Genomic DNA, 72,089 nt, shown 5'->3' with positions numbered 1-72,089 from the left:
TAAATATATAAGTGAACTCAAAAGCAATGGAAATTTAATAAATACAAAATAAAGACAGTTCCTTTAAAAACCTCTTCATTAATTATTTTTCCTGTAAACAAGTAATTATATTGTACTATACTTCTACTTTATGCTTTTGTATTTAATTATTTTTTTCCTCATGACACTTCTCGAAAATGAGTAATTTAATAGAACGTACCTTGAAAAACAACTAATTTTCTTTCTATTAAAGAGATTAAAAGAAAAAAAATAATCTAAGTTTGGCACTTCGACTGTAAACTCAAGAAATACTCATACATTGAGTAAAATTATATTTTTGAAAATAAATTCTGCATTTAAATAGTTTTCGATTATTTTCTTTTATTATTTTTATTCACAAAAATTAATTCAGAATATTTTAATGTCTTTAGAATACTAATTTCATAAATATTATTTTCTCGTGACAGTGCATGAATTTCACGTACTGCTATAACTATAATCCGAAATGTTATGTGAATTTTTTCCATTAGAAGTGATTTCTTCTATTAAAAAAAATAGAACGAAAATATTATGCTCCACTAAGCAGGAATTAAATATTAATTGAAAATACGAAACAAAGAACTAGTTCTATTTTAAAACATTTCAAAGGGCTTTCTCTGAAATAATTTATTGGTTTCCAGAAGAGAGATAATTAATTAGTAGCAAGAAATAAATCACGTTTCTTTTTTTTTATCAAATATTATCGTCAATAAAATTACTTCTGTTTTTTTCTTTTTTAGTATTTATTTATTATTTATTTTGAAGTAAAATCTGTTTTCTTTATTATTTATTTATTGAGTCTTATTTTGAAAATAAGTCGAGTGTTTTTTATTACTTTAATTTTATTAATCATCTACATAGCAAGCACATCCAAAAAAATTACGAATGTCGAAAAATTTTCTAATATTATCAACATTCGTAAATTTTCTTTTACTGCGATGTGTGGAATGAGCCTTGAATGTTGTTAGTTCATTTTATGTTGATTATTTTGAATAGGATCTATTTACATTTTTTTCATTCACGGCTTTTATTCCTGGCTAAGATAATCCTCCTGTCTGTGAATATGTATATATACATTTTGGTAAAAAATTACAAACGGTGTGTTAGAAATGTTAAAATCTCGGACGAGCTCGTAAATGCCCATCTAGCTCAAAGAAGGGGGAAATGGTGTGGGGAGGTGAGTTGAAATTTTCATTTTACCATAACTTTCTTAATATTGGAAATAGAAAAATAAATTCAATTAGCCAAATTAACTCCTCGTTAAGACGAACAACTTTTATTATGAAAGTTTTTCAATAACTGGAATATCTTAAAAATTAGGGGCTCAAAAGTGATTTTCACTACCTAATTTTGTCTTTTCTAACAACAATTTATGTTGCCAGATAATAATTTAGATGTAAAGGAATCTTCTTTGCCTTCCAGCTTGCCGAGAAGAATTTTTATTATTTCATTAAATATGAACATGGTCTTGAATTCTTAAGGTAAATAAGTAATTGGACTCAAGTATGTAAAAAGTAATCTACTTTACTTCATTTTGTGACATATCAATTTTGCGAAATACGGAAGGGAAAAAAACTCTAACGTTTCTTTCGTTTGTAGATGGGTGGATTATGAACGACATATTATACTTAATTTGGCCTAGTTTCTGATAGTGAATCCAAAATCAGATACTATTTTGATTACTGGTTATTAATTGAATGACCTCTAAAAAGTATCCTAAATTAATATAAACTAAATTTGATTTTGCATGCCATTTTCATCAGTTTATTTACGCGTATAAGATATTTTGTTGGGACTCGTTAGAATGAAAAAGGAATTATTTATTTATGTATCTGCTTTTGTAAATAAACAATAAAACTTTAAAATAATCGTTAGATTTTAATCATATTAAATCTAATTCTGTGTTTGGGATCATATTTTAATCATATTAAATCTAATGCCAATGGCGAGTAAATACTCGAAAAAAAAAGATTTGTTTGTTGTATCGTTTATGTATTTAGATTAAACAAATACTATTTAAATAACATTACAATGAGATTCAGGCCTGTAATTCGAAGCTAAATATAAAAAGTAGCACGTGAAAATGTTTTAGGTTTTATTGGCTTATTTTTATTTTATCTTTCAAATTTATTGTATATGATATAGTAGCAATAATGGGCACACGAAAATATATATGAAATTCACAACTCGTATGAACTACATTATTAAAACAATTAAGAGTATTGTTGTAAAATATATTTAAAAATACTTTTACATTTTATTAAAATTAGAAAAAAAGTTGTACAAAAATAAAATAAATTTCTAACTAAATCTAATTAACATCATTTTTCAATCTAACATCGAAACATCGGCCAATTTTTTTTGAAGCTCTCAAATTTGTCATGAAAATTCTATAATTCTTACATCAAATGAGCATAGGGAAAAAAATATTCCGGAAAGTATGCAATGTAAGAAGTTCGATAAGCTCTATAACGGATATAGAGATATTGCCAAAATTCTTGTGTTTTTGAGAAACTTTATTTTCGTCCTTAATTTCGGCAAAGTGCAGCCAAATTTGCTGGCCAGGCCTTTAGCCATTGATTTAGCATCCATTAAAATATCTGTAAAGCTCTCTTCCGTACTATGAAACTAACTACGCAGGAAAACCATATTACAAAATTGTAACAATATTTTACTGAAAATCTTTTCTCAGTTAATTTTACGTTAAGCTGAAAATCTTTCCTCAGTTTTATATTGAGAATGGTGTAATCTCAATTGACATTATAATAAAATGCTGAAAATATTTTCTCAGTTAGTCTTGTACTGAAAATAAAAAATTTCGTTTGGTACTACAATCACATCATGTTAGATAATTGCATAATGTTTTGTGCTCCATCGAGATGCGAAATCCTTTTTCATCTTCCAAGACCCATAAAAGATCCCAAATTTAAATTGGTTTCCAGCATTTCAGGCCTGAAACATGATTATGAATAGAATCTTATTCAGAGTATATTTATTTAGGGGTTATTGCTCATTTGCAAGATAAAATATATTTTTGACGATTCCATTCATTAACTGTCACTGTGTATCTTCATTATGGATTTTTTGCTGTTATTTATTAATATTGGATTGCTACGTGTGAAATATTCGAACGAATTCACTTTATTTAACTTTCCTTTATTTTGTTAAATAAAATTCTTTTTTTTTTTCAACCGTTCCCCAGATTCCTTTAAATTTATTTAACTGTAAAACCATAACACCTCCTAAATGATATTAAAATCTAGTTAATAATATTTTTTTATTTATCTATTCCATTCATATTCGTATGTATACTTTTTCAGTTCATGAACAAAACCTGAATTATTAATACAAACCTGAGCATTAAATTGGATAGCAGAAAACTACTTATTTGAATTTTATCTGAACATTGAGTCTAACAGCCACTTTCTACTTTCTTTAAATTTCGCTTTCGAATGAATTTAAAATTGAATAAATATATTTTTCTCTAGTAAGAAAATGCAAATTATTCAATAAATATTTACAAATCCATGAGATCTTGACTTTATACAAAAATCACAGCATCTTAGAAGGCTACTCTAATAAGATAATAATTGTCTTTGACGACACATCTGTTTAATCGGGGTTATTGGTTAATTCAGGCCCCTGAATTCTGACAAACTGGAATTCATTAAAGCCGAGTTACTTTACTTGGCTTACATATGTTCGCTTTATTGTACACATGAACCTTTCTAATGGGGATCAGTCCTATGACTTCATAGGATTATTAAAACTGGAAATGTCTAGTTCATCCACTTCTAAACTTTACAGTATTGCAATTTCATTTTTTTACTTCCTCTTATACGAAATATAGAGGAAGAAATCCTCCGAGGTGTATTTGATATTTGTAGCTCAAATGGGCTCAAATAGTTGTAGCCCGTTGACTTCTTACATACACAACACATACAAATTCATTTTTATTTTCTTGTATACGTAGTATAAAGTATTGCAATCGCCAAAAAATTAGAAGAGATCTTGACGAATCTTCCTGTTTTAGCCCTCACCGTATTCGAAAATCAAATTTTTGGAAAATGTCCGTCTAACTGTCTGCGATAAAAATAACTCAAACCCGTTTTGAGCTAGACGAATGAAATTTGGTATACTGTCTTTATACTAAATTTTAGATTTGTATCAAATTGTGAGCAAAATCTATTCTCCTACTTCTATCTCTTTGTCGGTCCTAGTTATTTGAATATAAGTTATCACGATGGCCACAAATATCTAGATAAATAAAATTCGGTCCATAGATTTAACGTCTATAGCGTAGATATGTATTAAACTTAGTTAATCCGACAAGAAGCTGACCGTACATCAGTCTGTACTTTCAAAAACATGTAAACGCGATAGTTCAAGAACAGAATTATTTAAATATATCGAATTAGGTATGGATTTTGTGAACTGTAGCTTTGTGTCAAATTTTTGTTTCAATCGATTAGGAAAAACATGTCTAAAGCAGAAATTCGATTTTCGGATACTATTAACAGCATGCCAGAGATTATCACTAAAAAACTCGCCAAGGTCACATAATAGATTCGCAAAAATGCTAAATGCACGCCAAAGGTTAATACTACGCTAGTACCATGCAAAGGTTTATTAAAAAGTATGCGAGAAAATTTTGAGGAGACTATTCCTCTGGTAATTTTGTTTCATTTGAAGATCATGATGGAGTGAATTTCTGGTCGTATGTTATATGTCAAGTTTTTCACACTATTTTAAGTTCAATCTACACCTTATTTTGCAAGAGGGAAAAAGGATATTAAACAACGCCACAGCATACAATATTCGGTTTGATGAAATGCGTAATGATATTTGTCATGTCACGGCGAAATCCCATGAATTGACTTCGTTAAACACAAGCAATTCATATTTTAATAAAATATTTGTAGATGTTTTACCTGTTTTTCTGAAATTTTAATTTTCATAATACTAGAAAAACTCCTTTAAAAAAATTTCATGAATTAAATAACAATCACATGTTTATTTATTTTTACGTAATACTCATGATGATTGTATTTTTAATTTCAAATATATGAAGAGAAAACATTGAAATCATTTAAATATTCGAACTTGTGATTTTTCCCAAATCTCGACGCTTTAGACCTCACTGATTGAGAAAGTCACCCTTTTGAAATTATGCCTACCTGCCGATGTATACGGCAACTTCAAATTGACTTGAGGTACATAGATGAAATTTGGTATGTTTCCTTAACACGAATTTGAAGATTTCTCTCAAATTTTGCGCAAAATCCATACAGGAAAAGTCTTGTCTATCCGAATCCAGTAATTACAAGACACAATACAAGTACCAAAAAGAGCTTGCTAGATAGAATTCGGTACACAGATTTAGCATCTAAAGCTCAGTTCTGTATTGTATTTTGAACAAAATCAGTTAAGTGTTTGACCAACTATCTCTCCCAAATATAAACTCATAAACGTGAAGACTTAGGTAAAGGAAATTAGACACAGTTTTAAGATTTAAAATGTAGATTCTTATCAAATTTTGGGGGCGCGGTGGCCTGGTGGTAAGGTCTCGGCTTCGGAACCGGAGGGTTTCAGGCTCGTGACCTGATTCCACCGAAAAACCGTCGTGTAAGGAGGTCTGTTGCACTTTAAATCCGTCATGCCAAACGTCCTCTCGCTGGTGTGGTGTGGAGAGGGGGGTGCCAGCTCAGGTGTCGTCCTCGTCATCTGACCGCGGTTCAAAATTAGGAGGTCCGTCCCAAAATAGCCCTCGTGTTGCTTTACAACGGGGTGTTAATATAACTTAACCAATCGTCTTGCGGTTTATTGTTTGTTGGTCTGTACTTTCGGAAGAATGTAAATGGGATAACTTAAAAATGCAGTGCTTTAAATGTATGAAATTTTAATATGTGACTTTTTGATTAAAAATTGTAGTTTTCTGTCAGATTTTGGCATTAATCTGTTGGGAAAAAAGTCGTCCGAAATATGTATATGGATTTCTGATTCTAATGTATTAACCATGGATTAATCGCCATTAATCACATTCTAATGAATTGTTTCGTAGCTGTTATTATCAATGGCATGCAGTTAATATACACTAGCACATTTATCCCGCTTATTTATTATAACCAAACGTCCTCCCGCTGGTGTAGTGTGGTGTGAAGAGGGGGGTGCCAGCTCAGGTGTTGTCCTCGTCATCTGACAGCAGTTCAAAATTACGAGGTCCGTCCCAAAATAGCCGTAGTATTACTTCAAACGGGACGTTAATATAACTAAACCATGTTATCAAATTTTATTTCTAATTTTTTTAAGGATTGCCCTTTTTTCGTCAAGCCATGAACAAGAATGGCTGAAAAGAGTGGCCTGCAACTTCTTCTCCAGACGAAAAATCCGCAGAATAATTAAATTTATTAGTGACAATAGAGATCTTTTCTTGCCTCCCTAGCTCTCAACATCAAGTATCAAGCTCACAAAAACTAAGGGGGGGGGAAAGCACCACAGTTTCTTCATATACATTTGCATACATAAATATCTATAAGAGTTTTTCTTTGTAACCATTAACCAAATTATTTTCCGTTTGATTTTTATAACTGCATCTTCATCCACTACGCCATAATAACAAGTAAACACAGAATTCATGCGTTTTTTATACATTTTATCTTTCTGCATATTATTATTCCAAATAAATTTGCCCTTTATTTTCCGAAGTTGGAAATCCTTGTAAACTGTTTCATTTTATTATCATTTCTTATAGGTTTGTAAATTCTGTACACAGTTATTTTTGTTTTGTCTACTGTAAATATTTTGGTTTTTAATATAATTTCCATTTAATATAATTTCCAATTTTTATATAATTTTTAATATGCCCATCAAACCGTTCAGTGACCAGAATCGCTACAGATGCGGGAGTATGAGACGGCGTTCTGTTCTATACTTTGCATACATACACACGCTAGAACTACAGAACGCAACATTTCAATAAAGAAAATTTGTTATGTGATCTTATTTCTACAATTGTAGTTCTATGTCAAATTTTAGTTCCGAATCGGTCGTGGAAAAAAAGTGTTAAAAGTGCATATTCGAATTTACTTATTATATTACGAAGCACAAAACTTTCATCAATTCGAATAATAAAATTTTGAATACTTTTAACGTTTACGGGCTTGTCTAAGTTTAGTTATATTAAAGCCCCGTTTTAAAACAACATTAGAGCTATTTTGGGACGGATCTCGTAATTTTGAACCGCGATGAAATAACAAGGACGACATCTCAGCTGGCACCCCATCTCCAAACTTTCACACCACACCAACAGGTGGACATTTGGCCCCGACGAATTTAACGTGCACCAGACCCGCTTACACGACGTTTCTTCGGTGGAATTGGGTCTCGAATCTGAAACCCTTCGGTTTCGAAGCCAAAACCTTACCACCAGGCCACCGCGACCCTCGGGGTTGTCTAAGATCCGCAGTTTTATCGGAGAGAGGGAGAGACGAAGTATATGCGAAATATTTTCAGAAAAGCATTTCCGATAGTTTCAAACCTGAAACTTCCGTTACATTTTTCAACTCATTAACTTTTGCTAATTTATGTTTTTTAAAACGCTTCGATTGAATATATTGATCCATGAAAAGTTTCTGAAAATAAATAAGATTAAATGGAAGCTCTGAAAGATAATAAATTAGAAGCTTCATCCAGAAAATTTCTTCAAACGACTTACTAAGAAGAATGCGTCATATCAATCCTTGCTCAGTACTCATTTAACTCAATCGTTACTCATCTTACTAGTCTTGTTTATTAACGGTATGGTCTACTTTACATTGAATATCCCAATATCTTTAATATATCATTATTCTCCTAATTATGAATTCTGAAATAATTACAGTTAAATTTTATTTTAGATGAAGTAAATAGATTCCAAAGCATTTTGAGAACTGTGTACCTCATTCTGAACTTTACCATAGATACTACATCTAAAATTTTTATCACAAAATATATAACAAAATGTTATTCTCGTTCTTACATATATTTTTCGATATGTTAGATAAATTTATTACAATAAAGAGAAACTAACAGATAATTTTAATATCAATATTCTTTTTTTCTCTTTTCTTTCTTTATTTTTATTAAAGCTAGCATGTTCAATTTTTCTTTTACTTGTTTTGAAAACCATTATGTTTATTCCAATTTTCCTGAAGCTTGCTGTTGAACTTTAATTAAATCATGGCGGATTGTATCTATGTCCTTAACAAAATACTTTTTACTAAGGTTTTAAATGATGTACTGTCGCATCTCTGCAAAGTAATAAAGAGTTTTTCAAGAATTTAAATGAATAGAAATGAATCAAAACTCGGTAAATTTTAACAAGAACGGTCTGCTAACGAAAGACTACTAAAGAGATTTCACTATATTTACTTGCAAACACATAGCACTAAACAGCTAGTCAAAATGTTTTTTTAAAAAATTTTATCCCAATTAACTGTAACTGTCGATCGTGACATCAAGTGGAATTGCACAGAGTATTAGTGGAGACCAGAAATTTTGTTTCTCTACCTTTTTATTTTAATTCTTCTCACAAAAAAAAAAAAAAAAAAAAAAAAAAAACAGAAAATCAGTCGCGCTAATTTAAAGCATGCCATTACAAATAATTATGTAATTATTTTAAATTTATTTTCTTCTAAACAATAAATAATGCTTTATTATATTGTTGAGCTACCAGTTTTAAGGTTATGACAAGTTTCTTCGGATAAAAATAAGGTTATGATTTTTTTTTCAATTCTAAAAACTGTGTCACACAAGAAAAAAGTTAAGAAATTTTGAATTATAACTATAGGAATTTCAACACACGTTTTGCTTTTGCTATTTTTTTTAATGAAAAGTTATTAATAAAATGATATGTTCCGAACTTTTCAAAGAGTTCTTTAGTTCCATCTGAAATCTAAAACTTTTATTTCAATAAAAATATATGTCGAGATAAATTATTATCTCTTAATGGTTCTTATTTCATGACTATATAATAATCATAGTTAATGGCTCATTCTGAGAGGTTTTTTTTTTATTCTTTTGATGTAAAAAATTGGTTATTTCTTTTAAGCTTTGCTTTTTCTTGGATTGAATAATTATAAGTGTAATGTTTGAGGGGCTGCAACCTACTTTCTACAATTTCACTATGTAGTTGATTGAAATTTTGTTACTTTTATCTTTTTCATTCCCCCTATTTCTCTCTTTCATTCTCTTTCTTAATAGCTCTAGATTTAAGAGTCTGTCCAGGAAAAAGCCAACACACACACACATCGTTATTATTAGTAAAGATTTCATCTTTTCTACACTATATTTGACTTAATGCATCTGATTGAAATATTATGTCTAATCAGTAGTTTTGTAAGCGATGAAATGGAAAAGAAAATTACCTCTCAATACGAAATAGAGTTCCTAGTTGCAAATTGCCTTTTTAAAAGCCAATGAGGACCACGGTGGCCTGGTGGTAAGGTCTCGTCCTCGAAACCGGAGGGTTTCAGGCTCGAGATTTGATTCGACCGAAGAACCGTCGTGTAAGCGGGTCTGGTGCATGCTAAATCTGTTGGGGCCAAACGTCACTCCGTTGGTGTATTGTGGAAGCTTAGAGAAGAGATGGCAGCTCAGGTGCCGTCTTCGTTATCCGAACGTGATTCAAAATTACGAGGTCCGTCCCTAAATAGCCCTACTGTTGCTTTAAAAGGGACATTAATAGAATTAACTAAACTTTTAAAAGCCAATATTAACATATTAATAAAATTAAAGAAAAGATATAAAACTGTCAAATAAAATGTCGTGCTTTTTTCAGAAATTATTAGACTCGCCACCAGCCACTGAATTAAAAATAAACAAATTAAGAATTAATTATGTGAACTGATACACTCTGGTTTCTTCATAAAGATATTAATATTTTGAGGATTAAAATTCCTACGGAATCTACTATAAGCAGGTAGCTTTTGGTAATCATCTATTTCGCAGGAAATGTTGATATATTTCAATTAAATCTCCCATCCATAATGTTCAAAGTTCTCTCGACAAGCCTCGAATTGTAACAAACTCGTATTATTTAAGTCTTTGCTCAAGTTTTATTTTGCACCCCAAAGCAACGTGATTTAATATAAAAATTCCATAATATCATAATGTCAATAAAAATATAAATTTTTGGATAATCTGTTTCAAATTGCAAGTTGTCTTTTACAGTAATGTAACTTCAGCTTCTGATTCCTAATATAAACTGTGTGGATAATAAGACTAATCTTTCTTTCCGTACCTCTCAGATAACAAGCGAAGAAGAAAATTATGCAAGAAAATATTTAATGAAACAAAAAAAAATCGCTTTCAATTTTATTGCAAGAATGATATTGTTAAAAATTATGCAGAAAGATATTGTTTAAAAAAAATGCAAAAATTCAAGAAAAATCTGAAAGGTACCTAAGTTTTTATCAATAAAAAGAGAATCTTCCAAATTTTAAAATGGGCAATAATTTGGTTTGGGCAATATCATTTTCGGGAGAAACAGTGGGGAAACAACAAAATCACACTTAGCAAAACCTTTAATTCGTTAAATTTCAAATTTCAAAAAAAAAAAAAAACTATTTTCACTCTTGAAAGTATTTCTGGGTCGGTTTGGAGGCTCTAAGTCAAAAAAACCTATTTCTAGAGAACCACCACATATTGAGACAAGCACTTATTCCTTTTTTTTTTCTTTTTTTTTTTCTGTACTTGTCGTTTATGTCAACTGTTCCGCTGGGAATATTCATTATATGTAATTTTAGTTAAATCATTCAGATATAAATTTTTACTCATTATTCTATTAAATTGCCAGGCATTTAAGCTCTGTTTTTTAATTGATTTACATCTGTTCATATTTTACACAAACCTTTCTAAGGAAGAAAATCACATAACATCATAAAGCTATTAAAACCATAAATGTTCATCTCTCATAAAAATTTTGCAGTCTGTAAATTCACCTTTTTATTCGTCTTGTAAACTACACAGATATTAAATAGAATTCTTCTTCGCAAGCTTTCGTCAATGGAAGTAAACCATACGATTAAATATTAAAACGATTCGAATTTCAGGACAACAATGTAATGTACTGTTAGAAATTAAACAAAAAAATATTTCTTTGAAATTTACAAAATTTAGAGCAAATGTGCGTGACTTTTAAATTTGTATCGTTGAAAAGATGTTTTTTTTTTAATTTTAAGATAATGTTAAAATCATTTTGTGTTGTAACATTTTTGTGAGTTATAGCGAAAAAACATCATAATTCAGTTTAATTTTTAATTAATTAAAATTCTATTGATAATTTCAAAAAATTCTTCACTTTTTCACTTTGAAGCTCACATTTCCATCCTCCAAAGTCTCTCTCTTTCTCTCTCTCTCTCTCTCTCTATATATATATATATATATATGCCAAATTTGGTAGCTGTAGGTCAAACGGCATGCCTATAGCGCGCCAACACACACACACACACTCATTTCTATTATTAGTAAAGATAGATTGATAGAAATTGCGGCAACAAGCACGAAATTTCGACTTTACATCTTTTCCGCGAAAAGAAAAGGAATTTTGAATTATAGTTTTTGAAAAAGAATGATTAGAACCGTGGCAATAAAAAAAGTAAATTATATTTTCCAATATGTTATGGAAAAATCAAGTATTTATACAGTTATATGTCATTTTTTTTATTATGTAGCTTTCTTACAAGGAATTAACTAAGAGACTTTAGATTTCGATATATATATATACTAGCCGCCTTTGGCGACCAGCCGGTTCGCCAATCTTAATGTTCGTTAAAATTTTAATAATTAAATATTTTATGCAATTTCTACTCTAGTAGCTTCTTCATCAAAATATTTTAAAACTTCAAATTTCGATTATCATATAATTCATTCATAATATTATAAAGGCCTTCAGTCATAACGTAATATGTATCTCTCTCATTTTCTGTTAGCACCCGTAGAATTTATGCTTTAAATTAAAGTGGAAAGAATTTATCTTCAATTACTATAATAATATTTTTTACTGAAACAAAGCATTTTTTTATAATCTGATTACTGAAAATAGAGTCACTCAGCGTTTAAACTTTATGGGCACTAAAGAATATCTTTTTAAATTTATGTAATATCTCAAGAGTTGGTCAACAAAATTTTCTTAGATTCATTATGAGCAGATCGATTAATTAACAATGTTTAAATTTAAATGCATCAAACACTAAGAAAATAAAACGAATCGTTTAAAATAAACGGTTGAAAACAGGTTTTAAAAAAACTACTTAAAAAACGATGTACTTAAAACTATAAGCATATACAAAAAATATATAACATAAATACAATTTACTTACAAAAGCATGCCACTAACCCAAAAATAATTTAAATCATCCATTGATAACGTTGTCATGGCAACAATCAGAACAGAATGCGCATGCGTGAATTTTCTTCGCCGGTTACGTAACGCAAATACGTGATTTTTTCTACGCCAGTTGGGGTAACGCTATGCGGATTAGAAATTTTTAATTTCCTTTATTCTGTTTTATTTTAATTCAAAAGTACTTCAGAAGAAATCTGAAAGATCGATTCATTAACAATGTTTAATTTTAAATGCATCAAACATTAAGAAAATAAACAGAACCGATTGAAATAATCCGCCGAAAAATTTTAACCCTAGCCTCATTACTGTTGGGAGAAAAAAAAACTGAAGCCTTTCTCGTTTGGCGCTGGGGATAATGGAAGAATTTTTTGGCGGAAAAGTTGGCGGTGGGGAAAATGGAAGATTTTTTTGGCGGGAAAGTTAGTTTTTAATTAATAATTAAAATTCTAATTAAAAATTCGAAAAAAGAAACCCCAGGTGCACATTCCCAACCTCCAAGGTATACATGTACCAAATTTGGTAGCTGTATGTCAAACGGTCTGGCCTGTAGAGCGCCAACACACACACACACACACATTGAGCTTTATTATAAGTATAGATATAGATAATTGTAGATATAGTTGTTATCAGAGAAGTTCACGAGATTATATTTGTAGATGTATGAAAAAAGTTCCGAAACTACCGTCATCGACACCACAAAGTTGAGTCAGTAGTGATAGTGACTAATAATTTTGATAACAGAGTGTACCCGTCATCTTTTAGTTAATATAAAAAGCAGTTATAACGAGACTTTTACAATCATACGGGAGATAATCCACCATCAAGTAGAAATTTCAAGATTTTCCAGATTGATTCTGTATAACTAGGGAATGCAATACCGGACTAAAATTTCAATACCGGTATTCGGTATTTTTTAGATCTTAATACCGGGATACTGGTTTTAATACCGGTATTAGAAATGTTAGGAAAAAAAAAGAAAACAGGTGTTTCTTTGTTTTATTTGCCAGTTTTATAAGAGAGTGTAAATAGCACAAAAATAATATGTAACATATAAATTATAACAGTATATAAAGAATCACAAAAAAAAGTAAAGGAACAACTTATTTATTTATATCACAAAAAAAAGTGTAAATAACACTATTCAGTCTGTGGTACTATTACAAATTTTTGAAATGAGATCTTAAAAAACATAATGCATTAATTGTACTGTCATTAAGCCTGAAAAGTAATTTTGTGTAAAACCTACCAGCTTCGAAAACGCTCTTTCGGCATCTACGCTAGTTGGTGGTACTGTTAGCAATGCGCGATATATTTTTCCCAAGTATTTAGCTCTAAATCCCTCATCTTCAAATAAATCAATTTCTCGTCGGATGGTTTTGGATATAGCTAATTTCTGTATTGTATTTTGGTTCGTTGAATTTTTTTTTTTTTTTTTTTTTTTTTATTTATCGCTAATTCTAATTTTTGTTCAAGAGACAATTCCTTTTCACTATCGAGATTAGTGTCATCATAATCTTCGATAATTGAACCGAATTCTTCTGAATGTGAATAGATTTGTGGGTAAAAAATTTAAAAAAAATTTACTATAAATTTAATCAGATTTGAATTGATTATTTTCTTTTCTTCTTTTTCATTTTCATTTTTAAAATCATTATAATTATGTAAATACCATAAGACATTTTCTATTTCGGTATGCCTTTCTTCTGTGCGATTTTTCAATGTAATATATAATTCTTCAGATAGTGATGTGTGCTGTTCTTTCATGACTGCAACATGAAATTTATTCTTGCATTAGCTGTTATTAGAATCTTTCCGACATAATGCCTCAATACTCAGTTTTATTGGAAGTAGAGCTGGTATAGTTCTGGATATTAAGTCGAATTCACTATCTGAAATAGTGAATATTCACTGTCTTCTGTTATTTATTTATTTATTTGTATAATACATCTATTACTCCTAACTGAATGCCATGAGCATACACAACTGCTGATTTGCACCAATCAACTTTAAAACTTTTTTCATAACTGTTGCTCATTAGTCGTTATGGGTACAATATCTTCTTTCAGGGATAATCTATTTCGCTAATTTAGATATAAGCAATTAATTAAGCCATTCATTAGCTAATTAATTTCGCCCGTTAGGGAGACATAAAAACAAACACGTATACTATTTTGCTATGTTGGCGATTCCTGAACATATAGTGGAGACAATTTAAAAAATTTCTAGTAAATACCGAAAAACCGGTATTTAAACTTGTGAATGCCGGTATTACAAAATTGTACAAATGGCTCAAAATACCGGTATTCGGTATCCCGGTATACAGGTATTGCAATCCCTATGTATAAAGTCAACAAATGCAACATAGGATTGTGATTGTTACCGTAATGATGTATAATCTTGGTAAGACTGTGTGATAAGTAATAATGCAGTGTCAAAATCGATTCGGTTCATCATCAGTTCATCAGAAGGATAGTCATATCACTGATTCTCCGACCCGCCCGAAGGCATACTGATAAAGAATACTGAATGATCAGACCGCCATAGCAGCAACATTGGCGGGAACTGTGGTTGAGTTAAAAGGGCCATCACCGGCCATGGAACAACCCTTCCCGAAGGAAGTACGTCTCGTTATCGATGGGAGGAGCCAGACTCCCCACCTATTTATGTACCCACCAGGATGGCGAGATCCGATTACCATACCGGAAGCATCTCATTCTCATTTCGAGGTGCCCCCGGGGGTTTCATTAGAAGGATATGAATTAAATAATTGTAGATTATTTCATATTTGTGATCAAAAACTTAATATCTACAACTTCTAACAGCAGTGTCTCTTGATAAACTGTTTTAAGAGTAGATCATAAGTTACTATATGCATGAACTACTCTATAATGACAACTGTTGAGACTTCATAAAGCTAATACTAGAACTTCTTAATGCAATTATGTAGGCTATCATAAAAGATTTTTTAATATTCCTTCATTGAAAATTAAAATGAAGTTAGTTTTAGTATATGATTAGCCGCCATTGTCGATCAGCTGGTTCAACAAAATTATTGGCTATGTAAAATTTCAATTTAATTTTTGATACATTAATTAGACTGGAAAGCCTCCTAAGTAAGATATTTTTCTTCAAATTTTGATTGTTTATAATTCGTACAATTTAGAAGTCTTATACAGCTTTGCTCTTTGTGCTATGTTGTGCTTATACTGTTCACTGCATTGAAATTTCTCAAATTAACCCCCCCCCCTCCCAAATCCAGCGTGTTAAAATAAGGAAGCAAAGCAATAAGCAAAAATAGAAATAATATAAAAACATTAGAAAATGTACGAACGTTAAAAATTTTCATCTACAGACTTCTGAAATTAAAAATCAGTTGTAATTACCACAGTATTTAAAAATTTCATTAAAAACATGTTTTATACAGAGTCCTATGCGGCATGGAAAAATCAGCCTAATCTTCTTCTCTTGGTCTTCATCTCTTGGAAGAATAAGACTAGGATGAAATTTTAATAGCAATAACGAAAAACAGTTTGGTTTTATTTATACAACAACGAAATTATTGCTGTAAAACATATTTAAAAACTTTTTTAAATGTTGGTTAAATCTGGATTTAAAAAAATAATAGCAATTAAATTTGTATCACTGAATAGATACTTATTCATATTTTAAAACGGTATAAAATTTATTTTTATTCAATATTACTTTCGGAAGTTATCGCAGAAAAATGATAAAATACCTGTTCATTTTTAATTATTTTTTATAATCTTTTTGAATTTTTTTTTTAAAATTCTCCTATGTATGTATGTGACAATTTTGGTAGCTGTATATTATATATCTTACCTATAGGTAAAATAATTCATAGAGCCTTAATACAGAGACACATACACACATTATTATTATTAGAGATGTTAATAACACGTTACATTTCTGCATAAAACAAAGCAATTAGATGCATTTTCCATAAAAGCAAAAATTTATCAATATGATTTAAAAAGATATTTTGTGTCACAAATTTGATTTTTTATTTATTCATGATGTAATACAAGTATAATTTATTATTAATTTACTAAGACTATTGTCAGCAACTTCAAAACAGCTAGAGTTTCCCCCTGGTAAATTTATATTTATATCCCCTGGTATATTTTCTTGTTGGTATATTTAGATAATCAGTATTTTTTTTTTATTTCCTTTCAAGCTCTTCGGCATCTTATAGTAGAATTGGACTAATGCAGGAAAGAAGCGGTAAATTCTTATAATGCACGGCAATCCATAAGTGTAATTGCCTCCCCAAAATTCCGAATGTAGTGGCGCTGCACAAGTTTTGTGCTACTTAATATAATGAAAAACACACACAATATTTATGTTGGAAGCCTTTCTTTCTGCCGATTGTATCCAAAATTTGATATATATCTATATTTTTATTATCCAAGTCGAAAAATTTGACATAGATAATTTTGATTTATGAAATATGTTACCTAAGTCAAAAAATTTGATATACAAAATTTTCTTATCTAATTTGGTGTTCTCATGTACGTGAATATATAGATTAACATATGGTTCTCTTTTAATAGAGTTGGTTCAAAACTTAAACAGAAACTTCTAATGATGAATTTGTATTCCAAATTTCATGAACATAGCTGTTTGCCTGTATCATTTTCACAGATACACATCGATCATTTTCACAGATAGACATAGTTCCAAAGAAGGATTATTTAAACTAAAAGTAAACCTGAAACTGAAGATTCATCAAAACTTAAATGTCGAATTTCTTGATGGATAAAGCTACTCTTTCTTTCTTCATACTTATTATATTTATACAACTAATAAAGATGAGTGTATGTGTGTGTGTGTGGGGGAGAGAGAGAGAGGGAGAGAGAGAGAGTGAGTTTAAGGGCTCTAAAAATCATTCCGTTTGAATCTAGCTTTACCAAACTTGGTACATATGTACTTTAGAGAGTGGAAATGTGCATCTCGTAATTATTTAATTAGAATTTTAATTAATTAAAAATTAAAAAAATCCAACATTTTTTTACTATAACTTTCGAAGATATTACAGCAAAAAATGATTTTTATGTCATCTTAAATTTTAAACAATTATCTTTTCTATAATTCTAGTATAATACTTGTGATTTTGACAATTTTTAAGAAAATATTTTTGTTTTCTAATTTCGAACAATAGATTACATTATCTGAGATCTATATTTAATTAATGTTTTTATGTCATCTTAAATATCAAACAATTATCTTTTCTGTAATTCTAGTATAATACATGTGATTTTGACAATTTTTAAGAAAATATTTTTGTTTTCTAATTTCGAACAATAGGTTACATTATCTGAGATCTATATTTAATTAATGTTTTTATGTCATCTTAAATATCAAACAATTACTTTTTCTATAATTCTAGTATAATACTTGTAATTTTGACAATTTTTAAGAAAATATTTTTGTTTTCTAATTTCGAACAATAGATTACATTATCTGAGATCTATTTTTAATTAATGTTTTTATGTCATCTTAAATATCAAACAATTACTTTTTCTATAATTCTAGTATAATACTTGTAATTTTGACAGTTTTTAAGAAAATATTTTTGTTTTCTAATTTCGAACAATAGATTACATTATCTGAGATCTATATTTAATTAATGTTTTTATGTCATCTTAAATATCAAACAATTATCTTTTCTGTAATTCTAGTATAATACATGTGATTTTGACAATTTTTAAGAAAATATTTTTGTTTTCTAATTTCGAACAATAGGTTACATTACCTGAGATCTATATTTAATTAATGTTTTTAATAGCGCTACGATGTTATACGATTGGTCTCCATTAGAAAGGTTCATGTATACAATGAACAGAACATATATAAATCAACTAAAATAACACAACTTCAATGTCTAATAATGTCTTTAATATTATGAAACCTGAAATTATATCTAAACGATTTACTGAAACTAAATATAATCAATATCCCAGACGAGTCAATTAATCGTCAAAGGCAACTATTAGGAAAATGAAAGCCCTGGAATAAACTAAAAATAAAGTTTCAGAAAAGACTAACTTTCAGGATGTATGCATTGTCCTGTTTGCGAAATTCAAATTAAGAAGCTGAAAGCCGAAATTTTGATCTCAAATGCGCTCCAGCTGTTTATTTCGTAAATGCGTTGGCGTAACCAGATCATTTATTAATATTTCAGTACATATATCATTCCATATTATTTATTTCCTCGTACGTAGCTGTTTTCTTTTCATGTAAGAAAAAGAACATCATAATCTTCCATGTACGAGAGTGCTGTCAAAAATAACAATTTTTCATCTCCGTGACTAATACTGGCATTCTTCTTTTTCGATTGAAACCATTGTACTTGAAAACGATCAATAAAAGTAGCATGCAGTGAAGCCATTTTCTAAAACTTAGAATTTTTTTCTATTGTTCAGGTCCACGTTCGATTAAATTCTGTTATGTTTCGATGTTGAAGTTGCCCACATAATCTTTGGTTTTTGTCAAGAAATCGAATTTGAAATCATAAAATACAAAGTATTTTCTATGAATTTTTATGGACCGAAAATAAAAGCCATGAAATTGCTGACAAGAATTCTAGAGTAGGATTATAATGAAATACGTTTGCTTTGGAAATTACATTTTTAAAGGAAGATTTATTTGATGTTTTAGTAGCTATGTTCCTATGCTTATCTGGTCTTTATTTTTTAATAAATAGAAAATCTGTATTTAGAAAGTTATACTCTCTAATACTTTAATAATTATACTATATTGCTAGATATATTAACGTCCCTCTTTAAAGTAAAAGCTATTTCGGGTTTGCATTCATAATTTTTAACCGTGGTTAAATGATGAGGACGCCAAAAGAGCTGGCATCCTCTCTCCAATTCCCACTTTATTCGAATGGAAGGGCGCTTGAACTGTAACATCAAATATAATATGTACCAACCGTTTATTTATGAAAATTTGTTGGTGGAATAGGGTTTGCAACCTAGAGACCTCCAAACCTGAAGCCGTATTCTTACCATTAGGCTACTGCACCCCATGCTGTTCGGGAATGTATTTGTATTTATGCCTTCTTTTTAAGGGGAAAAAAACTTCTTCTTATATGCGTTCTCGTACACAACATATATAAAGAGAAAGTGTAATAATTGTCAAAACTTTCGAACTGGATATTTTGACTCCACATTTGACACTCAATCCGGAAAACACATTTTTAGAATTATGTTGTCTGATTGCCTGCCAACGCATAAATTAAAAAAAAGTTTTGACCTAGATGGATAAAATTTGGTATATGATCTTTATACCAAATCAGTAAACTTTTCATCAAATTTTGAATAAAATCTATTCAGAAAAAGGTCGTCTGACTAGCCGTCCAAGTACAAGAGAACTCATTAACAATACAACGTAAAGAGCTATTTAAATGAAATTTGGTACAAAAATTTAAAACCTAAAGTGTAGATCTTATCGAAATTTGAATGAAATCTGACTAAGAATCCGCTTGTCAGTTTCTACTTTCATTGGCATATCTGATAGTTCAGAAATGCACCAATTTGGATAAATGAAATTCGATACGTAATACTACAATTGCAACTGTAATTCTATACCAACTTTCGGTTTCAATTGGCAGAAAAAAAGCATCTAAAATGCATGATTCATTTATTATTATTATTATACTATGATGAACAAGACGCTCATATGTGGAATTCTGAAAAAAAAAATCTGAACACTCGTAGCATTTGTTTACGACTTTGCCCAGTTCTACAGTTATATATGGAGATGGATAACAAATTTATTAGATAGGATGCGAGAAAGTTTCGAGGGGATCATTACATTGGAATTATTAGTAATACATGTAATTACTAATAATATTCGACAATGAGCATTTACTAGTCTTTTTACATCAATGCACTGCTAATAAATCTTCAGTAAGATCAACAATTACTGTCATTCATTTGGTTCAATTTTAGAAATAATCGTGGCGAACAAGCAAGGCTAGATTAAGCCTTTTAAGTGTCGTTAGTCTAAGTTTCAGATGCTAAATAAATATGGATCTACGCTTCAGATGCTAAATAGATATAGAAATACTCTTTATATTCTAAATTTGTGTACCAAATTTATCCATCTGACTTTCTATGTTTTGCAATTATTGTGTTCACTCGCATTCGGACAGCTAGACAAGCTTCCGGGGAACTGATTGCATTCAAAATTTGATAGAAATCTACAAATTTGGCGTAACCACATACCACATTTCATCTATGTGCCTCAAAAAGCTTTTGAGTTACAATACAGACAGATATGATTCGAAAAATGTGAGTTTCGAATTCAAGAAACTTTGAAACATAAAAATGCTTTAAAATCTCGAGTATTTGATGACGTTTTCTTTATGTACTTCGTATATGAAAAAATAAAAACTTTTTAAAAAATTTCGAACCTTTAATACAAAATATCATAGCAAGATCATCTTTCAAGTTTAATTGCATGTCTCATCTTCGTCTGGTTTAACTGCATGAGTCATTGCATTGATTTCGTAACGATTTCTACAACGCACAATTCACAATAATAAAGGCTGTCTCAAATGTCGTCGCATTAATGAGTGGGAAAGTGAAAATTCTGCTTAACAATGAATGCCCAAAGAGAATAGTCTCCCAATCCCCTTCCTTCTTTTTTTTTTTATAACAGAACGTTAAAAAAGGGAGGGGCTGGAAGGTCTGAAGAAATAATATCAGTCTGAATTTCCTTACAACAATAAAAAAGACAACAACAAATTGAATTTAAAACAAATTTTGAAAAATGAAAAAAAAAAAATTATTCCATGAAAATAAAATTGATATCACAGAATATATATATACACATACAAGGTGATCAAAATTAAAACATCTCTACTCTGAGCTCTATATACAGCAAACTACTCAGTGTAAAGGCTCCAAAATTGGTGAATATTCTATTCAAGACATGGGGAGACGGATTGCGCTAAAAAATAGTTCCAGAAACACCAATAGATGGCACTGTACAACAAAAAATAGGCTGAAAAGACTCGAAAAACACATTTGTAACACATTTTATTTGAACGTATCAAACATTCAATCACAAGGATCTTATCGATGCTTACCAACTTGTTCAACTTCGGATTCTAATTGTTAATACTATCTTTCAAATCTGCCAAAGTTACTAGACGTTCTCGATAAACAAGGTTTTCTAAGTATCCCCAAAGCCAAAAATCGCCGGGATTAAGATGTGTAGAACGAAATGGTTAGGGTTGCCGGCAACGCACTACTAATTACTCTATCATTAGTAAAATGTTGCAGAAGAAACTGCTGTATACAGAGCCCAATGTGTGGACGCACTTCATTTTCAGAAAGGTAATTACATCAAGACATTGACACTGTTGTATTTGGGGTATAGCAAATTTTTCGAGCATGCTTTGGTACCTATTGGTCCTTTGCGTAAATTCTCAAGTCGACGAAACTCCCGAAGTGCAGCTGCAGCATTTCCTTTGTTTTCATAAAACAACTTCACAAGCCATTGTAATAAGAATGACATTTTCCGAGCTTTACTCCTTTTATACCTAGAATAGTAGCAGCAAACCAAGGATTTAGGCAAATTTTTGTACTTACAGTGCGAAATTGAAGTTACAATGGCAATTTCAGTTTCTTCACTCTTTTTTTATCCTCTTTCTTTTCATTTCAGCAATAGAAACTAGAAAGGAAAAATTCCTAACCACATGTTCTCTTTTGAGATTATTTGTATCTTTTTAGAATGTTTTTTGTTGTACAGCGCCATCTATCGGTGTTTCTAGAACTATTTTTTTCGCGCAATCCGTCTCTTCATATCTTGAATAGTATGTTCAATTTTGGAGCCTTTACACAACGCGTCCGTTCACCCAGGAACATGAAAGAAAAAAGTGTGAAAAGTCTTTCCTTCAGCGCTTTTACTGAGAAATTCTTTATAGAGATTTCTTTGACACATGCCGATTAAAGAAAGCGAATTGGATGGAATGTCGTGGGCGGTCGGGAATATTCATCCCTGTGGTTGCAACATGAGAATTGTATAATCATTAATTCTTTACAGCGTGTGTCAAGATTAATTAAATAAAAAAGTGAGATTTAGATCAGGAAATAGGAGAAAATTTTAGAATAAACTAGATTTAAGATTAAAAAAAATAAGAAAGTAATTAACATTTAAATTAATTTAAAAGATCATTACATATATATTTCATTTAGATGGATTGATTACTAAAAAACTTTCATTCATAATCTGAGTAAAGATGTAATCCCCCCCCCTCCCCTCGGATAAAATTAGGGATCTGAAGTCTTGTGTGTCATTGCGAACAATAGCAACGAAATACCGAACTTTGGCGAAAATTAAGCATTTTTATTGAATGCATCGAGTAAATATGCATTATGAACGATTTTTTTTTCCGACTATTTGAAACGAAAATGCTTGAGAAAGTACAGACCAACTGACTGTTAACCATTTAATATATTTGGTATCAAATTTGAAAGAAATCTGCATTTCAGATACTAATATACCAAATTTAATCTATCTAGCTCTTTATGTTTTGAAGTTATTGAATTCGTTTGTATTCGAACAGCCGGACAGACAGAGTTTCTCTTAATAGGTTTCGCCCAAAGTTTGGCAGAAATCTGCAAATTTCGTTTTAAGTCTCTACTAAGCAAATTTCATTCATGAATCTAAAAGCGATTTTGAGTTATCGTTGCTACAGGCAGACATTTTCCAAAAATGCATGTTTCGCACTCTTAGAGGTCTAAAACGTGGTGATTTGTCAAAATCTCGAGTTCGAAATTTTTGACGACTAGAGTATTTAGTCTTTACTTCAAATACAAGAAAGTAAAAATGCCTTTTGAGCCATAATATGCTCCGAAGCTATAGAGGAAAACAACTTTGCAGTTGATATACTATTAATTAAAATTCTAATTGAAATCTTAGAAACCTTTTCACAGTTATTATCTGCAATCGATAAAATAATCACATTTGTCAACTATAATGGGGAATTGCAATCTTTACATAACGTAAAATGTATCACGAAATTTAAGTTGCATGCCGTGCTAAAATACCGGGTTAAAAGTAAAAATATTCTAGACATCGAAGCAACAGCAGGCACACCTTGTACAGAATATTCTTGACAATTTGCTTCTCAGGCAAAATTCTTCAACAAAAGGTTGCTCACTTTGTTTACTTAGCTAGATAATGACCATCATGTTTGACAGAATGGTAAATGTTTGAGCGATAAAACTGAAGAAAAGAGAAAAAAATCTTTTAGTTCGTGCAATGGAATCCGACGCCGACGCGCAGAAAGATAAAACAACAGTTGTTAAAAAATATATATATCTTGAATTCTATATACTTCTATTTTTCGTTTATTTATTTATTTTTGTATGATATTAAAAACATGGCTATTTGTACTTTATCGTAAACGAAGTGGAAGAAAGAAAAATATTTTAATTATAAAAAAAAAAAAATCGAACTCGAGATTTTCGCGAATTACTACGTTTCAGACCATGTTCAAAAAACACTTTTTTTTTTTTTTTAAGTATTAAGTGCCTGTCTATAAACACGATGCTCAAAAACCCTTTGAGCTGAACAGATGAAATTTGGTATACGATCTTTACATCAAATTTCCAGATTCTTATCCAATTTTGAATGAAATACATACATCGGATATCAGTTTGTCTGTATCCGAGGTCATAATAAAGAAAAAACGTAAAGAACTCTATGGCTAAATGTAGTATTTATGTTTAATATGTAAAGTGTCGATATTAAGATTTATCAAATTTTGAGTCGAATTTATGTAGGATTTAGGTTGGTAAGTCCTTATATTCGCATGCATGTAAACACGATAACTCAAAAATGCAATAACTCAGATTCATGAAATTTGGTATGCTGTTTTTTAGTTATTTTTTATTAAAATTTTAATTCTGTGTCGAAATTTGGTGTTTAATAGTCGATAAAAAATGCAAAAAAGGAATATTTAGTTTTCGACATAATGTTACGAAGTACAAAACTCTCATGTGAGACTCTGAAAATAAAAATATGAATACTCGTAACGCCGATGGTTTTCTCCAAAGTTTTCAACGTGTGATGGATAGGGATAATATTTTTAATAGCAAGTAGAAGAAAACGTTTCAGGAAAAGCGTTTCAACAGGTTTATAATATCTCTCGCTTGGAATTGGAAATAAATCTTACTGCACGACAATTGAATTCGTCAAAAACTGCATAGGTTTAAAAATTAAACTAGAGCAATTATACCTAAAAGAAGTAAAGTAAAAATAATAGGTGGTTTATATATACCAGCTTAAGTAGCTAACTTATGTCCCAATAATTTATTGGCCAATCAATTACACATCATTCCAGTTTCCATCATGCAGTGGGGAACCGGGGGATGGTCTCAGTAAAGAGAATGCTCACCTTTATAACACTGTGGGGGGTCATTTAATGATTAATTAATTAAAAAAATACGAAATAATAAGGCATACATAATATCAGCAGAGCAAATTTAATTATGGTCTTAGTAAAGAGAATGCTCACCTCTAGAACACTGTGGGGATCATTTAATAATTAATTAATTAAAAAATACGAAATAATAAGGCATACATACTAACAGCAGAGCAAATTTAATTATGGTCTCAGTAAAGAGAATGCTCACCTTTATAACACTGTGGGAGTTGTTTAATGATTAATTAATTAAAAAACAAAATAATAAGGCATACATAATAACAGCAACAAATTTAATTATTTTTTTTACTAGAAGATATGCCAGTCTCGATTATTCTTTTAACAATATTTCAAATCTGATTGCCATAGATTAACTAACGAAAGTTATGGTAAGAAAAATGATACACATTGGCGGAATGATTAATAATAAAATAAAAGCTCAGTGATAATGGTCCCCTCAAAACTTTCTCGTGTCCTTTCTTTAGATAGTACTAAAAATAATTCTTTGATGAATGTGTTAGTGTATATTAACTGCATGTCATTGATAATAATAGCTACGAAACAATTCATTAGAATGTCGTTAATAGCGATTAATCCCTGGTTAATACATTAGAATTAGAAAACCATATACATATTTTGGACGTCTTTTTTTCCCAACAGATTAAAGCCGAAATCTGACAGAAAACTACAGTTTTTAATCAAAAAGTCACATATTACAATTTCATACATTTAAGACATTGCATTTTTGAGTTACCCCATTTACATTCTTCCGAAAGTACAGACCAACAAACAATAAACCGCAAGACGAATCTGATTCCAGATTCGGTAGATATCTACGCTTTAGATAATAAATCTGTATAACAAATTTTATCCATCTAATTCTTTTTATTTCGTAGTTAACTTTAACTTTAATTCGGACGACAGAACTTCCTCTGAATGGATTTCATTCGAAATTTGATGGAAATCTTCAAATTTAGTAATAAGTTTGCAAACCGAATTTTATCCATTCAGAGATCACAATGCTGAGTGTCCACAGATGGACAGATAGGTATAATTATAAAAAATATGTTTTTTTTTGGACTCAAGAATTTAAAGCGCGGGGATTCGTCAAAATTTTCAGTTCGAATCTTTTGACGATTATAATAATTTCTTTTTTAATACTTGGCATAAGACAAAATAAAAATTACGATTTGTAGATATATATTATATCTACAACTATAACTATAATGTAGTTAAAGTTGTACCACTATAAATGTAGTTATATATTTTAGAATGTAAATATATAACTACATTTATAGTGGTGTGTTAACGGTTTTCTAAAGAACTGTCGTTTTAAATACATTATTTTTAATCTTCACAAACACAGCTACACTATAAAATTCACAAACACAGCTACACTATAAAATTCACAAACACTTATCTATTACACACACATAGACAATTAGGTTAAAGAAAACAGTATGGTAGAGGGATTCCACCATTTCCAGCCGAAAGCATTCGGCATTAGCGCAAGGGTTGTGCATAGCGAAAAAGTCGACCTCAGGAATTAGGTCCCCCGTTCAACTACTTCTCTTCTGTAAAACGCCACAAGGGGGCGCTCTCTGCTCAAAGGAAAAAGGAGGTGCTACACATTCGAATTTTTTGTTTCCTTATAATGGGTGTTCACTATCTATAATGTCCACGTGCACCCAAATTTATACTAATCACTAAAATCGGATTAAAACAAATAGAAATAGAAAAATATGCAACATGCTAATAGAAAAATATGCAATGCCAAATACAAAATTAAAAAAAAATTAGCAATAACTTTTAATTTGTTCCATGAAGGAAGAATTTAATGAATCAGTATAAATATTATAATCAGTCAATTTAATACACAAATAAATCAGTCAGTTTAAATATTTAAAAGAATGGTCTCAATTGTTATATGCCAAAACAGAAATTGGGATTTTGCAGCCATTAATGGCGCAGACCATAAGGGTGAGGGTATTTTTTTTATCTGTGCCTAGTGTTACAGATGGGTTTTAATTTATAAAACATGAGAATAAATAAATAAAATTCTCAAAAAAGTTTATAAATGAGACTAAATTTAATAACTGAATTCAGCTTTTCTTCAGAATTTTGTTGAGAATTTCAAGAATATATACATGTTTACATAAATTTTAAATTAATTATTGCAACATTTTATTATGGAATTTAAAAAAAAATCAAACTACTTGCAATCATCATATTTACAAAAATGAATTCCTTATGCCACAGCTTTTTTCTTAAGAGTAAAAAAAAATTAACATATTAAATAATACCTACAAAGACTGACTTTATATGTACAGTATATATGCAGTATATATATATAGTATATGTACAGTATATAGTAATCAGAAACAATACTAAGCATTTGTTTATACAATCTAAAACAGATTCTATATGGTCTAGTTCTAAAAATTCAGAAAAAAAAGTTGAAAAAATTACTTAAAATAAATTTTAGAATATTCATAATTTGAATTTCGTAATTTATCAAAATTATTATTTTGACATGTAAGCATTAAAAAAAATAAATGTTTTCCATTTTTTTTTTTTTTTTTTTAATTTTTGACACTTTTTTTAGATATGAAACATAATGGGATTGCACTAATAAAAAAATAACCAAACCAATAAAAGCATTGCAATCTAATTCTGAATTTTTTTTTATGCCACATAAAATAAATTCTGATTTTTAATTTATAAAAATAACCTTGCCACAAATTATTAACCTAGAAAATAGAAGAAAATCAAATTTTAATTCGAATGTAATAATATTTTTGATGGTTATTTTTTATTTAGAAGGTAAAATAATAATATAACATACTCTCACAATCCAGTTAACTTTACAGTTTATTTTTACTTTCTAAGTACAGAAAAAGTATTGTAATCATTAAAGAAAAAAAAAAGAACTCACAATTTTGTCGCGTCTCCAATTTCAGATCCTCCTGTGTTCGAAAAATACATTTTTGATATTATGTCTGTCTATATGTGGCAACGATGATTAAAAAATGTTTTAAGCCAGATTGATGAAATTTGGTACAAATGCAGTATCATTACAGGTATTAAAGAGCAACTACAGAACTTTCTATTATAGAAAAAAAAAATTATTATTTTCTTGCCAAATTAATGTATTAAAAGTTTTGGATTTTTTTTTTATTTTACAATTAAGAGAATACATATACATAATAATGAATACATAAAAATATGTTAATAAATTGTTAGAATTGCTAACTATCATCCAGATCTAATGTTTAATAGTTTCAATAAAATTTAATTTATTGCTCTTGATCTTGAAAGAAGTATTAAAAGCAATAAAAATAAATGAAGTATAAAATAGGCTTTTATCTGTTACTAAATTAAAGCATACCCTAATATTTAGTTTCAAAAAATGGATATTATTAAAATATTTTTACAAGTAAATAAAAATTAATTTAAATGACACATTATTAAATTGAATTAACCATTATGAATTTTTGGTACTTGTATATTATATATTATTGTGTAATATTTGGTACTTGTATATGGTATATGTGCATGCCAAATTAAAAAAGTTTTTTTAAACTCTAATAGGCTCTTTTAAAACAAATGTTCATCAATGGCATACAGTTAATAGTTTACCAATGACACGCATCTAATACACAAGTATCATTTTTCTTTATAAAAAAGCAATTTTGATATAAAGGCTGACTATTTGTGTGTTAATTATATGCAAATTATTAATTACCAAAGATGTCATGCTTATTGCAACTAGAGATTAATTGCCAAAGATGTCATATTAGTGTATTGATTATACCACAAGTATCAAATTATTTAAATAATTAAGTAATGAGCATCCATTTAGAAAAAAGTTTTGTCATGATTTCAAATTACATGTTTAGTTCAATAAGTCCAGCTATAAATTCAGAAATTAATAATTATAATATGCTTATTAGAATATCTTTTGAATTGTAATTTTTCTTTATAAACATATTCTGGATGTTAGAAAAATTATTTTAAAGCCTTTTTAAAATGAAATTTTAAAATAATATCAATATTTTGACTAATTAAAATTTTATGCATTCAATAAAATGAAATAAAATCTTTAAAAATATGAAGAATATAAAGTAAAACAATCTGCACCAATTAGAATTACTTTCAAATCATATAGTAAACTACTAATACCCAGAATTATATAGTGCCTAAATATACCACAATAGAATAATACATATATATAAACTATTACCCATTTATTAAAAAAAAAAAAAAAAGAGTATAGCTCTAGCTAGTGTTGAAGAATTAATAAAGCCATAGGTTGCCATCCTATGCTAAAGAAACAAGGTTTGTGATCGAGTAATGCATTCATAGAATTAGAAAAAAGAAATTGAAAAATTGAAGAAAGCATATTTCAATTTTTTTCGAAGAATTATTATTAGAATTGATAGAGCTAATCAGAATAATGTAGAAAATGCTTCTTTTTTTGTAAAAAGGAACTTCAAATGAATGTTTCCATTGAAATAAGTATTTTTCTTTAGTAGAGAAATATCTCTTACTCCAAATTTATGAGTGTTCAGTTAAAATGTTTCAAAAGAAACTTTCCCCAAAAATTTATTAGAAGTCTCTTTGCATACATTATAATAAAAATCTTTGCACCTACTTTCTAGTTAATTACACAGGATATTTATATAAGACACAAATATAATAAATATATTTATTCTTCTAAGTAACTACCATGGAAAGAGCTTTTTTCTTTAAAGCACACCATTTTTTAATCTAAAATAAGGTATGGAAGTGATTAATACAATAAAATTTGAAAATATTGAAAATGAATGTCATTTTCAAAAGTGGGTGAATATTATAGGTGACTGATGAAATGCGATAACATAAAATGTAAAGTACAGCACGTTTATATGTCAGTTTGAACTATGAAACATCCTTTTTGAAAAAGGTATGTAAGTAATAAATAATCAAAATTAAAATTTGTATAATTATCAAAATTTGATAAAAAATATGTTGATATAATTATAAATCAACACGAAAACAAATCTCATTTGAATGTAGCAGCTACATACATAACTGAATAATTACGAAACTTTACAGCTATTAAAAATATAAGAAATTAAATTTTATTTCTAATTCAAACGAATATTGGTAAGGTGGCGGGCGAATCAATTTTATTTGAAGCTCTGTAATTTCAATAATCGTTATTTGCCTTCAATTGTAAATATAAACAAAACGCGAAATCCACTTCTCAACCAATAGCGTTTTCGTAGCTTTAGCACAGTATCATTATCTGACAAATCACCTACATCTGAATCAATAAATCACATTGCAATATAAACCAATGAGAACTGTTAAATGACGTCAATATGATATATTTACATTGCGATTTAAAACAGCTACGGGAATAAAATTAGGCATATTTCAATAAGCTGAAAAGAAAATAGTTCACAAACAAATCGTCTGAGGAATATTATTATTATAAAAATAAAAGCTATGAATAAATTATAACCAATGCCTTCGATTTCATGAAAATTCTATTTCTATATAAAAATGTATAATTACGTAAGCATTATGAAAAAATTAGACTCAATAAATAAAATGTGGAGTTAGTCGAATTTCATTTAGAAATACATGCGTCATTTAATTTCTAACTGTAGCCATCACTCCTTGTCACGTTTTCCTTCTCTTTTGCGAATGTAAACATAAACCAGCTAAGTTGGAGGGGTATTTTTTTACAAATTATTCTTTTTTATATTCTCTTAACAGTTCAATGACTTATTGGCTGTATATAAGTGCTGCTGCTGCTATAGCAATCGCTGGAACATATATATTGTGGGGCCCATCTAATCGACCAAAGCAGAAAAAGAAAAGTAAGTAGTTTTTCCTTCTATTTCCTTATTAATTCTTAGTTGCCTTTACAGTTAATCAGCTCAAATGAACTTAATGAAACCTGAGTTTTTATCAAAACTAAAAATTTATATTTCCGAACTTTGTCAAATGACTACCTTATGTTACATTATATTTAGTAACTTCCCCTTATATTTTGTGTCATTTTAATTTTTTATTTCATATTTATCGAATAGCAATAGGAAATGCTATAAATTTAACAATCCTTTAAATATGTCTTATATTTCATTTAGCATAAAATATTATCATAATTAAACGGAACAAAATTTTATAACTTACACTGAAAGCATTTCATTCTTACTTTAATTTAGTAAATGATTGCAGAATTCAAATATGAAATTAAGGGCACATTAATTAAAATTTGAAATAAATGTAATCAGCTTGCCATATTTGTATTGGTTGTGTAATTCATTTTTCCTTTAAGCTTAATTCTTTGCAAAATATTCTTTCATTTTTATAGTTTAATCAAAACTTATATGTGTTCTAGTTTTAAGGTTTTATATTTTTTCTGACTTTTACATCAAGTTATGGGCTTTAGATGTATTAATATACTTTAATAACACTAACTTTCATTCCAATAATTTATTACATAAAGCGTGTAATTTTCATAAGAATTTCAACTAATAATTTATTATATTAATTCTGCACTTGTTATTCTGCAATGAGATTCATAACTCATTTCTGGATCATTTATACTATTTCAACTTTTGAAAGTAATTATTTTTAAGGATATCTTAGAAAAAAGGATTATGATAAATTCTTTAATTCATAATTATTGCTATGTGAAAGACAAAATATATTTGTATTTTTGGCTTGTAGATATAAGTTTCAATATAATGCGATAGAATAAACTAACCCCTTTAGTGACCAGCTTGTTCGCCCAGGCTATTGATTTTTTCTTTTTTAGGCTGTTAAATATTGATTTGAAATAAATATATATTAATGTTTCATTTCCTTATTGTGTAAGATTAAAAATGTGAATTTAATTGAATAAATCAAAATCAATTATAATGCATGCAAATTAATAAATGTGTATACTATGAAATAAAAACAGACGTGAAAATCCCATTTTTGTATTAATGTTCAAAGAAAGTATTCCTTTTAGCATAATTTTAAAATTAGTAAAATCATTCAATTGAATATTTTGATAAATGAGTTTGAATTTTATCATAACATTAAAGATTATTTCAAATTGTACATTAAATTAAAAAAATATTAATAATGAAGAAACTTTGTACAAAAATGAAATTGATATCATTAAATATACATATATTAGTTTAAAAATAATGATGAAACCATTTTTGTGATATTATAGTTTTGAAAGATATTAGTATTAATTTATGTAAATCATAGCAACTATCCATTTGGCCATGGTTAAGTTTATTTTTGCACTCGATTAGACTTTCATGTTTATTTCTTAATTTTTCGTGCATCTTCTTTCCTCTGAATGAATAGTTTTTGGCAAGCCCTACCCATAGCATTTCAAATATTTTACAGCTTCATTAATTAACTAAGCATTGGATTAAATGCTTCTGTAGAAACATACAATTAAGCAATCTGAAACATTCCTATAATGATTTATTTACATTTGATTGCTACCATTCAACAATATGTAATAAGAGCAATTTCTGTACCGCATACATTAGCATTTTATACCTATAGATATTTATATTTCCCAGTTATTATTTTTCCAGAAAACATCCCCCTTTCCCTAAAAAAAAAAAAAAAAAAAAAAGAGAGAGTGAGAGATTTTAACTTATTGATGGGGGAAAAAATATGTTGAAGCATACTTTAATTACTCAACATTACATGCATTACTTCTGCGAATATTTTATTGGTATATTTAAGATGAACGCACCATAATTCTAAGAATTTCACTCATTCTAACTAGCAGAATGCAGTTAATTCATATTTTCCTTTTGCAATCAATAAGAAAGATTTAGTGCACAAATATGTATTTAACTGACTAGTATAGTCAGATATATGCGAGAATATCAAAGACAAGGAGCCATCACATTGATAATCAGCCTTGGACTAAGATTATAATAATCAAGTCTTGGAATTGACTTGAGCATTGATTGTAATGAGTTTGAATTTAAACCAAGCAATGCTAGTTTGAAAGCTAGTTAAAAATAAATTAGGAAATCTCATAAAATTTTAAAAATTATTTAATACACATATAGTTGCATCCCTATTACTTATTTCGATTCTAAAATTGTCCATCAACCATATTAGATTTGCAATCAAAAGTAGCTTAAATTACAAAATTTTTAAAATGAAATTTAATTAAAAGTTAATTATTTTGTATTGCCCACATGAATATAAATACTTTTTAAGCTCAATGCATTTGTTATTTCAGACCTTTTCTTTTTACTATGAAGGATATATTTATTTAATACTTTGATTTAGAATTTTAATTAAAAAAAATCAGAAGAAAAAAAATAAGGAAGTATCACGCTTATAAATCTGCTACTACAGGGTGGCCAGCTGACCGGGGATGGTCGGTGAATTCCGGAAAATCGAGAAAAATCAGGGAAAAGTCTGAGAATCCAGTAGCAATTCAATTGGCATACCTGCCCTTTTAAAATGAAACATCGTTGCCAACGAATGAAAATCAAACATTTTCTATTATAGTTGGGTGAGTTAAAGGCCAATGCAATTTTAATATCATTAAGAATTTTTCTTATTTTGATGCAGAAATTTCATTTTGTTTTTGTAAATGATTATTTTTTATGTTAGTAAAATTATTGTTCAGTTTTGATTTGCATATTGGTAAACAGTATGGATAGGGGAGAGCCCACTGGAAAGAAGCGTATCATTTCATCTTATGCATTCTGCCAGTGTGCATATATTTTTGTACTGCATTTTTTGTGATTAAATTTGATAAATAGTTCTGAGATATGATGGTTGCCTAAAAGTCGATCAAGATGGGCATCTATCTTTTATTGTTAGTTAATATGTTTGCAAAAAGGGAGGGTACATAATTGAAGCTTATCTGAAATTCAGTAAGTGAAAATAATGCATTTGCTGTTTTTGTTTTTTTCTGAGCATTAAATTTTATAATACAGTTAAAAATATACTGTGCAATAATTAAATAAAATAAAGTGATGTCATTCTAAGGATATTAGATACATCTGAAAAAACTAATATAAATTTCTTTAAAAAATCTGGAAAAGTCAGGGGAAAATTGCATTCCTTTGCATTCTGAAGATTGTATGTCTTACAACTTTACATAATATATCTACATTAATTTTATAATTATATCAATAAATGTTGCCTTTTAGATTTATTTTTTTCCCCATAATTAGAAAAAATGTTAGAAAAGAATAACTAATCACTTGAGTTATGTTATATTTACTGAATACTACGATAAATATTTAAGATGTACAATCTTGCTGAAGTTTTATGCTTTGGATTCATTGTCATTGCAATAATTCTGAGAACACAACTCAAATTTCAGATTTTTGAAATTTTATATCATGTCACATGAAACATGCTATAATATTTTTTTCTGCATACATTCTGTCAGTTGTAACCTCTTATTGTGGCATCAAAGTTTCTACTATTCTTTTTGAAGTACTTTAACAGAGCTTTGTCTTTCATGATCAACTAAATTAACTGAATTACACCTCCCTCTTTTTACCAGATTCATAATTTGCATAAATTATGCAGAGAGAATTTCCATTTCTAAAAACTATATCTCCCTGTTATTATTATAACACCTATTGATAATTTTTTTAAAAAATTTGAATAATCTTTTTATATGTAGGTTGTCTATAAAAGAACTCTAGAGTTTTAAAAAATCATATCAAGTTAACAGTATGAATTTGGTCAGTATAGTTAATTTTAAAGAAATCAATAGCTCATCAAATTTTATTCACACCAATTTCAGTTTGTTTTTTCAACATGAGGTAGTGTTGCATGCCATTGACCTTGAAGTAATATTACCAAGTTTCATTCCTTAGTGCAGTGTGATGGCAATGCCACAACAAAAGGTTCGATGTGTTATCTGGCTTATAGAAACTGGTTCTGTTACCACTGTACAGAGGAACTTTCGGCATGAGTATGGTGGTAATGTGTTTACAGACAAAACCTTTCTTCGATGGCTATGTGCATTTAAATAAACGGGAAGTGTATTAAAGCAAAAGTCCTCTAGTGGGCTGAGAGTATCTGAAGAAAACTTCAATGAAGTCTGAAAAAATCATTGAAATGATGCAGTCTTCAATTGGGCCTATCCGAATCAACTGTTGATAAAGTAATTCACAAAAGGCTTCGCTTAATGATGTATGAGGTCCAACTTGTACATGAAATTAAACCAACAGACAAAAACAAGAGACTAGCATTTACTGTTACTATGCTAGACATGAAAGATACTAATAATGACTTTTTTTTTTTAATGTGATTTTTGGGGATGTGGCCACCTTTCATATAAGTGGCACTGTAAATTGAAACAATTGTAGAATTCAGGGTTTACAGCTGTCTCGTGAGTTCGTGGAATGTCAACGTGACTCGCCGAATTTTAATGTTTGGTTCGGCCCTATGCATAACCAAGTTAAAAGTACTATCATTTTCATAGAAATTTTTATAAATGGAGATGTCTGCTATGAAATGTTAGAGGAGCATGTTTTATCTCAGTTGGCTGATATTGAGATGAAGAAAGATCCTGTCTACTTTCAGCACGATGGAGCACACCTCACTTCAGTTTGACAACAAATGGATTGGAAGGGCAGGGCCTATTTTTCGGCTTCCAAGGGACCCGGATCTGACTCCATTAGATTTTTTCTTCTGTAGACATGTTAAGAATCTTGTTTACACTGGAAAATTCAGGATGTAAACCATCCCAGGCAAAAGATAATCACTTGAGTGGCAAACATCACTCCAGACATGCTGGCTAGGACATGGGAAGAGACTGAATACCGTTTGGATGTGTGTATTGCCACAAATGGGACACATATTGAAATGTATTAAATGGTAAAAATCTTGGTAAATTAACCGTTAAGTACATATATATAACATTAACTTAATTTTATGACAGAATTAAAAAAAAAAATTTCATCAAAACCCAGCCTAGTATTTTTTTTTAATGACATCCTGTATAATTTGAAGTGTCATCCTATTCTCATATCATTATAATCTGCTCTACAAAGATCATTAAATTAAAGAAATTTAATTTCAGTTTTCTGAATGTCTATATCAGATTTAATATTTCTTGTTTAAAAATTGATCTTACTGAGCTCTAACAAATGGGCACTCTCGTATTTGTGTTCAGACTAGTGATTTATTAGTTTTTCTAATGTTTACTATTTAGATGTAGATAAAAAATTTTAAGATTGATAAAACCATTTTCCAGGTTATTGTATGCAAACTTGAATTTTGGATGTCATGTTGATTATCTTAATGCTAGCATCCATCTGATAATTCTAAAAATCCACCATAAAATTAAATCTATGATTTACTGACGGTCATGAAATGGAAATTAATCTCTGCATTTGATCGACTAAACTACTATAAAAAATTTTTTTCTTCTACTGAATTCTGTTTGAGAAATGTAGCTGAATGTAATCAAAAGCATTTAACTGAGCAAAGTTTTCAAGAGTAATTTTCTTAGTGCCTATATATGTATATATATATGATATACATACGTATACATACAAGTGTTCATACTTATTGCTGCCTATAGTTAATTTTTAAACTTAGACATAGTTCCAATCAGAAAATGTTTTAAATGTCAGGAAGAATTATATTTTGTTTTTTGAGTGTGTAAATGCACATCTGAAAAAGTAACAAGTTCTGATAAAAAAAAAAAAAAAAAATGTTTTATGATTAAAGTTAACTCCATTATAATTGTGTAGCATAAATCAGGGTCATGTACAAACTGATTGAAGGAACAATTTGGAGAAATAAAACTGAAAATGGTGCTATAATTTTTATTGGTTTCTATATTCTTTGGAATTGTATGAAATACATGTTCACCTTATACACAAATAATAACAAAAAAATGTAATAAAGATTGTTAAATAAGAAACATGATGTAAAGAATAAATCATTTTTATTTTTTTTTAAAAGTTTAAAAGTAATTTTTTGTGATTTGGTACTGTTAAGCTTAGAATTAAATATTAGGAAGTATTGGATTGTATAGTGGAATTTCAAACCCCTTTAAACAGTTGAATCCTTTTTTGTTGTTGTTTCCCAAGGAATATTTTACTCCAAAGCTCGCAGACCACTCTCCTGGGATAATATTAGTACACCAATGAAAACAGATTATGTAGAAATATAAGTTTTAGTTCCATATTAAAAGAAATTTGATTAAATATCAGAAACAAATATTGTAGGTACTTGCACATTATGCATCAAGATTTTTAATTTTATGTATACCTGCAGCAAATTCACATTTATGTAAAGCATAGGTTCCCAAAGTGGTCCAGGTGGACCCCCAGGGGTCCATAGCAGACCACACGGGGGTCCACGTAGACGTGAAAAGAAAACGGGTTCAGAAGTTGTAAGTGGGGGCCCACGAAAAATTTTCTGGTTTTCATAATAAAGAACAAAAATTTTGGCTTGGATTTACCTATCAACGTAGGCAGGTAGCATCATTCACTAGGTAAATTTAAAAAAGGCTATCAAACATTTTGGCTGCCGGCAGAAATCCCCGAAAAATATCCTGGGCTGTGGGAAATTGCGCGAAAATTTTTGATAGCGTTTCCCTCGTCATATCTTGTCGAAAGAAGTTTTAGTGCCATTACCAAACTGTTAACAAAAAAAAAAAGGAGCAGATTGAACATCACAGAACGGGAAGATTTGAGATTACTTCTTACAAAACTGAAGCCAAATATTGATAATTTGCTGTCAATTCATCAAGTACATCCGTTTCATTAAAAGTATGACTATTTTTTATTGTTTATTTACATATCAGAGTTCATTGTTGATTTTTTGTTGATTGTTTGTAATAATAAATGTTTATAATTTTGTATAACCACAAGTATTATTTTAATAAATAGGACACAAAAAAATGTGCTACTTTTTTTTTCTTCTTAACACCCCCAATTTAGGGTGATATTTTTTAGGAGTTTTGGGAATACAATAGAAATGTAGCAGCAGAGGGTCTACCGAAAACAGTAAAACTTTGAAAGTGGTCCACGAGAAAAAAAGTTTGGGAACCTCTGATGTAAAGGATTTATCTAACCTTGCACACTGAACTAAATCAACATTAATAACACAAAGTTTGTTTTTTAATTCACAGATCTTACACTAATTATTATCAAAATATCTACAATTAATTTTCTAATTTAGGAATATTACACAGAATCTAATTTTTTAATCCTCATAATTTAGCTTAAAGGTCATTTATAGATGAAATATTTTTTACTGAAAGATGTTCCAATCGTATTATCTTTTTGCAACCCAAATCTCTGAAGAAAAGTTAAAAAGTTGGTATTTAATGTTATTGGCTTCAATACTTGATGGCATTCACCGTTTCTATCCTGGCTATCCATCTAGAGTTTTTTCAGGCTCATATAAATATTTTATTTTATTTTCTCCTTTATGAATAGTTGAGTTGCTCTAATTTTCTCACTGATATCAAACATTTTACCATCTCGTACACAGAATGTAAATATTTGCTAAATTTTGCACAAAAAGTATTAATAGTCTATGAAATGCAAATCAAAGATTGTTCTTTAAATAAAATAACTAAGGTAAACTAAGAAAAATAGATAAGATTGATTTAAAAAAATTTACATATTAAAAATATTTTCAAAGGAATTGTAATTTCTTTTCATGTAACGTATTTAAAAAAGTCTTACATTAGTAATTAAACAATGTGTAATTTTGATTTGCAAATGATTCTTTAGGATCTTTTGAATACATGAATTTAGCTGGAAAATTTGTCTAAAATAGCAACTTGCATTTCATAACTTGATAGGCTTTAATTATTGAAGAACAAGTTGTTTATTTTATTTTAAATGTTTCAATACCAAGACTATTTTATTTCATATGATTGATAAGACTAGTGGCTCTATAAAAAGCTACATTTTGTAACTTTTTGAAAGAAATATATTTATAAATAACGAAATATAATTATTTTTATAATTTAAAGCATTTTTTCTACCGGAACTTTATGTCTATCTCTAATGGTTTAGAAATTAGCTATTGGGATTACAATAAGAGTGGTGTATATGTATGTATGTATATTTTATTACTTTTTTAATTTATTACTATTAAGATTATAAATTAGTCTATTGTAAATAAAAGTTGGTCTTCACATCTTACCAAGCATATTATTCGCAGGTATTTCAAGTTGCTTCTTTCATGCAAAACATTATAGTTTATTATTATTATTATTAAGTACAGTAATTTTTTTAATTGTAAATACTACTGGCTGATTACTGATTCTCTCCTTAAAATTGCATTGTGTTTGGCTAGATGATTATATTATAGTTGTTTTTATGTATCAAAAGCATCTTTAAATAATAGGCCTGTTGAAAAACCAATATTTCTGCAATAATCCTTTTACCACTCATGACATAATTCCTTTAATTATGTTTTAATAATCTTATTTCTTTTTCTTTCATTTTGTATGCCTATATATTCATGTTCTTCTCATTGACTATATTTCAATGTAATGGAACTATGTATAAAATTGATCTTTCGTAATATGAATGCACGTTTTCTATTAATGATATCCTTACTTAATCAAATTACGTGTGTTTTACATTAATACCAAATGCAAAAACATTCATGTACACTTCTAAATCAACATATTTTTATTTAAACATAGTTTTTACAATGGTATCATCTATAAAAGCTTAGAGCTTTGAAAAAATAAACCTTTTTTTATACAAGAAATCATTATGTTAAATCTTGTTTCTGTCAAAATTCGAACCCACCTGATATAAATAACAAAATATTACTCCTAAGATATTTTTTTATATTGTCAGTTTCTACATTCATGACACATCCATATACCAAGCTTGCTACACCATCGGGAAGACAGGAAAAATCAAGAGAATTTAAAAGTCGTTTAAAAAAAAACTGGGGAAATGCAGGGTGATTTTAAAATATTCATAAAAATAGAGAATTTTAAGTTTATTTTTTTTTCAATCTAAAAAATGCTGATTTCTAAAGATTACAAGAATAAAAGATCATAGTCGTAGCTTCCAAAAACGAAATAATACCATTTGCGATTGTGTACTGCGGAAGTGCACACCCTTTCGTCACTTCCTTTTTTTTTTTTTTTTCCCTGCATAGATCATTCCTGTTTCGATTTGTGAGACAGTTGTTCTTTTCTCATGAGATTTCTGAATTGCAACTAATGAACATGTGTTTCTTTTGCATGATAAGGATTTTAAAACCTATGTAAAAATGGGTCTTTCTACGATAATCTTTTAAAAGTAGGAATTTATTTAACTAATAGAAAATTAAATCTGATCTGTAGGGCATACATGTCTGTTCGATTTCTAAAAAGGTTGATATTATATTAATATATTTTGTTTTCAATCAGAAGTAAATAACATAATTTTTTTCATTAGTTTGTCAAGACTTGTATTACTTACAGCTCCAAAGTTCTATAATGAATTTATCTATTTTGAATTTTTTTTGTTAACACATTATATCTTTTTTATTTGATTTGAATTTCATTCATTTTTTTCTATTTCGTGCATGATCAATGCAGCAACTTTTTATAGCCTCTTGATTTCTTGTTTTTTGTATAATAATGATAAAAAAAAAGTTTCATATATTGTCATTTATTCAATTTTTATTATCTTACATTTATTTCTTATTATACTCTTTAGGAATTTTAACATTATTTTGAGACTGGAATCTATTATTAATGATTTTGCATTATTGGATCATTTGAATTGCAATTCAAAATTCCATGCAGATCGTTTCTGCTTGTCTTCTCATATTCTTCATCTTTTCCTTTTTTGTCTCCCTCTTATTATCTTTTGACTGGTGTAACTAAGTTAACATTCACAACATCTGCAATGTTAGGTTTATATCTACCACTGCTGTCCTGTTACTTCAATAGTATATTTCATTTTTATTAAAAGGCATTTAAAGATATGTTTACTGGGTCTCCACATTAATATTTTTTTTAAATATGGTAAATATTTTCCACTTGAAATCATGAGAATTTCATTCCCATTGCACTTCAATCTTTTGAATGTTTGATTCCTTTGAAGTAGTATTTCTCCTTCAATGTGTTTTATCACAGCACGTGATGGATGGGTTTATTATTGATAAATGCAGCCAGTGAGTTTAATAGATAATACCTTTTCCTGTAATGACTTTAAAAAAAAAAAAAAAACACACTTTTCTGTTTCTGTTCCAACTAAAATTTCCACCTTAAGTAGACACCTTGAATTTTCGTTAACTTTAAATAAAAAGTTAATATTAAGATATATAAGATTTAGCAAGGTAAGAAAAATTAGGTTTTTTTTCACCAAAATAATTCACAAGGGATATATATATATGTATATATATAATCAAATATCAATGACTGCTTTTGATTGGTTTCAATAATTTAGTTCTTTTGATATTGTAATTATGACAGAATATGTTTCTCTTGTAATTTTCTAAATTTAATATTAATTAAAAATCAAGAATCTAGACAGTTCGAACTTTTTAAGAGTCTCAGATCTAAGAATCGTATGCAGATATATGTTTTATGAATGTGATGTTAATTATTAAATCATATTGAATTTTTAGATATATATAGGAAGAAAACTTAACTATATACTGAAATTTAATTTTGTATGTCAGTTAAGGAACATATTTATAAATGTTCTTTCAAAAGTTTCTAGTTCTGCATTTTAATATTGTATTGTTTAACATATTGATTTTAGATTTATTTTAAGAATTTAAGATATTTCATATAATTGGATGTATATAAAAACATTTAATCTTAACTATTTAACAGTTTCGTTGCATTAAAATTTTAGATTAGCTTAGTTAAGTAAATTTTCTAAGCTAATAAATTCCTTTTTTATTAATTTTAAATTTCACCATCATTTTCCTTATTTTAAAATATTAATACTTATGATAATAATGTTAGTATATGCAATGATATAATAGATTTTACAAGAACTGCTGGATTAAGATGGAACTGTTGGATTTCTTCTCATCAGAGTTAAATAAAATTTTTGTGGTTAATGATTAGGACATGAAAAGATTCTTCTGAATTAATGCTTAGGGTTTTTTTTTTGTGTGTGTGTGTGAAAAGGAGTAAACAAATTCAGTAGATTTGTAGTAGTAGTAGTAGTAGTGCAGCAAATATTAGATTATAGGAAGTAAACATTTAGGAAAATGCATTTTATGAACAAATTATACAGAAAATCATTCTATGTATAATATACATGAAATCCTATTATTTATGTCATGCCATCACTGAAAACTGCATGCAGTTTTTTTGTACTAACATACTCCTCATGCTCTTCTAAAACTGTTAGATTGTAAAAGAAACCATATTATTGTGAGTCTATAATAAGATTGAAATTCAGGTGAGAAAATTTTGAATAATTGTAATTAAAAGTAAATGGGAAGAAGTCATTATTATTATTATAATAATTAGATGAATTATGAAGCTTAAAAAATATTGTCACTGAATTTTGTGTATTTAGTTACTTTGATCTAAGTTTTGAAGTACAGCATACATTATTTGAAAGAATTAGATCTTCCTTCCTGAAAATGACCAGTTTGCTCTAAAAAACGCCACTCTTTTATTAAAAGCTATGGTATTTCAGATAAATTTGAAGTCAATTAAATTATTGAAGCATTTAAATTTTCAAAAGTCAGTAGCAAAAAATTGAAAATTAGTTTAAAGTTTAGAATAGATTACTTTAGTTTTCCCTTTCTGGAAAATTTTTCCTTTATTGCATTAAAATGTGTATGGGGGGAAAAGTCATTTCTAGAAATAGATTTTTGTAATATGTTTCTTGAAAAAAAATTTTTTTTTAACAAAATCTAATATGCAGAAGATATATCTAAGATGAAAGGAAAAAAGGTGAATAAACAGTGGAAAACAGTGACAAAGTTGCAAGTGCTTCGTTAATTAATTATTAGGGTGTTTTTTCCTCTTCTCAAAAAGTATATTTAACTGTTAGGTATTTATTCTCATATATTTTTATTTTGCAGTTTTAACTAAAAAAAATTTCTAATTTATATTGCTGTTATTGTTTGAACTTTATATAAATTATGCTCTACCAGATGCAAAAAAATTATTTGCTCATCTATCATATGAAACGAGTTACAAATGGATCATATGAAGCATAAACACCAAAATTAAAATGATTGCTCAGCTAAATTTTAGATAATCTCCATTTGAAGGAGTATAAATTATGAAAGCAATCTTGCACTTTCTTTCTTTCTTTTTTCTGCTTTCTGTCTTGTATTACTTTGTGTGTCACCATCTGGTCATGTTTTTAACTAAGAACTTTGAAAAGCATCTAAAAATTAAATCTTTTGTGACATCCTAACAAAGAAAAATAAAGCTGTCATTTAAAACAAACTCATCATTTTCTCTTATATCAGATTTTTTATTTTATTAGAAAAATTAGATAGTTGACTGTATTATATTTATTTTTTTCTTATAGAGTTAAAATGCTCTCATATGAACTTGATAAAATTCAAATGACTGAAATGTAAATTTTTAGGTACTAAGCTGAATTAACTCTGTTCTCTTGAAAGTGCATTTCAGAAAGTTTACCATAACAAATGTATTTTTACTGGAAAGTTTACATTCTTTTTTTAGAATTTATTACTTATCACTTATTGTATTTTCTTTGAAGATTTATTATCTAAACATAATAAATCTAGAACTTCTTAATGGATTAAAATTGTGCCACTTTTTAAAAACAAATTTAATTTAAAAATATTTTGTTTGCAAGGTAATAAATTACTTATTAATTTATGTTCCATTATATACTAGCAACTTTTTGATGACAAGATAGGTTCACTGTTTTTATTGACTATTAAAAATTTCAATTAAATTTCTAATGTGTAACTTTGTCTTAAAGGCTTCATCAGCAAAATATTTGTTGACTTCAAATTTTATTAGACATATAATTTGTACCATTTTAAGAAGCATTACAATATTATATTCATTATGCTATATATTGCTTGAATCTGTTCTTATGTCTCTCAACGTAAAACAGACTAAATAATGAAAAAAATGACTTTTCCCTGAATCAAAATATGTTCATAAATATGTAAAGATAGAATCATTCAGCATTGAATGTAGTTTGTAATACTGAATATATTTTATAATTTCTGGAATATTTCCAAAGATTATATAATAAAAATTCTGATTCATTAAAAATAGTCGGTCTACTACAATACAAAAGCAATTTTCAAGATAGAAAAGTGGTATATTTTAATATATCCAATTATATTACAGAAAAGACAAGCAATGTATATAAGTGATAGAATAATAAAGAAAATCATTGTTTACTTCTGGAATTAAACCTTAATTGTAAGAATAACAGAATTTTAAATTTTTCATTAAAAATATTGCTTAAACAAACCCTAGTAATATGCAAAAAAAAAGCAAAATTTTCATGCCAGGATCTTTAGCAATGAAAGAAATAATAATTTTAAAAAAAACATATTTTGAATTTTATTGCAACAATACAATGTAATTTCAAAAAAAAAATCTGCTTAAAATATATTTTATTTAATTTAAACAAAATATAGCACTACTACTATATCAAACTATATAATTAAAAAGATAATTATTTGAATTTAGATAATGTAAAATTTTTCATTCTGTAATATTTTTGAGACATTATAGTAGAAAAATATCAAAATTTCACTTAATTTTTAATTAAAATTTTTAAAAGCACATAACAATACACATCCTCTAAATTAAAAATACACCTGTGCCAAATTTATTTGACAATAATGGTATGCCTTGTAGAGTGTCAACACACACTCATTCTCCTTAATTATTAGTGGAAATTATAGAAAATTAAAAATCTGGTTCTATAAAAATTGACTCAAGAATGAATTGTACATTGCAGATTAGTTATTCTTTAACAGTGACAAATATTATTGTAAAATATAACTTTTTTTATAAGTGTAGCAATTGCCAAAATGTGTGGAGGTGTACCAAGTTTATGTAAACCTCATGTTTCATGCCATATGATTATTGTAGTGAATTTGACTACTATTGTGTTAATAGAAATAATTATTAATGAAAAATTAAATAAAATTATGAAATTATTCCAAAAATAACAATTAGCCAACATTCTCACTTAGAAAAGATAATTTTACACCTTGTTTTTCTGCCATCATTTGTAGCAATGATTTGAATAAATGAATTTCTTGCTCATTATGTCTTTGTCTTTCAGTTTCAAATATAGATAGTCTCTTGTGCTCTTGTTCTATTTCATCAATGAACTTTTTTCTTTCTAATTCAATGAATCGTTTATGCAATACTGTCTGTCGTCTCAATAATTTCTTGTACAGAAACTTTTGTTTTTCCACTCGTCTTTCAATTCTCCTCTTGTATATATTCCAATTGGGTTTCTGTTCCGAATATTTCATTTTTGTTGCTTCAAAAGTACTTCTAAAATTTGCTTGATCTTTTTTAATATTTGGATTTGAGGCATCTGAGAAACCAATTGTGTCATTTTGTTCATTAATAGGACCCACATGAATATTGTCGGAAGTATCAGTCATAACATTTTGTTCACTAATAGGATCCAAATGAATATTGTCGGAAGAATCAGTCCCAACATTTTGTTCATTAGTAGTATCTATGTGAACAGCATCTGACAAATCAATTATTTTCTCATAAGGAATATCTGGTGGCAGAGTATCTGAAGAATCAGTGTCAACTGTTTTTTGGTCACTTGTATATTTTGGTTGCTCAAATTCAGAAATAGAAGAATCTCTTGTGGTTTGAAAACTTGCAGTGTCTATTTCAACCTTTCTTTTCTTTCGCAAAAAGTTTTCATTGTAGACAATGCTTTCTATCACAAAAGAAGGTTTAGCATTTCCGAAAATTTCATGCACTTTATCGTAACATCCCAGCACTTTCCTTGCAAATGCTGGTGAATACTTATTATCCACAACTGTTTTGTAATCCCTTCTTAATTTCTTTATTTTTTCACGACATTGTTCACCCGTACGATGGATATCCAAGTCTTCTAATTTTTTTGATATTTTTTCATAAACACACATGTTATGAAGTCTGCCTGCCAGTTGTTGTTGAATTTCTGGATCTGCCCAAATGTCTAAGAGAGCACAAACTTCGTTATATAACCAGGCCACACCTTTATTATTTGTTTTTGATGACATTTTCAGTAAAACAGCTTGGATTCTAACAACGTAGCATTATTTCCCTGCGAAAATAATATAATGATTCATATTGCATTTATTTATACAAAATCTCAAATTTTGATTTTTTTTATTTCCATAAAATGCAGATTTTTCTGGACATTTTATATTCATTCAATTAATTATCATCTTAAGAATTATTGCACATTTCGTTATTTTTTGGTAAGCTGAAATGACAGTCGAACTTTGTTTATAAACAAGAAGTAGAATGTCTGTTGCCAGATTCTAAAGATTTTGATCACTTGATTAAAATCGAGTTACTGCTTCATTTCCGAATATCCAAAAGGACTATAATTTATAATTGACGAATATCAAAGAATAGCATCGCAATAATGTAATTTAAGTAGTATTAAAATTTTGTGGGTTTGATATTTTCATGCAATCAGTTTATCTTTCGATGTAATACGCTTATCTTTTTGTGATGCAGTTTCACGACATTCCAAAACTTTAAAAGTCAATTTAAGAATTCTTTCATTTTAATAGCTTTATGAATTGTAAAATGCGAAGTTTGATATATTGTATATCAGATTATTTTGATTGTTAAGGCTACAGGTTAAATTCTTTTGCTCGTTGTAAGTCACGTGATCTACTTATTTCGTTGATTGGATTTAAAAACACGACATGGCCGCCGAATTTAGAAATTTTTTTTAGAGACGATTATTTAGATTTCTTTATATTTATGATTTAAAGACTGCGAACCCTTTTAACGGTTGACGAAAATTGTCAATGCATGCTCTGGTATCATTTCCAAACGATCGGGACGATTTTGATGACACAAAGTATGCATCAGAAGTCTCTGTGGTATACATGTTCCTCGGTAACCGACTAAAATACTTTCGGTGAAAATCAACTCTAATCAGGACTGAGTTGGATAAGAATAGGACTTTTAATATATATAATTACGTGAAAGGGGAGGAGGAGAGTGATTGTTAAATTATATTGTGTTAAATAATCTCTAATTAAATCTTCCACTATTTCAATTTGGTAGTTATTGCTGAATGTTTTAAACACATATAAAAAAAAATGGACCATCTGCAAAAAATTTGAGCCAGAGTGTCGATCTTGTTGGAGGAAAAAAGGATGGAATTATTGGAGAAGTGCTATATGTAGGTTAGGTGATCATACCAGATTTTAAATATTTGGCTGTCATGGTTGGTTAGGCATGATTCATTGAAAGTTATATAGCAAAGGGGCGTATGAAATTTTTGTCTAATAATGTGAAAAAGGTAGGAAAGCAGTGTCTTGAATCGGACGAAAGAAAGTTATCTACTTTTAATTTATGATTTTTTACTTATTTATTTTTGAAATTTTAACAAAATCTCATCGATGAAATATTAGTAAAAACTGTGCTATTTGTGTAAAAGTCTCTAGATTTTCGATCCTTCAGATTTTTGAAAAGAAAATGACGGCTAATGTCGATTAATCTGATAATTTCGTATTAAAATTCGACGATAATTGTCTTTCTGTCGATAAGTAAATCAACGGCAGTATATTTAAATTGTTGCTTGTTTGGTTAGTGGTGTTGCATTTGCTGAGTAGAATACGATTAAAATGTTTTAAGTAATTTTATTATTCTTAAACATTACTTTTGACATCAATTTATTTTAGACTGGTCGTTTTTGGCGACTAGTTGATCCATCAGGATTAATGTTTGCTAAAAATTTAAATTACATTTTTTGTATAACTTGGTCTTGATGATTTCTTCAGAAAAAATATTTTCAAATTTCTAATTTTGTGGACGTATAACTCGTACTAATTTAGAATCCTTTTATGCGTTTTCCTAATTTTCTGTTTATATCTTTTTACATCTGTCTATATCTTTATATATTATGTCCCAGAAAAAAGGACCAGTGTTTAAATAAGCTATCACTTAGTTGAATGTTTCACAAATGTAAACACTGTTCCTTATGGGTACTAGTGAAGAATTTACATTTGAAAAAAAGAGGCACAATCTCTGTAATTAAAATTAAGCTGTAATATTTGCTGAAGATTCTTACGCTATATATTATAACGCACAATTAAATCAAAACTTTCTATCAGGCATCGTTTGATTTAATATCTTTTTTTATCTTGTTATTTTATGATTTTTCTTATTTTTGAGATATTTTCAATGTCAAATCATATTGTTCTTTAATCTAAAAATTTAATGACATTTTGATTTTCTTTTTTTTCTAAATACGCTACAATATCAATTAAGTGTTTGCAAATGATCATGTTCATGATAGCTACTAGTCCAGCCAAATTATGGTGGAAGATGGATAGGAATACATATCAGCAATTTTATTGGTTTAAGTTGTTGCTTGATCAGCCAAATAGGTCATTATATTTTACTCCCAGATATTGGGTGGTTAAGTTTGGAAAAAGTTGTAAAAATTGGAACATCGGTTTTTCTCGTTTAAATAAAAGGTTCTTAATGTGAGAGGAATAATTGAAGAAGTTATAAGTGTTTAAACGATATATACAATAAACCGCCAAACGTTAAAGTGGTATACTTAAGTAAGGAATAAATTTTGGGGAAAAAAAAAAACGAAACTTTTTGTATGAAGTAATGTTTATGAAACTTTTCATAATAATAAATATGTTTTTCCCTCCTGCTCCGCATAAAAATTTGGACAAAATGTAAACGGCACTAGTGCTGTAATTTTTATTTTCCCGATTCCGCATATGAAAAGAAAACCAGATACATTTGAACATCTTTTTTTTCTTTATTTATTTCCCCATCAACTGCAATCAAAATTTGACACAAAAACTATGATTTTAGTTGCTAGATCTCATGTCAAATTTCATTTCATTTTATCTTAGACGTTGCATACAGAATTATTTCTCTTACGTGCATGAGATTGGATAGACTTTCAACTGTTTGATGAATTAGGTTCAAAATTGGATACAGATCTCAATTAGATGCTTTAGGCGAAATTGTATATTTTATTCATATATCTGTGTTTTGTAGTTATGTTTTCATTGGTACTTGAATGGGCAGTCAAACTTCCTGTGCACGGATTTTGTTCAAAAGTTGATTGAAATATACGATTTCGATAATAAGACCACATATCAAATTTTATCTCTTTAGCTCGTGTTGAATTATCGTGTTCTTAGACAAACAGACATAATTCCAAAAACTTGTTTTCCGATCTTGGGGACGTTTAAAACGTAGAGATTTCAGCGAAATTTGTGTAATTCCACTTTATTTTGTCAAAAATTGATCATAAATACTCTCTCTATTCAAATTAGCGATACTGAAAAAAAAGAAAAAAAAATCCTGTGTTAAACATTTTGATTTACAACTTGATGATATAATGAAGTTTTCAGGGGAGGGGAGTAGTGAAAATTAAATTTGAAATTAATATTTTGCATCATTTAAGAAGCCTGAACTTCTTTACCAACGACCATTACAGTCACTAACGCTGCTATTTAATGTTTTTCAGAAACCAATCACCATAATTTACTGACTTTTTTTTATATCTTTTTAAATTTACTTTTCACTTTTTAAAAATCAACTTTTATATGACCACCTGAAATCGTATAATGATATTTTTATGACAAGATATTTTTTTAAAATATATCCTTGAATATAAGATTGATAGAAAAAAATATTTGTAGTTATTTTACGGTTACTTGTTTTCCCCCATTAAGTTGAATTTTTTGAAAAATAATGCAGATATCGATCTAAAATTTATACTAAGTATTTCCCTTGTATAACACGTGTTTCAGTAGAATAAAAGCAGACAAAAAAAATTCCTCTAAAATTGAAGAAAGAATAAACATTTTTCTCTCTTTATTCTTTTCTTATTATTATTTACTTTACTCTGTTCAACGTTTGGCATTCATTATATAGGCCTTTTTTTAATACCTATAACTTTTAACATTTAATTTTTTTCCCTCCCAGTTTAATAGCCTTTTATTAGTGCTAAGAACCGATACTACAACTTTGTCATCTCCTGTCATACTTATCCAGTCCGGTATTTGGGAGCAGACACAATGACTTATTTTGGATGGCCAACCCGTAACTTAAACCAATAAAATTGCTGCCATGTACTTTTTCCATGCTTTGATAATTTTCATGACAATTCTACTGGGGTATATTTGTTAAAGCCGTCTTTATACATGCCATAAGCAAATTGAAAACTCTGACATATTAGAAAGTCTTTTTGTAGTCCTTTGAATAAGTTGAGATGACAGTTTACTTTAAAATGGCGATGTTCTTTGCTAAAAATTAGATTTTTATTTAACCTGCGACATACATACATTGAGATGATAAATTACATAATTAAATATATGAATGAAAAATTGCATTCAAATAAAATGAGACAAAAACGATTTTTACATCATGTTATCACCTTGAACTTTGAATTTACTTAATTTCCTAATGGCACTTCCAGTTTGGAACGTTTATTGTTATTTTAATTCATATAATAATATAAGTGGCATTTGATATATTTAAGCATTTCTAAGTGATTTTTGCTAAGTTTTAAGTAATTTAAAGTAGTTTTAAATTAATACTTTCACTTAATTGTAGTTTTAAAACTAAGAATTCAGTAATTCGATGTGCGAGGCAGACACATCATTGTATGCAAAGAGGTTTTTTTTAAAAAAAAAAAATTATTTTATCAATTTTTTGCGTACAGTTTTTATTTATTCGTTTATTTTATTTTTAACTAATTAAAAATATTTTTATTTTTGGAACGTTTATTGTTATTTTAATTCATATAATAATATAAGTGGCATTTGATATATTTAAGCATTTCTAAGTGATTTTTGCTAAGTTTTAAGTAATTTAAAGTAGTTTTAAATTAATACTTTCACTTAATTGTAGTTTTAAAACTAAGAATTCAGTAATTCGATGTGCGAGGCAGACACATCATTGTATGCAAAGAGGTTTTTTTAAAAAAAAAAAAAATTATTTTATCAATTTTTTGCGTACAGTTTTTATTTATTCGTTTATTTTATTTTTAACTAATTAAAAATATTTTTAACATATTTTACATCAACATATTTCTTTGTTGAGGTGAAATTAAAATTGTTTTCATTGTTGCTACTAATATTTCATCGAATCTTAGTTTTTTCCCAATATTGATGATCAAGGTAAGATTTCTTATGCTGAGTGAATTTTATTGTAAAACGTGCTTTTAATAAAAGTTTTGAGATTTTGCTGTACTTGGAAGCTTTACAGAATTAATTTGGTGAAATATCTTTAAAGTCCCCTTGTATTTTCTTGGGAGGAGAAAAAAAAAAACCCTTTAAAAGTGTTTTATGAAGTATTCAGTTGAAACTTTTAGAAGCCATTAATTCCAGTGAATCACCTGGTCGTAAAAGGCAATTTGTTTATTTTAAAAAAATTACGTTAAATTACCTTTAATCCCATTATTTAAAACAAACAATGGCGGATTTCCGCACCGGTGTTGGAGGCGGTCGCCTCGTAACTTGAGACCTGGAAGGGCCTCAAAATCTATACTGTACTGCTGAACCATCTGTAATTTTTTCATTGCAGACATGCACACAATTCTTTTTTTCCTTCTTTACTCAGGAAAAAAGAAACTCAATGAAAATGAGTCAAATATAGCACAGGGAAATAACTATGAATGGAAAAATCAAAAATATATAAATAATTTCAAAAATAGTGATATTCGAGAAATTTCTGAGGTATAAATAAACTATAAAATATTGAAAAATAAAAACCGAAATATCAACATTATTTTTCCAAATAAATTGCAAAATGATTAGCAAAAGCATGTGATTTAAATATTATTATCAACTGTGAAAGATATGGTATATCGAGACGATCTAAATACTTTTTTTTTTCGGGAACAAATGAGCAACTATGTTTTATTTATTTGATTTATAAAGATAGTGTACTCGAATGCATTATAATTAAAATGAACTTTCTGTCAAATTTCAGAACATTTCTTTTAGTGTTTATTTATTTCAAATTTATTTGCAGATCCTTGAGGTCCATTTTACTTTTCGTTGGCTAACTACTCACAAGGCAAAAATTCTCAGCTAGCATAATTAAAAAAAAAAAAGAAAAAAAAAAAAAAGCCCCATGTTACAAGGTATGTCGATGCCATTCCCTGCACCGACAAAAGAGTGTGACATTGACCTCACCCTTGACCTTACACTGATGGGATGACGTTGTTTTGTAGAGATTTTTGTGTATTTTTGTTTCCTGTCGTCTATATTTCCATTAAAACAGTTTATTCTCACGAGATTTTCTTTTTACTGAATTTTTGAAGATGACAGCTTCTGGGATCTTTTAAAATCTGGAGACAAACAAATGCAAATGTAACTATAAGGATAATCAGTTTTAAATGTTCTATTTTATTTTTAATCCTTTTGAATTGATAGGTGTAGAGCTTTCTAAAATGCTGCAGTCATAATCTTTTTAAAAATGGACAGTTTTTTTTTAAATTTTGTATAATGATTTAATTTTTATCAGTCTTTAAAACTTATCTATGTGCAGGTAAAAAAATGATTTCTTTTCTATTCCTAATGGGAGAATTTGTGATGTATTTGAAAGTGGCAAAATTAGGACCGGTGTATTTATATTATTAGAAATGCTTGATAAATATAAGATGAAGACAAATGAGAAAAAATTTTTGAAGAGGGTAATACGAAAGTTGTTGTATTTAGACGAAAAGAAAAACTAAGTTCTAGATATGTTATACCCAGAATTTTCATGGCATTTTGAATATTATAGTAAAGTGTATTCAATATTCGAATATTTAGTTAATTTTCCAAAATGAGCGAAAATCAAAATTAAGGAAGCTACTCAAAAGTTTAAAGAATATCGAATCTGAATTTGGTAATGAAATAATACATTTTGAATTCATGTCACAACTTCTCAAAATAAATGAAAAAAAAAAGTAGTACCTACAAAGAATTGTTATGAACCTGAAGTACCTGAAGAATTGTTATGATAATATAGTGAAATCAACTTTTCCGAATGTGATAGCTACGTTGGAAATTTACAGATATTTGATGGTCAGAAAAGAAAGCAATTTCATAAAAACTAAAGCTGCTGAAAAACTGTTATAGTTTGTTGATAATTCATAAACTCCTGAGCTCTGTGGTTATTATGGCTAATGAACATGATGTATGAAAAAAATAATTTCCAAGATAGTTTTACCCAATATGTATAACACAAATTGAGAAAAGTTACGACATGAGATTGTACATTATATAACAATAAAAAGTACAAATATAATATATAATTTGCTTTATAATTCTATCATATAATATTGTTTTTAATTTCAAAAATATGTAGTCGTATAATTAAAGAGTGTTTAAATGGTGTTAAAAAGTGTTGGATTCTTTTTACTATTTTGTTGAAAATGAAAAACTTGTTATTTCGATTTATATTAGTATTTTTTTCCTTAAAAATTCTTATTAAAAATTTTTTAAGTCGACAATTTTTAAAATTTATTTCATTAAACAATTTATATCATTAAATAATTTTAAATTATTTTAATACTAATAAATTTAATGACTTAATTTTCAAATTAAGTATTAAGTAATTAAAGTAATATAATAATAATTTAATTATTTTAATATGCATTTCACTAAAAAAATTAATTTCAAAAATTCAGTCGAATGAAAAGTGCCAATGGGACAAAGTTTATTCCTGTTCGAAAGGAATATAAATATTTTTCATCAGCAATTTTCGGTCTATAAAAAGTAGTTATATTTCATGAAAAAAAATTGGGACTTATAAACTCAAACCATTTTTTTAATTGAATAAATTGTCTTTTTTAAAACTTAAATAAATAAAAATTAAAATGATGTATTTGTCAAGAATAATTTTTCAGTTTCCAAATTTGAATGCTTGGACATTTTAATGTCCGTCCCATTTTGAAAATAATCGCTATCATTTTATATTATCGAAAAAATTAGAATAAAAAGGAAAATAAAAGGTAGCAAATAAGTTTAGTTCACTTTACTTTCTAATCATCAATACAATTTACCTAGAAGGAGGTCTCTGAGTAATTTAGCGCCTGTGGCCCCGAGTTGTCAAAATCTGTCACTGAAAACAAAATTCAGAATGCAGATATCTAATATATTATTTGTTTATTTTTAGATTCGGTTCCTGGTTTGCTAAATTTGGGAAACTCTTGTTTTCTAAATGCTGTGTTACAAGCTCTTGCTTCTTGTTCGTCTTGTACTAGCTGGTTGTTGAAAGCTGTAGAATATGCTGAAGAACAACAAAACAAAGATTGCTTTCTTATAAAATCAGTTTTGGCCGTTTTATCTGGTATAATCTTTTTTATATATTTTACAATTTTTTTTTTTTTTTTTTTTTTTCATATTTGTGATCTTGTGTGTGTTTTGATGTCAAAACTGTGAAATCTGTATTTTAATTTATATACTTTTGAAATGGGAAATTATCTTATCTATGTTAGTCCAGTCGTTTTTGTGATTAATAGGAAGAAATGATTTGCTTAAGTTGATGAAGTGCTTTAAGTTAAAATAAAAGTTTATTTTTAAGAATTAATATAAAAATAAGTTTTATTTTAATCTGAAAAATTAGAAGAGTATATTTTGCTTTCAAGGTTTTTAATCCAAAACTCAACTTCTCTATTTATTAAAATGTGTAATGAGTTTTTAAATTTATTACTTTCATTGGAATTTTTGCATTAATTCACTAATTGATCTAAAATATCAAGATGACTTTGTGAAGATGAAGCCACAAAATGTTTCAAAACCAGAAAATTACAAATTTCAGACATAACTTTATTAGTGAAATCCAATATGTATATGATTGTTATGTTGAATTAATTGATGACAGACAGCCTTCCACACTGATGTGATAAAGAAGTTTAAAGAAAAATATTAATTTAGCTGCCCTCATCATCTGCTCACTACTGAAAATTAGAGAGATCTATCCCAAAATAGCCCCCTATGTAATTTAAAAATTAATATTAATAAAACTAAAATATTATAATTTAATTTAGATCTATAAAAAGATATAAAAATATTACTTATTGTTCTGGTCTGTATTAATGCATTCCCTCTCTTTTTCCATTTCATTTACAATGATGGTTCATTTAAATTTTAAAGAATTCTCTGATTAAAGAGGATTTATTTTTAAAAGACGCAGTTTACTAATAAGGCATATTGTTATGTATTCATAATGTTGCTTTCTTGGTTGTAAGTCTCCTGATGAGGAAGATAGTTTTATGAATATAAAAATTGCTGCTGATTGGATGTTTAATCATTGTTCATCGAATTTGGTGACAGAAATGAAGGATCCAAAATATTCGACAGTCTTGGTAATAATACCATTACACCAAAGTTTGTTGTAAAAGCATTTTATGCCTTGTCACGGAACTTATTTAAAGAGGGAGCTTACAGACAAGAATCAGTCAGCAACAAATAATCAATAGTTGAGTTAACCTTTAACAAGAAGTTAAGCAAATTCTCTCTAAACGTTTTGTACTATTTTGTTTATTACTGACTTTCTGCTTGTGTGCTACTAGTACTCTTTTTGTTTACTCTTCGATTGCATTGTGTTAATATATATTCTAGTTTCTCTTGTAGAGTAAAGCACCTTTACACGTTATTGGACAATTATTTCACCTGAGGAGGGTTCACAAACGCGATGTGGTTAAATTTTTCCGCACATTGTATCACTTGCATGCAGGTTGAAAACCTCTTCGCTATTTCATGCGGTTTTGAATTAAAGAAATGAATTTATTTCATATGTAAGAAAATATTCGATTAATGCTCCAATATTGTATCCTCATCCTTTTACAATACAAAATTGGTTTTTCCTTTTATAAATCCCACGTTACACACTTTCAAAGAAAATGATTCTTGGTTTTTCTCTTTTTAATTTACAACAATTCCGGGTAATTGATTCCCTACTTTAGAATACCATTTGCTTTAAAAGGGGAGAAAAAAAAGAAAAAAACTAGTTTAGATTTTGAAGGGTGTCCCAAAAATTATCTCAAGATTTGAATTTGCCATTATTCGTGCAGTAAAGTATGGGCAACCCTATTAAAAGGTTTGTGCCTACAAGCCCATAAGGAGGAAATTCGACTGCATTTATGCAAAATGGTCATGGAAAAATTCGACAAAAGAGTGTGTATGTGCCTGCCTGCAAAGCAGTTGAGGCCATTTGCTTTATATGTTATTCCATACATAACCCTATCCTGTGAACTTCACGATTCAATAAAAATATAACATTTAAAAAAAAATGTTTTTATTTAATTCAAATCTTGCGTTAACATTTTTTTCTATCGTGTAACACTCTATTTTTACTTAACCCTAAACTTTCATCTGTCGAATGGTTTTTTTAAAAAAATAGGGTTGCCAACACTGTTCTGCACGAATGGTGGCAAATTCGAAATTTGCGGTAATTATGGGACACTCTTCATTTATATATAGTCTGAAGCAAGATTTTTTCTTATATTTCTTTCTTTTTACTTTTTCCATCTCAAATTAAAAGATGGGAAATTAAGTTTTATTATGAATATTTCTCGTTTGATTATGTGCTGAGAAGCTTGCTTGATTGCTCAGGAGAGATTTTAAGTTTTGCTCCTATTCACAAATTAAAGATTAAAAAACGGATCATTTCAGAGACAAATGCTATAATTTTATGAAATATTTTAAGCTAATACTGTGCTTGATTGTGTTTTGGATGTTCAGAATTCAAGAAATTCGGGAAGACAAAAACATTTTTATTCGTTTCTGAAAGATGAAAATTTAGATTTCCAAATGCATAAGAAAACGTAATTTTAATATTACAAATGCTGGAATTTAGTCTTAGCATTTCAACGAGGACGATTATTTTTGTAAAATGAAAGTTAAATTGCTTAATGTATAAAGAAAAAAAGTTTGAAATGTGAGCCATCCGATAAGAGTGTATCATCATGTGAAAAGAATGAACGACAAATGTCTGATAACTTTCTATAACATTCTTTTTAAGCTCTGAATAACTTATGGCGATCAAAACAAAAATATCAGGATATGATTACGGTATTTCGTACTGGATTTCATTCTTGGATTATTCTTTTTACAAACAAGAAACATAGGATTGTTTTGTTGAAGAAAGAAGTGAAAAGTTTATCAAATACTTCATTGAAAAAAGAGATTGAAATATTAGACGATTAATTCAGCATAAAGTTTCAAAGGTATCAATAAAATTTTAATAAAATTGTTTTCTCGGAATTCAATAAAATGTTTTTAACAAGAAAAAAAATGTGGAAAATGGGCAAAATCTGATTTATTTTATAACTTAATAAAAACCATAATAGCTGATATACATATTACCAGAAGATTCTGCAAAATTTAAAGAGATACTTCCGGGCTCCCTATATCATGTCTCAATTTTAAAAAAATTGATTAAAATGTCGATCTCATGTGATGTGTTGGCATTCATTCTTTCAAGAATGTCGATTTATTTCCTGAACCACTTGCATCAAAGTATTTAATGCGTTGTGGTTCAATTTTTCAACCACTTAACGAATAAAATGTATTTTTAAGTTTTAAATATATACTTCTTCATTAAAGTTGTTTACAAATTAATAAAAATATTAACTAAAAAATTATTATTACTTTGATATAAGTGATTCAGGAAAAGAACTACCATGCTTGAAAGAATTAATGAAAACCCATGCTTTTAAATGTACTCTATCGCAACGAATTTGTGTCGCCTGTATTGATGAAATTGATAACAGAAGTTCGTACGATCAGGAGACACACCATATAATGGAATCGTATCAGAATGTTCAAGTTATAAAATTAATAATAAATATCTATTTGAAGACAAGAACTTTCATTCGACTTATATAGTTAAACGTACATACTCAAAACAAAGGAATAAAAAGGGGGGGGGGGATCTGGGAGAGTGGTCTCACCAAAACTTTCTCGTGTACTCTCAAATAAAGGTGTTATCCATTAACTTATAATAGTAACGAAATATTATCCTTTGGAGTGGATTTAGCATTTTTATTGAATTTATTGTACCATACTTGGAAAATTTTTTGGCCACTAATCCCTGGCATGCGGTTAAAGGTATCCAAAAATCGGATTTGTGTTTTAGACTTGTATTTTCCATATTTCATATATTTAAGTCTTTGTGTTTTTGAGTTAACGCACTTACATGTTCCTGAAAGTACAGACCGACTGATGGCCATCTTCTTGTCATATTTGGTACAAACTTTGGCAAAAGTCTACATTATAGACATTCAATCCGTGTACTGAATTGTATCTATCTGGCTCTTTTTGTTTTGTAGTTATCATATTATATTATATTTAAATAGCCGGACTGGCAGACTTCTTCTGAACGGATTTTGCACAACATTTGATAAAATATAAAAATTTGGTGGAAAGACCATATACCAAATTTTTTCCGTCCATCTCAAGGCGCTTTTGAGTTTTCATTGTCACAGACAGACGGATATTTTCCAAAAATGTATTTTTCGAAGTCTGAAACAAGGAGATTCGTCATAATCTCGAGTTCGAATTTTTTGACGATTACAGTACTTTCTCTGTACTACGTATAGGAGAAAGCAAAAAAAAAAAGGGGGGGGGCTCCTAAAATGTGAGAAGACATGCAATACATCGCTCTGTCAAAATGTTATTACATTTTTGTCTTAATCAAAAGTATATAAGTTTTATTAAAAATTATTCTATTAAAAATATAATAATTACCATTTTTACAATCATTTGCATATGCTCCAAGTAGTTATCACATTGGTCGGAATTTGGGAAATTATATAAATGTGTATGAAATGCTTATGTATATGATATATGCATATATGACTTAATCGGTAATTATACGATGAATGTAAATATGTTTTTTTTAATCTGGTCGTCCATGTTTATTTAAAATTATAAATTATATGTAAAAAGACACTGAGAAATAATTCATTTCTTTTTTAGATAGAAAACGTAAGAGAAATGCTATTATTTAAACAAACGTGTACATAATTAATTACAAATTAAATTATTCCTCATCATTCTCCTCCTTAATAATTGTACACTGTTTATACTAGAGATAGTTTTTGAACTTCATTGGCTATAGATGTAATTATTTTATAATTTTTTGCATATCAGACCATAATTAGATAATAACTGAGTTTGATTTTTAAAAAATTCTATTATTAATGAAATAATAAAAATTTGGAATATATATGTGGGACTCTTTAACAACTTCCAACAAAGAAAACTGATTTAGGAAAAATATTTTTGTTGCTAAAAGAGCTTTCAAACGATCGATTTGTTTCGTAACATATCATTGGGATGAAGAACCATGCTCTCTATCTGACGTCATCAGTGCATTCGCTCTTTGTGAATCTAACCTTACTACTCTCAAGAAACCTTGTTTTTCACCATACAACCTACAACCTGTAGATTTTTCTTTAATTAAAATAAACGCTTTGAGCTAGATGCATAAAATTTGGTTTATTGATTTGCGTGCAAATATGTCGAATTCTATCAAATTTTGAATAAAATCCATTTTGAGAAAATGTCTGGCTATTCGAATATAAGTCAATTCAATAAGTACGAGACATAAAGAGATAGACAAATAAAATTTAGTACATAGGTTTAGTATCTAAAATATAGATTCCTATCACATTTTAAATGGGACTTGTCAAACATCTGGCCCTTTATCTATCTGTACTTTCTCATACATATAAACGTAATGACAAATCAATGCAATTTGGTATGTTATCTTGTAGCGGCAATTACTGTTCCGCATCGAATTTTGGTATTTAATCGATCAATAAAAAAGGGTTCCAGGATATATATTCTCACAATAGATTCTGTAAAGATGCCAGATTAACGCCAGAAATATGAATTTCATAATCATTATTCACCAATGTGACGCATAAAGTATTTTCGGCTCTATCCTAGATCCTCAGTTTTATATGGGGAGGAGATGGTTAAAAATCTTATTGGAGAGCACGTGCAGAAACTGGTTTATTAAAATTTTGCTGTTTGGGCTACTAATAAAGACTTCAAAAATCGCCTGAAATAATCGATTGAAATAAGATTTTAAAAGATGTGCTGTAATAATAAGCAAAGATAAAAAATATTGATAAAATAATAATAAGATTTAAATTTTTATTTATTAATATGATATTTCAGAACAATAAAAAGAGTATCAATATTTTGTATATACAAATTGATTGTGACTTCTGTTGTAGAAATAGTGAATAGAGAGAAACTTTTGAACATTTGTAGAAAAAGCATTTAAATTTCTAATAATCTATATATAAATTATTTCATGTCATTTTTTTAATGAAATCTTCAGAATTGAAATATACAGGATGTCCACTCTTATCGTACCCTAATAGTTAATTTCTGAAACGCTATAGATATATAGTTTCTGATGGGGAAAAAAATGCTTTAAATGAGGAAAAGGTATTATATTTTACGTTATTTAAATCAATAAATATAAAAAAAAATTGCAAAATTTAACTTTTTATATGGATTTTTATATTATCTAAATATTTAACTTTTTATATTATCTCATTTATAGTAAGAAAATTGTTAATATTCTAAAACATACGATAGAAATAAGTCCCATTGCTTTATGATTAAAATTTCCCAAATTATAGTTTTTTGTTTCTCAAAATAAATTTGTATATGTAGGTATATACAAATTTATTTTAAGGAACTATTTGATAAAGGAACATAACAATTAATAATTTCAGTTTACAAATGATCCTTGGAATCTCACCTGGGGCCCTGTGATTATGTATCAAATTCACTTAAAATAGGGATTTTCAATTTTTTATATGTCACAAAAGGATGGATTTTTTTTAATGGTATTGTATCAAGGAAATTTTTAATATGACTGACATGATCGAGGGACTTTATGGAAGTTGGATTTTGTATGTATATATATATATAATATATATATATATATATATATATATATATATATATATATATATATATATATATATATATATATATATATATAATATGCTTAAAAAATCTTATGCCTATCAATTTTTCTTTACCATATATATGATAAAGAATGTCTAAATGCGGTTTGTAAACCAATGAATATCATCCAAACAAATATTTCTTATGATTGATTGGACCAGAAAATCTATAAAAAGTTAAAATTTATGAATTTTTTCAGTAATAAATTTATTGACTTACACAAAATATAATTCTTCATATCATTTAAAACATTTTTCCAATTAGAATTGATGTCTGTGTCTAATGGTTTCAAAATTAGCCATTGGACTATGATAAGAATAGATATCCTATATATCTAAAAAAATTTAAAAAATATTTAAGCAGATTTTGAAGCCTGTCTGTTTCCTATGTAATTGTTTTATAATAAAGTTTTTCTTTTTAGCTTTAAATCGAAGTGATGATAACTGTAGTGGAGCTGAAGTCATTAAAGCACTGAGATCTCACAGATGGATTATTTCTCATGAAGAACATGTAAGAATGAGTAATCTTACTATGTTGTCATTTTTAAAAAAATTCCTATTCTATTTATAGCCTTTATCCATAAAAGAAATTTGAAAATTTATAAAATTTCAGATTATTATTAATTATGTAAAATCTGTTCTTTCAATAAAGAAGAAATAATTTGCTGAATCTACATAACTGCTAATTTGATATAAAAAGAAACATCATGAAATTTTATGAATTAATTTAATACTCTGTTTTTATTTAATTCTATTTTTATGGAATGAAGTTTGAATGTGAAATTTTTAATAAAGAACTCAAATAGCATTCTTATAAGTTGAGTTAAACTTTTAACTTACAATATTTGCATTATTTAAAAATAGCAGGGGGTGGGGGTGGAGAGAGAAGAGGAAAACTTCTTATTTCATTGAATAAGTAAAATAAATCCTTTCTATTTTCATTTACTCATTCCTTCTCTCTTTTTGCAAGTCATTAATTATTGCAAAGCCTTTGTTTCCCTTTTTTTAAGCATAAATTCTTGAAATCACACTGCTTAATTTGATCCAATAAAATTAATGACATGGTAAAAGCTGGTTAAAATCTACTTTAATATATCCTTTTATATAATCAAGAATGTCCACAATATCGAAACACCACGTCGAAAAGATGTCCACACCAAAAGATAAACAATACAATGCATAGGATTGTTAAAAAAACTACCCCACTCACATATTTGGGTTACCATATTACCAATAAACCCAAAAGTCATATTAAAGTAGTTCTCTCTCTCTATATATATATAAACTAGATGTTTCATTTTATATTTATTTTCAGGATGCCCATGAACTTTTTCATGTTTTAACTACAACTGTAGAAGAAGAACTTGTAGCTTTAAATCCTGTTACATCTCTTTTAGACACTAAAAAGCTAGAGGTGAGAAAGTGATAATTATCATTGTATTGTAATATTCTCTTTTCATTTTTATTTGAGTAATTCTTAGATAACTAAAAACTTTGCAATGTTTAAATAGATTGTTCATGTAGTTGTATTTTTGGAAAATTTTGATATTGTTTCTTGTATTTTTAGGGTTAAAAAAGCTGAATATTACTTAATGATTAATATTTTGCCTTCCTTTTTTATAATTTTTTTTAATTCTATAATTTTAGGGGGGGGGGGTTCTGTGAATTTATATTTTAGCATAAAATGTATAAAGAAATTGATTAATTTAAACATTGTGCCCTTTTTTTTTATGAAGTTAAAAAGCAGAACCCTAATGTTTTCAACTGTTAGGTGATATTGTTTCTACAAGAAGAAATAATTTACATATTTTCCTCTTGAAATTCATTTTATATACGAAGTTATAAATTTTTGATATAATTTCTAAAAATTATACATTCTAAATTTGATTTATGTCTTTTAAAGATAGCAAGTACTCACTGTAATTTTCAAAAGCTAAACTGTATAGGGAATGAAAACAATTAAATAAATTTGTAAGCATATATTAAATGTAGTCTGCTAAATAAATAGTGATGTAAAAAGGAAAATATGATTTTTATTATATTTGAATGTAAATTTTCCTTATTTATTGGTATAACTGAATGGTTGTAATCAGTGAGAACTTAATTTGACAGTATATAAAAAACCATGAACCACTGCATAACAGATGAATGACTTTTTACACATATTAAAGTATAGGAAACTAACTGAACATCTGGTTTTCTAAGATTATTGGCCTAATTTAATTTAATCTTTTGCCTAATTTCAGTGGATTTCTCAGCAAGATTTTTATAACTTTCAAATTTTGACAGTCATATAACTCATACTATTTCAGAAGACTTAAATTGGTATTTCATTGTAGTATAAGTCTCTTTAATTATGTCATTTCATTTAAAAATTTTTGTTTTAAACCAGAAATGATATATTGTTAATTAATCGAATTACAAGCTTGCTGAATTGAAACAGGTTTTTAAAAAGTATAGAGGTATTAAGAAGAATCATTCCACATTGAAGTTTTGAATGTACTATAGATTATATCTCATGACTTACATTATACAACAGAGGACGTTTCAATAAAAATATTTTTCATTAAGTGAAAAAAATTTCAGTATTATACAATAAGTAATTAATAAATATGTAAAGTCATACGAAAATAAAAAAATAATAAAAAAAAACATTTAAAAAGGCACAAACTTTATTGAAAATTTCATATTTATGAAAGTTAAAACATTTTAAAATTAAAATTAGATGTAACTGCCACAGTATTTAAAAATTTTATTATAAACAGGTTTTAAGTAGGAATTCATTCAAGATAGAAAAGTAAACCATATTTTCATATCTTACTTATTTAACAATCGAAAAGAGGGGGAAAAAACATAATGAAACATTAGTAGCAACAGTGAAATGACTTTGTAAAATTTGCTTTAAAAAAATTAATTAAATCCTTTTTTAAAAGTTAACAAAACCCAAACAAAAAATTGCAGACAAACTGATATCGTTGAAAAGATTGATTTATTTTTGAATTTCAAAAGGGTGTAAAAATCATTTTTATGTAATTATATATAATTTTATATAATTTTTTTCCTTATTCAATTGATTGTTGAAGCTATATCATTCATTCATTTGTTTGTTAATTGTTTTAAAATTTATTTAAATAGTTCAAATCTTAATTCCATTTTTGCTTTTTGATAGTATTTTTGTTTTGTTATATCAATAAATTGTAGGAATTTTACTGAAATAAACAATGATGTTAGAAATTAATGACACTTTTATTTCATTTTTTACCTTCATTACAGAATGAGAATTCTGATCTTTCATCTGAACCTCAAAAAACTTTTGTTTCAACTCCAAAGACTTTACCAGTGAGGCTTGCATTTCCAATGCGGGGTTTATTGGTTAATGAGTTAAAGTGCAATTCTTGTAATTTTAAAGTAAGTTTCTTAATAATTCATGATTTTTTACTGATTAAGGTTTCTTTTAATCTCTTGTCATTAGGATTAATTCTAAATTTATTTTTATTTAGCATCCAGCAAGATATGATTCCTTTGATAGCATTACTTTAACTATTCCAACACCAAATAACGTATGTATAATTTTTTAAAATTATTCTTTCAAAAATTGTGGAACTATCATAGCTTTAAAATACTTGAATTAATAAATTGTTTTTAAAAATTATGTAAAAAGTATAGTGTGAATAGTTTGAAGTAAGTTTTTAAAATTTATGTGTTATAATATATGAAATTATTTTAATATTTTTTATATCACTGTATATTTAGTAAAAGTTCATCTACTTTCAAAAGATTGGGAATCTGCTATGACATACTAAAGAAAATTTAAAGTAAGAATGGAATTCTTATATTTCCTTCTGCATTTTGGTGAAGATTAGTTTCTCAAGATTATTGAATAGATTGCTTTTGATTGAGAATAGTTGAAGCAATTCCTGTTCATTTGATAATTGGATTTACAAATTCCTTTTTTTGAAACCTTTGTGATGTATGTAATATGAATTCAGTTGTATTTGCCTTTCCTATAATCTTTACATTTTACTCTATCATATCTCAACTTCTTTTACAGGGAAAACTTACTTTGCATGATTTATTGCTGAAGTTCATATCATGTGAACTCATTCAAGATGTTGTTTGTGAAACTTGTCCAAAGAGTGATCCTCCAGCTGATAATGGAGACCAGACAGTGAAAACGACATTTACACAACAAGTTAGTTTTGGAAAAGTAAGTTCTTTTTAAATTTATAAAATATAAAAAATAATTATATAAAAAAAAAGGGAAGTTTAGAGGGGAGACTATGAGACAGAATTAGTGCAGTAAAAATATATTAATATACATCTTTTAAGATATTTTATCTAATTGTTCTGTTAAATGACTAACTTTGTTCATATTTGTTTTATTAACAATATTTGTGTATGCATTTAATTTTGAGTGGTTAAAATAATTCTGCATTTCAAAATTACTGTAAATAATTTGTAAATAGTTAAAATAAAATGTATTATTACTTGTATTAGTCATTAGCATCATGTTGACATCTCTTACAAAAAGTGATGCTAAATGTTGACAACATCTTATTTAGTAGTACATTTCATTCTTACTGAAAATTATATTAATTTTATGGGACATATTAAATGCAGGCTGAAATAAAATTTAAATGAACCTTATTAAACTTGCCATTTTTAGGATGAAAACACTTTTTATTGTAATTATTGTAAGATGCTGTTATGTTCTGGAGACTCTTTTGCTGGGGAAAATAAGTCACCATGCAAAGAAGAAAGGAGACTGTGAAGACAAAAGGCTGTGAAGCATAAAAATAAGATGTTTTCATGTTGTTTATGTGCTTATTTGTTGTATTCCTTTCACCGAGTATGTGAAATAAATAATCTTGATGCTAAAATTGTAATTAATTCACACAGTTATAAAATACAGTAAATAAAAGACTCCTCTCACAATTCATGTTTTAACTTAAAAAGTAGGAACTACAGTGCTAAAGGCAGAATTGAAAATATCTTGCAAATTAGATATATTATTTTGTAGGAGGGAAAAAAAGAAAAAAAATGTTTAAAACTTTTTTTTCCTCTATTTTTTGCTAATTTTAATTTTAAAATGAAATAATTAATATTTTTTATTTGTCATTTACAGTTGCCAGAATGCTTATGTATTCACATTCAAAGAACAGTTTGGCTAAAGAATGGACTGTCAGTGAAATGCCATGATAAAGTTTCTTTCCCAGAAGTACTTATAATGGATTATTTCGTCCACAGTCATTCACAAAAAGACAAACAGCTTGGTGCAAGCTACTCAAGATTGAGACTTACTGGTGGTAATTCTTCAAAAAGTAGTCAGTAAGTAACTATCCTCATTACCAATTTACTAGAATTCTTGCACTTAAAGAAAGTGTCTTAATTTTCAAAATCTTTTATGACAGAAATGCATTAGGTTTCCAGAAAAATATTATTCATCCTTTTTTTTTTTTTTTTTTTTTTTTTTGCATAATTGCTGAAAAGTAATATATTTTCACTGGCTCTTAATGGGGATCTATAATTGTAAGTGCTTTTCATGGATGTGTTACTGGCTGTTTATTTAAAGAATACTATTCTTTATTTTCTTGACTATTTCTTTATTCTTTAGTGCCAAATGAAATATTTATGATTAAGTTATTTATTAGATTTTTTTCCAAAAGTAGTCACAGATGAAATCATTATGTTAAATAAGCACTCATTGGTGGCATTCAAAGTACAATAACATTTTTCAAATATTTTTTTGTAGTATTGGTGATATGGGTGAGAGAATTATAATACTGCTTCTCTCGATTTTGTCCCTCTATGTTTACTACAAATGGCATAAGGTGATTTTCTAGTATTTCTATATATTTAGGAGAATTTTGTTATCATCTAAAAAGGTCAAATTTACTTGATTGTTGAAACAGAAAGCTACCCATACCGTCACAAATCCAATATATACAGTCAGTGTACGATAATTCCATCAATTGAGGAAGTAGGAGTTGATATTTCATACGTTTTATTTTCACATGTATAAGGACATGGACATTTTCTAAAACTACTACACAAGCGCACAACACATAGATAATAATAATAATAAAAAAAAAAGAGTATATGCTGCTGCTTCGGCATCTAGATTGCATTTAGTGAGAGAAGACTTTTTTTTTTTTTTTTACCAAATGGAATTAAAATTCTGACATCAATCCCCCGAATGAAGCTTTCATAAAATTGCCTACTATATTTACAACAAACAATAATTTCACAATAACACAAATTAAACAATTAGTATTGATACAAATACAATTTTACAATTCTGATTATTAATTTTCATTTTTTATCAGAACAAATGTTCAGAGTTTTCACATAATTTTGAGAAAGTTTTGCCATTTTGTTCTCATTTATATCAATTAATAATGGCTCAACAATTCCATTAATTGGTCTGCCAATCAAAAAATGACCAGGTGATAATGCTTCAAAATCATTGAATTCTGGAGATAGCGCAATAAGGAGTCCAGAATCCAGGACGCCTTCAATTTCAGCAAAGTTAAAAATTCTTCAAGGTTTAGTTTTTGATTTCCTAGTATACATTGCTGTAAACTGGTAAGATAATCACATACTGAAACAGTTCCTATGCTGATTTTGAAAATGATGCCAATATTTACATAGCCATCAAGTCCATTGAGTGTTGTTTTTTTCCCCCCCATCACTGAAAAAAAAACAATTCATTTATCACCATATGATATGATTTATATGTCGTTAATATTCCCTTACTAGTGTGAAGCTTTAAAAGTGGTAATCTTCGAGTCATTTTTGTCCGGATCATGTAACTAGATTCTATAATTCAGTATTCTTAGATATTTGCAACCAGCCTTTATAATTTTTTTGACTTGATTCTTCCGTTTTCTGATGTGAAAACATTTTTTGTATTGTCTGTCACTGCAAATATCTGTCTCGCTTCCTAAATGAGGTTTTAGCTGATATGAAGTCTTGCAAGCTAATTCATATTAAATTATATTTTTAAAATGATTTAAAAGTTTTGATGTTTTTTTAACAGTCTTACCAAGCAAATTCAAATTTAGAATTTGATTCACTTCTTCATTAGAGATCTGTGAAGCTTTAGGCATCTTGAAACACAGAACAGATGATGACTTTCCTTTTCTGGAAACATATTTATTAGGTTTTGAATGATATCATGATTATTGATGCCATATTTACAGAAAATTATGTTTCTCCATTAATTTTGGTACAAGTTATTTCTGTTTATTGTACGACTTAAAAACTGTCATTAAATATATGGAATAGGATTGATGTTTATTTCAGTATAATAATAACAACTTACCAAATAAATAGGTAGGTTATATCATAACACGTCATATATAGCAAAAAAATATTGGCAAAATACAAGATTTTATAAACTTTTGAGATACAGCGGAATGATAAATAGGATACACATCATGTATCTTAAAATGTATGTGTTCTTTATCTTTATTGATTTGTTTTAATTTGATAATGTAACTATAATTTTATACAATGTCTTGAATTCCTTAAAACAAAATTTCAGATTTTTTTCTTTTATAATTAATAGCATTTTTAATAATTTGCTGAGTTTATTGTAATCTTGAACAGTACAAAATTATTTTTATAATTTTAAATTTAATGCATTTTGATGTCATTTAATTAAAAGGGCTTTTTTTCTGGTTCTTATATGTTCACAATTCTCTTTTAAATAAGAGTAAAGTATTTACCATGTTATATTATTTTTATCATAGAAGTTCTGCAAGTATACACCCTCCTTCAGAAGCAACTGCCAAACTTTCTACTGATTTAAGTGGATCTTTGAAAAATGTTTTCCCATTGAATTTATCCAACAAAGAACTGTAAGTAAATTCAGAATTATTGATATGTTTTTACATTATAATTTGTGGCAAAGGATTTTATATTATTATTAAAATAATATACATCTTATAACAAAAAAAAAGGATATGTATGCCTAATGTGTTTTGGCAATTCCTGTTGAACTTAAATGGAGGGAGGCAAAAAATGTGATCCATTAATTTTAGATATTTTAAACCATTTTTTTAAGTTAACATTGCAAATCTTTTTATATTATGTTGAAGTTTGTTTATATTTATGTATTTCTGTAGATACATTTTTTTAAAAAACATTTTTACATACATTTTTTTTTTTCTCTGTAGGATGAGCTCCTATAAGTATATGTACTTGCTAAAAGCTGTGATTGTACATCTTGGGGGTGTTTCTTCTGGACATTTTATTACCTACAGGCGAGTAGGTGCTAATAAACAAAATGAAAAATGGTTTTATACATCTGATTTAGAAGTAAAAGAAGTGCCATTTTCTGAAGTATCTGCAGCTTGTGCATATATGTTGTTCTATGAAAAAATGCGATAAATTAAAAGGAAGTCACTTTTTCAAACTATAGAGCTTTTTACAGTACTAGATATACTATTTATTCAAGATTCTGGAACAGTCATCGAACAAAAATATTGTTTTTGTAACAAAAAAAGACACCAAATTGTTAAATAATATTTTATTGATGAATTTATTACTTGTTTCATGAATATATTACTTTTTTGAATAATCTGACAAGTGACTTAAAAAGGAGTGACTTTGGAAAAACATTTGTACATAATATTCTGATCTAAATATTTTAGACGGTTGTTTTAAATGTTGTTTGTTTCATGTATTTTGAATTTTGTTCATTTTTGTTTATATCACTCTGTTTGTAAAAATATGTATGTTATCCAAAATAAATATTTCAATATGTTAACATATCACACTTATTACGTAAAAAAAAGGTGAAAATTGACTTTTCTTTTACTAAAGAGCATTCTTATATTAGTTATATATTTTTAAAAAAATTCTGTCATATTGAATTTTTATTCAGTTATATTTATTTTAAGCATTTCTTTCCTGCTGTAAATGTTAAAAAGAAAGAAAAAAGTAATTTTTTTTAATGCTTTGAACAAATGTTAATGAGTATAGTCATTTTTTCTTTTTTACACTTGTTAAATGTACATAAATGTTGTTTATATTAAACAATGAATTTTTAAAAATGTTGTAAGTGATATAAGGAAATAGACAAGATTATATGTTTTCTATTTAATACCAATTTAAAATTTAATTTCTGAAGTGTTTGATTCAATTCATTAAAAAAAAAATTCTTGTATTTTCATCATTGTATTTTATTCTATTTTGTTTTTTGCATCTAAAATTTTTGTCCATAAATTCTTATATCTTAATTGGTTCCTTCCAGTATTTTCGTTGTTATAAATGATTTAACATAGATTCAAAGCTCTATAAATTATGGTATTTTTATTACTAACAAAAAGATAAAATTAAGGGGTATGTTTATTTTTGTAAACATCATATTATCAATTTCAACGCAATTGCAGTACTTTGTTTACCTTTAGGTTTAAAGCATATTTATAGCATTAAATTTAATACGTTATTAAAAGTTATATAGGTCTTTTAATAGTTTAAATCTTTTCTTTATTAATTGATTAGGAAGAATATCTAAATATAATTAAGAAGAGTATATCTAAATTCTTTTCATTAAATGAGATTGTTTCATTGTGTTCATTTACATGTAATTATTAACATAACTGCATTTTTTTATTGCAAATTTTCTCCTCTGTTTATGGGTCTACTTAATATAAAGTTTATCATAAAAAGAATATGATTTTATTTATTACATTCTTGACTATCTTGTTCAAGTGGTAATTTGGAAAGCATTTTATTTGAAATTATTTCATTGTATTCAAAGAAAAACAATTTGTTCATTTGAATAGAATTTTGCAATAAATTCGCAAATCTTAATATATTATTCAAATTTTGAATCTTAATATATTATTCAAAGTGTAGGATGCTAAATGTTATTTTCATAGGCAACAAAAAAGTTCTCTCCTTGTTTACATCAGGAAAGAATCTTAACATAGAAAAGTTTATTTGAAAAAGAGAAAATAATATTTCTTTTATCTGAAAACTTTAACACATTTTCTCTTGATCAGAGATGTATGCTAATCATTGCAAGTTCTTAAAAAAAATATTTGTTCCATATTTTCTGTAATAAAATTATAAATTTATTTAATTATCTGCAACTTATACAGTGTTTATACATGAATTTAACTTTCTGTATTCTTTTGCAATGTAAAATAATAATAATATGCATGTCCAACTCATTATTTAACTGTAAATGTACCTTCTTCATATGGATTTCAAAATTATTTTGTTGTGGTTATTTATTAAAGGATTTTTGAATTTTTTATCTGATTGAAGTTTTTGCAAAATGTTTTCTATTTATAAAAATTTGTAATTAAATTTCTACTCTTTCCTCCTTGTATATAGTCAATTAAGTTGCAATATATATAATTATTAATTTTATTCTAATATAAAATATTAATTTTCTGTGATACAAATTTATTATTCAGAGAACATATTGCAGGTAAAAACAGTTCTTTGATGTAGTTATAGAAACTGTTTAATGACATTTCTTATATGATAATGTATGTGCAATGCAATCCTGTACTTCCTTTTCATCTCTTGTATTTATTTTTTGTATATAATAAATGACTAAGAATGTATGGCCGGTTTTAATTTTTTTAAATTATGCCTATTGCTATGGAAAAATTTACTTGAAATTAATTTTAATCCTTATACAATACACATTTTTCTAAGACTAGGTAACATTGAACAACATGCCTTTTACTCTTTAAAGTTATATAGGTCTAATTATCTTGAAATTTTATTAACCTCTGAATGGTTTGTGATGAAACACATAATCTTTTTAAAAAAATACAGAAATTTATATCTAGTAAAAAATGTATACAGAATCATTGTTCAAAAAATGTAATTATGACTTTATATTAATCTAAATTGAGTTAATTGGAACTCCTAATTCTAATTTCCTCTGTAAATATATCAAAATATGTATGCAAAATTAATAAACTTTATATGATAAGTACTATTTACAAATCTAATTTTCATATCTCCAACAAAGATTTAATAACCAAATAATAATGTTTAGACATAAGTAAAATTGACTTCTTGGAAGATAACTTTCATTCAAATATTGCAAATATTG

At 27.7% G+C, this 72,089-nt stretch overlaps 1 protein-coding gene across 1 annotated transcript; it reads left to right on the top strand.

The window, feature by feature from the left end:
- Window positions 1-30,441: 30,441 nt before the first annotated feature.
- LOC129969331 (ubiquitin carboxyl-terminal hydrolase 30 homolog) lies at window positions 30,442-71,589 on the top strand. Its single transcript, XM_056083859.1, has 10 exons — window positions 30,442-30,736; window positions 54,181-54,354; window positions 61,426-61,514; window positions 62,319-62,417; window positions 64,277-64,411; window positions 64,504-64,563; window positions 65,055-65,210; window positions 66,129-66,331; window positions 68,758-68,865; window positions 69,184-71,589. The coding sequence occupies exons 1-10, from the start codon at window positions 30,637-30,639 to the stop codon at window positions 69,395-69,397; spliced, it is 1,338 nt and encodes a 445-aa protein (XP_055939834.1). The 5' UTR covers window positions 30,442-30,636; the 3' UTR covers window positions 69,398-71,589.
- The last annotated feature ends 500 nt before the right edge of the window (window positions 71,590-72,089 follow it).

Source organism: Argiope bruennichi, chromosome 5 (assembly GCF_947563725.1).
Source record: "Argiope bruennichi chromosome 5, qqArgBrue1.1, whole genome shotgun sequence".
NCBI lineage: Eukaryota > Metazoa > Arthropoda > Arachnida > Araneae > Araneidae > Argiope > Argiope bruennichi.
The sequence above is the reverse complement of the archived record's forward strand: the minus strand, read 5'-3'. Positions and strand labels throughout refer to the sequence as shown.

Coding starts and splice junctions, on each gene's coding strand:
- LOC129969331 (XM_056083859.1), top strand. CDS start 30,637: ATGACTTATTGGCTGTATATAAGTGCTGCTGCTGCTATAGCAATCGCT. Junction 61,515..62,318: donor TTATTTCTCATGAAGAACAT/GTAAGAATGAGT, acceptor ATTTATTTTCAG/GATGCCCATGAACTTTTTCA. Junction 62,418..64,276: donor TAGACACTAAAAAGCTAGAG/GTGAGAAAGTGA, acceptor CCTTCATTACAG/AATGAGAATTCTGATCTTTC.